This window comes from Micrasema longulum, unplaced genomic scaffold (assembly GCF_059751315.1).
Source record: "Micrasema longulum isolate JH-2025_06_02 unplaced genomic scaffold, ASM5975131v1 h1tg002251l, whole genome shotgun sequence".
Lineage (NCBI taxonomy): Eukaryota > Metazoa > Arthropoda > Insecta > Trichoptera > Brachycentridae > Micrasema > Micrasema longulum.
Window position 1 is genome coordinate 1 of NW_028279409.1, and position 72,089 is coordinate 72,089.

General features: G+C 31.1%; 1 protein-coding gene across 1 annotated transcript; it reads right to left on the reverse strand.

Moving 5' to 3' along the window:
• Positions 1-6,143: 6,143 nt before the first annotated feature.
• On the reverse strand, positions 6,144-45,268 carry LOC148272663 (uncharacterized; the record flags this gene model as incomplete). Its single annotated transcript, XM_088239748.1, has 2 exons — positions 44,425-45,268; positions 6,144-6,419 (listed from the first exon to the last, which is right to left on the reverse strand). Coding segments are annotated over exons 1-2 (318 nt in total), but the record flags the coding sequence as incomplete, so codon positions are not given.
• Positions 45,269-72,089: the final 26,821 nt, after the last annotated feature.

The window sequence follows — 72,089 nt, forward strand, 5'->3', positions numbered from 1 at the left end:
TATTGTAATATTGATCGAGACTGATAAACTCTCCGAGGGTAAAATCATTATGCATACTACATGCTCAAACATTTTTCGCTGTGTAAGGTAGGCGTCTGATTTTGTTTTTCTTGCGTCTTCGAATTTCGAATTTCAACAAGGGAAATTCGTACGCGATTTCCCTCCATGCTTACATCCAGACTCGCGTGCATACATCATGTGTATACGTTTGTCAATATCACCATGAAATGGCAGCCATGTTAACATTCCGATTTTACGAAAGCCTGGAAGTGTGAAGTTACAGAGGTTGTTCCACAACTCAAGATTAAAACTTTCGAGACGAATAGGAACCAGGAACCAGGAACATGAGATATTTGAATTGTATGTGAGCATGAGAATAAAATGTAACACAAAATTGATTACAATAATAAACCACATTCAAATCTTGTTCACTCGTGTCCCTCAAACTGGTAACAAATTCTCAATTAAAACTGGTTAAAATTTTTATCTTAACCATAAATTTAATCGTATTTAATAATATAAATGCAAGAAATATTAGTAATTACTAGATTCATTATTTTGATTGATATTTTTACTAGAAAATTTAAAAATTCAATCTCATATTTTTTATCGTGAATTTATTAAACAGATGCGCATGTAAATTAGAGATTCGAGTTGAGCGGGTAAAGTCCGTGTTGAAAATTTATTATCAGTACATTAACTTTATAAATTAAATGAACTATACGGCATTCCGTGTAGCTAAAAAGACAAAAATTGCAGCCTATGCAAAAATTTGCAACTTTACAAAATCAGTGCATGGCCAGAGTGGCGAGCGTTTCGGAGCGAGGCGCGGCCGCGGCGCGGCCACGGCGAACTCAAACATATGGTAACAAGTGTCTATAGCGCTGAGTGCCGCGCCCGCACCGTCACTACGCAAAACGCCGTGGCCATGTACTCAAACTTACGAATATGAAATTCTGATTAATTCCAGCGAATACCCCGGAAATGTCGGTTTTATAACTATAAAAATATATCATTTAATAATTATTTGATAAAATATTTTCATCCGGTTTTTATTTTGGGAGTTGATAATTATCTTTTCTGAAAACAGTGAACACGTGATAATCTATCTACGTATATATATAAGGCAATGTTCGTATGTGTGTCCTCGATATACTAAATGAATACTGGACCGATTGACGTGCGGTTTCTTGCAAAATGATGAGCTTATATAGGTATATTTACGGCACTCAAAATCTTCAATCTTATCTGTAGAAAATAAGTTAGGACCGTAAATGTTTTATTCAACGTCTCACCAGGGCTACATTTGAAGAAAATGCTTATACGAATAAATTGGGGGGATGTTATTTTTGTGTATTTAATTGTTTTTTTAATGTTTACAAACAGCATCCTTTTTTTATCCTAATCCGATGAATTCCTTAGATTCTATAATTTCTACCCATTTTATATTTGAATTCGAATTATTTTTAGCTTAGAAATTCAATGATAAACAAGTACTTATTTACTCATGAAAAATTAAACCATCTTTTTTACGTTTATCCAAACGGTTTAAACACGATTTCTCGCACAATCAGGCATATTGGTTTCGAATTCAATATCAAGCTCAATATCAAAACCCAGCTGGTGCTTAAATAACGACAAAATACGCATTGGTCATAACTTTGGGCTCAGAAGGTCAATGCGTATCAAAAGCTCGATGGTTTTATTCAAGAACACCTATGGTTACATAAAAGCATTATGAAGCCAAGTTTTGTAAGTACGAATAATAATGTGTAATCATTACAAGAAACGCGGTCTGACTTTTCTTCATACAAACGTATTCCCGTATTTTCTCCCTATTTTATGGCACAAGAGCAGTGTTAATTTTTTAGATGCATACTTAAAAAAATACCAAAAACAATACGTTTTTAAGTTTTTTAAGCAGAATAGATATTTATGATTCGCGTCTGCCTACTGTTTTGTTTTTTAATTAATTGTTTATTATGGAAACTAGAACTATCCGAAAAACGCCCAGTTTTATCTGTTGTCTTCGGGCACACGGTAAACAATTATGATAACTATTTATTGTACCTATACGTTAAATTTTATCTTGATACCCTGTCTAAAAAAATAATAAAATCGGTTCAGTTTTGATATGCGGAAAACGGGTTAACTAAAAATAAATTTTGTCTATTTTAGTTTGGCGTAAAAGATTCAACAAGCAGTTTTTTTTCGCACAGTCTCGGGGAGGCATCTGCAAGACAGTGACAGAAAAATATTGTTCAAATACTAATTTATTAAAATTTCCTGCCACGCATATTCTCACAATCTTTGTAATCCGAAACAAAAAATAATAATGTATTTAATTTTCAGTAAATACAAAAATTTATATCATAATTTCGATTGTGTTTGTTTAATCTATATGTACTCAAAAATCTAGCAACAGCAAAGCATTGCCGGGATCATATCGTATATTATAAAAGCCAAGATAGAATCAATTTTTTTTTCTGTTTTTATCGATGTGTGATTGTTCATATAAAAGAGCACGAAAGTAAAATTCCCTGTTAATGGTAGTTACACGAAAAATTACTGTCTAATGAAAATCAAAAATAAAATAAAGAAAACGGTTTTTTTTTGCTTTCAACGGTTCAATATTAATATAAATATATTTTTACAGTGCGTGTTTTTTAACATTATTTTTTCAAATATAAATTTCTAGCTCGATTACAGTTTAGAATTTTTCATTTCAAAATCTGGTATGGTATTTATGTTTAAAAAAAAAGTACTGTTATTTTTCGCAACCTAGACCTCGATATATATTTCAGGTAACAATGTTTTACATATGTTGTAATTTTTGTAAACAAGAACTGAATTTAGCACCTAAGGAAGTTATTAAGATTATCATTTAAAACATGGATGTTTAAACATAAGCAGAGTGCTTGATGTTCCACGGTGTGTAAAGTGGCAACTTAAGCAAGGCAATAACAGGTCTCCTAAGTCATGTAAATGCCTAGACTTTCATATTTCTTTTCTTGAATGTTTTCTATTACTGTTGAAAAATGTTAAGTATAGTTTCAGGTTGAAAAATGTTTAAAAGTAACAACAACAAATAAAAGCAAACCTAGTGTTAACAAATTCAACAGACATCACTTGGTTTTTTAAACAATATTAAAACTATTATTGTTATCAAAAACATTTTTCAATTTGTGATATGACATTTTACACTTATTTGTTTATAAATTTGTATAAACCCCTTATTTTTTTTAATTACACTTCGACCGGTTTCTAGGTTAATTTAACTAACTTATAATTACACGCGTTGCTATTTATATAATAAAATATTGTATAAAAAGAGACAGAAAATTTAAAGAAAGAGAGATAATTTTTTAATATAATTTTCAGAATTTGCAAATCATCTTATATCCGAAAACCATGAATTTAATCAAAAAACGTGTGTAGAAATTTTGCATGTCAATAAAAATGGTTTTCGTTTAGATAATTTAGAACGATTAGAAATTAGTAAAGCCATTAATCAAAAACTTCAAATAATGAATAATCAATTAAATTTAACTTCGAGTCCTCTTTTAAAACTATTCCCGTTATGATTTATTTTATCTTCTTTCTCTCTCTTTCTTTCAATTTTCTGTCTGCAACGCGTGTAATGATAAGTTAGTTAAATTTCTGACGATGAGGTAGTAACCTCGAAACCGGTCGAAGTGTAATTAAAAAAATTAAGTGGTTTATACAAATTTATAAACAAATAAGTGTAATATTAAAACTCATTGTTTAAAATATCTAAAAATCATAAAACGTCCGAAATAAACAACAAAGTACCGTACCGTAGATAAATCTGATAACAGCCTCTCACTATATTTATAATTAGTGCCTAACCACAATATACACAATATCTTTAAAGATATAAGCACCCATGTGACATTAAAATTGACACTTATTATTTTATTCACTTGTATTTTTTTGAAATTTACTTTCGTATTTATTTTTGGCAACCCTTCTTTAGCTGCACACAGATATGCACAACACCTGCCCCAGGGGTACAACGTCCTACCGCAGAGGAGGTAGGGGTGGCAAAATTCGATAACGCGAAAGTTTGAAGTCTGGAAAATTTGTTAGACGGAAAGGCGGTTTGGGAACGAGTAAGGGAAGTGTAACACACGCGGTACAAATGTTTGGGGATGGAAATTTCTCACACGGGAGATTCACGTTGTTCACGGAAATCTAAAAACTCGTTCAATTGATCTTGTTCAATGAAAAAAGTTTTGTGGTGTCTTAATTCTTGACTGGTTTGGGGAGAAATATAACTCTTTTTTTTACAAATCACAGTTTGTTTAGTTAACTATAATTGTATGCAATTATGATAGGAACCGAGAATACAATATTCGAGTTTTGTGCTGTCAATCGAGAGTCATTTTTGGCTTTCTAAGCGAATAAATAGAGGCCTACTCGTACTTCTAAAACGTCCATTTTATGACCAATGAAAAATTATATTAAATAGTTTCTCAAATACACAATATCTTAAAAAAGGTAACATAGTAAAAAAATATACTTATTTATCCATCATCATCATCAATCACTTTCCTCGTCGAATGAAGCATATGGCACTGTTTTCGTACACCCAATGCAGTGTTTTTTGATCATGTCTTCTTGTGCCAGTCCAAGGACTATCAAATATTTATTGTAATGTAATAACGCCTTAAATTAATATTTTATATCAACAACTATAGGAATCCAACCCGAGACCCCTTGAATGGTAGTCAAATGCGCTGACCATTAAACCACGAGGCGAACTTCTTTTAATAGATACAAACGAAATACAAAACTTCAGTCTGAAACGTTTAACATTAAACCGCTAGAAATATTTTTACTTTTTCGACCGCAAAGCTGGGTTTACACGAGGACAATACAATATACAGGACAAAATTGTATTTGCCAGTTCCGTAAACAGCATTGACAATTGTATAACATAAAAATCCGGCTGTAGTTCACATGTGGAACACTGAGACAACAAATACGTGGCGTCGTGAATTACGAACGAGTATTAGAATTGCTGGAGGATAAACTAATTAATAAACGTATATTGCGTCAAAAATATTCGCGGAAGCAACACGTATACACCGATCAATTTGCTATGGTCCTACAGTCCTGTCAGTGGTGGGTGTAATCCATTGTCCCGCGGAGCCTGCCTGTCTATCTTTGGGACAGTGTCTCGGTCCATTACCCTGCACTTTAAATTTCTGTTCACACGAGAACAATGCGTCCCTTGCTGGGACAGGACAATATTGTATTATCCTAGTGCTAGCTCTACTTTAACTTTTGAGGGAAATGTGAAAGCTTTCTCTCCACATACCGAAATTCGTTTACCGACGAAGTGTCTTCTTATCGGTTTCCCTCATATCAAAAAGCTTTTTTTTGTCAATAAACTCTTTTTGAAAAATAAATTGTATAACCCTTGATATTTATAGCTAATTTTATTTTAATAGATTTATTTATTTAAGTCCATTTTAAAAATACTGTATATTAGAAAACAATCATACACAGTAACATAAAACTAGAAACGCAACAATAAAAAGAAAGAGCAAAAACAAATAAGTTTATTAAACAAACATTATAGGATCCCGGTTGATTATATGTATAAGGAGTTTACTGACCATATTTAATATTAATTTCTTTTTTTAATTTATAATCGAAATACTTCAGATCCTGATTTTCGTTGACAAATCGAATCATTCTGGATACCATAGTTATTATTATGATGACTGAGGAACAAAAATGTATTATTTCTAAGTCTACGTGAAGAAACATTAAGAGGTCGCAGAATAGCTGGAACATAAAATAAATGTCAGTATAGTTAAAGTTGTCTCTGGTAATTTTTTAAATAAATTTATGCTGCACTGATTCAACGCGATTTTTATGAAGGAGACCATATTACAGAGGCGTATTCAAGAAAAGGACGAACCAAAGAGACGTAGTTTTTTTAAGGCAAATATGTGACCACAATCGGATATAGCATGTAGCTCTATTAACGCAGTCAAGGAGTTAAAGAGATGTGTTCATGATATAGTCAGTGTGTTCATGAAAATTAAGTTTATTGTCTACAATCATGGCTTATGCCGGATGTTGTCATTGGGGGAATGTGTGCAACTTACCGCGTTAGTGTAGAAGGGCGCCTGGTCCCCCGCCAGGGCGGGGAAGTAGGCTGCCATGCCCGCGGCGGCGGCGGCCTCCGAGTAGGGCGCGGAGTACATGGACAGGCGCTGGTACGTCAGCAGCTCGTACTGGCACGAGCACACGGTCTGGCCCGTCACCGGGTCCTGGAAGATGGGCCGCCCCGTGTCGCAGCAGCGCGGCGGCGGCGACGCTCGGCCCGGCGGCGCCGCCGGCGCGGGCGGTGGCGACCCGGACGCGGGCGACACTGCTGCGCTCTGCAAAAGCCGGAGATTAATTGGCCTTAAAACGCGCTGTCTTCTCTCAGGACGCTGAGCGATACAAACTGACCCTTTCTTTACAACACGTCACCGACACATAATCACTTGTTTTTGGAATTATTTTATATGGCCCGTATTGAAGGAACATTTTACACTGTTATTATTTTATTTGTCCTAAAGTTATTTAGGTGCATAAAACTGCATTTGAGTACAAATTACAAAATAAAATATAAAATATTGTTACAACTGTGTTCCTCCAAAAGTTCTTAGGAATAACCTTCTTTTTCTTATTCGTCTTGTTTCATCTAAGTATAGACAAAATTCATATTTATTGCGAACTTTCAATTATTTCAATGTAATAACAAAATCATCAAACATAGATTTATTTGCGAATAATCATAATGACGTACGGCGTTGGCTTTCAAAATAATTAGTGTTTTTTTTTCTTTTGGATTTAAATTACTATTTATTTTGTGTTTGAGAATATATTTTAATTTACTGTGGTGCTACATGTAAATTGTTTTCTTTTCAATATATGAAATATGTACCAGTTTGTTATTCGAGTAAATAATATTTTTATTTTTAAAAATAATTTAAGCATTTCATGTCAAACTTGTCGAGAGTGAAAATCGTGGACAATAATTTCTTATGTCGCCTAGTGAAAATGATGTACTTCAGCGTATTATGTCTTCAATTTGGTAATGTAGTTTTCAAAATATAATTCGACAAGTATACTCAAGTAGTAATTATTACTTAACGCCAGTTGACACGAGGACTACTATTTTTGTGGTGATTAAAACTAAGAATCCGCAAGAGGGCGTTTTTAATTAATTTATATCAATTAGTGTTAAAGTTGATTGTTATATCGGTGAGATGTTTATTAGAAAAGGTGTCGTTTGTTGTATCCTCATTAGATCTTGGAAGATGGGAAGGGAGTTAAAGGAAAACGGACTTATACAGAGGTCGATAAGCAGAGAGAGACGCACGAAGGAGCCATCATTTCAAAAAGAATGATTGCAACCCCTATAAATTAATTTGTGAAAAATAGCTATTGCATACTGCATACTGATTACACGAATATAGTTTTGACAATCGCAAAAGCGCTGGAAATATTTTGCATACCTATTACTATAGTGTATAACATAAATTTATCAAGCTAAATCGCAATTGTTAACATTTCGCAAATAGGGAAAATAAAATTCGCCTTAACCCATATTCATAATGTATGTGAAAAATATATTTAAATCTTCACATTAGAAAAAAGCTGTTACATTTTATTAGTAAAATGATCATTTTTATATTTGGCATAAAAAAAAAACACATTATATTTTGTGTAAGTCTCATAAAATAAACATAATATATCTGATCTTTTCACTAGTTTCATGTGCTTAAACATTGACCAGTAGGTGACGTAATAAAATATAAATAATTCATCCACACTACACGTATAAAATATAATACTATAATAACATTATAATGATAATATGTGTGATATTTGTGAATAAAATCATAATTAAAAAGCGTTTGGTTATAAATATACATAAACGTTATATTAAAAATGTATCAGTAGGTAGCTTGACAATATTTTTAAGCCGAAAAATAAACAAAATGTCGCTTGTGTAAACATGGTTATTTAGCATACGTAATGTATTTATTTTGGAACATCTAATACCAAAACCGGTGTCGATAGAGACGACCACATTCGTGTAACCCTTTCAATAAAGCGGATCACTATTATACCGTAGTATTAAATGCGTATGTATTATGATAAAATCTCACAGTTCAAAAAGAGCACATAATACTTGTGCCCCTATGTGCCTACTCTATGCAGGTTCTGAATGCACGCCTCGGTTCAATTTACATTGAAATATACAACGAGAAAGGAGGCGTGTTCGAGTATAATATTAAAATGACATTTAAAATACATTAAGGATGTTATAATCTGTACGGAGAGGACTGAACATAAACAATAGACATGGAAGTGCTCTGCGCTGGCGCGGTAGACGGATCGGATCGCTGAGTGAAACCGTAATATATGTTTTTTGGTAGGAGCTTAACTGACTACCACGCATTCAGATCAAACAAGCTAGCATAAAGCCAGCTAACGACTCCGCACTGACTACATTTCAAACGGTAGACACGACAAAACACAACAAAGCGACTAAGTGAACGATCTTTTCAATTCCTGAATACTTACGTTTCCATTTACGGTGACTTATCTCCATTTTGGAGGTAATTTAACTTCAATGCTTACCGACTCGGGCAATTTGAATCTAATTATCATTTCATTAAGATTTTATGATTACGGATTTCTTAACTATTTAACGTAACGATGGAGAGTTATGGGCTGACGCGATACATCTTTACGTCATGCTATGATTGAATGCAAACGACGCTTCTGCGATACGTTCGTTCAAATACGGCACTATCACATCCATTTACTTTTGTACCATCCAACATACATCTGATTGCTTGTAATATTGAATGAGACATAGTTTTTTAAGCCTATTCATAACCACCCATAAAAGGGGATTACATCGCTTACGCATAAGTTGACGACTAATTAATAACTTCGATTGAATTTGGTTCCTAATACGCATATAGAAAATAAAATCAGCCATCAGGACACATGTTTCATTTAATTAAATATCGTTTAATTGTGTTGATATTACAGACTCAGCTCAGTAGGTAGAATTGTGTCAGGTCATAATAAAATTGGCAAATATTACCCCCGAGAGAATTCTTTTAATATTCTGTGTATTTTGCGATGCACATCTGCATGTTGAGCACAAAGGACATATAAAAATATCCATTGTTGGGCGCTGTAAGTGGAGCAATAAAGAATATAAATATAATCCATTTTGTCAACAAATCTGTCTCGGTGATTATGATCCTCATCTCGGTACGGTCCCGAGTATAAAATGTCCGAAATAAACCATTTTGTTCGCGCAGCTGCACATTGGAACATTGTTCGATACCAGTTGTGGTACCACAATGCGCACTCCGTACCCCAGCACGGCCAAGTGCATGGGAATTGAACTGATTTCATTCCGCTTTGGACATCTCGAGTGTTTTTGAGGAATTCGTAATAATATGATGACAATGTGACAGAAACCTTCAGTGTATTCCAATTTCCATCCTCTAGGAGAACTTAACCGCCGTGCGTCTAAAGAAATTCATAAGTTCGATAACACTTTTTTGCGTCGTATTGTATCGGCTAATCAAAAGACCTTTATAACACTGGTCAGTCAACTAAACGAGATTGTTATTACAAAGGTAAAAGTTTTTTAGTGTTCTGTAAAATGTGTTATCCCACTATTTAATTGAATTTTAGAAATGTTAAACACCAATTATCTCAGTTTCAGGTTGGTTGGAACACATTTTTGCGAAATTCCACCTAACTATCAAGAAAATACAACAGCAAAATAATTTGACGTTTATTTTTATTTAAGTTCATCTAAATCTCTCGCACTTAAATACGGCATTAATACATTTTTATTGTTCTCTATAATATTGATTTTCCCTAAATCGCTGTCTCGAAATAAAGAGAAGTTGGTAAATCTAGATGTTTACTTTGTTGATACTCTAAAACTTTATATAGCTTTCATGCGGAGCGGCGGTTCGCGAACAATGCCTCTGCCAGACTTGAATGGGTTTTGTTTATATATTATATTGATACTGGTAATAAATCATTTTTGCCTGTCACTGCTGGCAAATTACTTATTTCCAACTTACTGTTTCCGACTCGGGAACTCTGTCAAAAACTTATAACAATTTTCGTATACAGTAATTTAACGCCGCGATTCGCCACCGCAGCGACTTTTTGTCGTCAACGTTGTAAAGAAAATCTAAGTATTCTTTAAATCACTCTAGATATTTATTATTAAACAATATAAACACATTTATTTCACCAACACTACTTAAAATTGAGAAAATAAAAATATTAATAGAGTACATGCAAATTTTAAATTTGAATAAACACTACAGTAATATTTTTGTTTTTTAAATAGAATTTTAAAGTAAACCTTTTTTAAACGATACACTCTTTTCTTTTTAATGAGGTCCATAAAAGTTTGTTGGCTATACTGTTAATATATTATACGATTTCAACTTCCGGTTTGTTCACCTTGACTATCCTCTATGTCTGATATTTTCCATTCCAATATCCTGATGTTCAGTTTTTTTTTATAACTTAATACATAATTTCATTTAAATTATAAATATTGCGCATTAAACATTCTTTCAATTACATTCCTTTTTTAAAATTCTTCTTTTTTTCCACATCCGCTCCTAAGTGGAGCATATGGACATCACCAGACGTCTCCAGGAGACCCTATAGCCAGCCAGCACTCTCGGCTCCTCCCGCGTCAACCCCGCGTCTTTTAATTCCGCCAAATATAGTCAAAAGATCGCCATTGACGGCCTTCTAAAAAAAATGGGTTTGGTTCTCTTGAGGCATGCGCAGCACGTGTCCAAGCCAGTTCCACCGCCGCATTCTCAAGACGCTCGTTATAGAAGGCTGCTGCGTCTGTTTTCGGACTTCAATGTTGGTCATGAAATCGAACCTATGACTAATATTCTTCTCAAGCGCTTACTTTCAAAACTCAGAAGTTTAGTGTTTCGAGCTTTGGTAAGGTGCCAAGATTCGCACCCATATAGGAGTACTCGCATTATACAAGAGTAGAATAATCAGCATTTCGTTTTGACTGACTATAAATCAGAGTTTCAGATAATACGCATCATGTTAAGAGTTGCTGCTGCAATTTCTAGGCGGGTTGCGACCTCTTTGTGCATGCTTCCATCCTCAGTTATGTGAACTCCCAAGTATTTAAAACTGTCAACTTTCTCGATCCTCTGGCCATTAGTTAGGGCAGGATTTGTTGCTGGACTTTTTGATATTTATATTAAGACCAAGATGAGCCCCCCTCCCCCTTTTTACAGAGCGTTATTGTATCAACATAGGTTGGTAACGGATGAAAACTAAAACCAGTAAATATAATTTGTGTCTAGGAACTTTTCTGCTACTATCATACTGGGCTTTTTCTTTAACGATTAATGAAACTAATTTAATTTTTAGTTGCGCGGTATTAATAACATTTTAATACCTTAAAAATTAACGCAGCTTTGTCAACATCGAACACTAATACCCCAATTAATTACAGCAATTTATCGTCATAGGAGAATTGATCGTGTTATATCTTGGCGTTTGATCAAACGATAATAATATATTTTCTCCAAAACGTGTTTCAGAATCAGAACAATCACATTATCGGGTACCTGGTACCTGGGACTTTATATTATTTCTCCGATATGGTATCATTTAGTGAAAAGTGAGAACAAATATTCAATACCGTCATTTTATATTATACACTATTTATATTGGCCGATTGCGTTTTCCAACATAACTCTTTGATATTCTCGTTTCTCGTATACGCCGACTGATAAAAATATTATTTTTAAGTTAGATTATGCGTTAAAAGTCGTTCTTTGATGTGTTTTGTTATCTACGACATACTCGACTGTCATACAAATGTTTTGATAATATATCCTCTTATATTCAAAGCCGACATCAATGTATGGAGATAAGTTAGTGTAAGGGACTCGTGTGTCATATGACTCTACCTTATATATACGGACATCCATAATCGTCACCGTGTTATCACCGAAACCATTTTTGGATGCATTATGTTATTTTTGCAGTACGAATGAGCGAGTATAAGACATTTAGCTGTCGATTTCTGTTTCTCAGATTATATTATTTTTAGCAATGTTTACTAAAAATCTTGTGAGGTCTGACATAAAAAGTAATCATAGTTTATCGTGGGTTACTTGTTTTGATAACTCTAACAGAAAAGCACAATTGATTATTTATAAGTTAACTATTATTATGCTAAAACAAATAATGAATTTAAAACACGGGGAGCCGAGCTAAGTGGCATTTGACAATGTTGTAAATTAACGGACTGTTTATGGCTAAATTAAATAACGATAAAATTCCGAATATTTTATTGCTTAGTAATATAACATTGTAAAGTTTGGAGTAACCGACGTGTTAACTTTCTTCTTACTCTTTTACAAGCAGGTGCGAAAAGAGGAGAGGGAGATTTTTATCCGCGCGCATGGCGGAGGTAGCGCTCACGAAATTCGACATTTCTACTAGAGTTTCCGTTCGGCTTAAGTGTTATTCAAGGTAAAAGCGTCGTTAACAGAGTAAAAAAGTGTTTAGAATGTGGCCTTATCAGCGACCGCCATCTCCTGAGACGAAGCATCCACAATTTGTAGGCAGAATCACGCCATTCGGTTCGCGTAAAACTTTCGCCTTTATGAGAGTACGGGGGAATCGCGCCGATTTGATCGCGAATATTAGTGATATCTGAATATTATGAACATTTTCAGTGTGTCTCGATCAAATCAGCTGAGAGTATTCAAATACATTTAAATAATCTGATATAAGATCTCTCTCTGCTCATTGAGGATGTTTCAGATTTGTTTCTTTAGAGTGGCCAAAGACGCAAACTTATTCGTGGACGAATTATACTAAACTTATTATTCGAGATCGAACGGAAGGTATGTATATCACGAAATGGCACTTAAAGTAGGATCTGCGTGTACTTGAATGAAATAACGCTTTATTGATATGGTTTGACCATATAAAGATAGCAGTCCGCAGTATGTTTACACAGGTTGGACAAGCTAGTCGTGACTGACCTCAAAACGTTTGATACCGGCAAGGAAAGGTTTGGCGTAACTGCTTTCGCATCTCCAACCTTCGCTATGGGACATAGAGACAGATACGCCTGAAGCCATGTTCATTTCATAACACATTTGCCTGCAAATCAAGTAATTAAATTGCTTGAAATGCTTCCACGCACCTGTAAGAACAAACACGAAACGGAAGATGTTTAAATTAACGGGATGGGGATACGTGTACTTTGTGTGTACTACTCAGCTTTTTGAGAAGCTTTAGTAAATATTGTATTTTTACTTTTACTGAGTATAACTTATTTTATTGAATAATTCGAAAATTGGATTTTTGTAACCACTAAGCCTTTATTCGCAAAATAATATTATCAGCATTGGTGCCAACTCAGAAAATTGTAAAAATCGTTGCATTTTAGCGAATAAATTAGATAAAGATAATGCGAAAGTATGTATTTATTTATTCATGGCTAATTTAGATACACGCAATGCAGTCGTTCGTTATGTTTATTTAAAACCTGAATTTACGTGTAGTCAAATAACTATGTTAACTTGTTTATATTTTTGATCTATATTCTATATTCTAAACCAGGACGATTCTGTAATATTGAGGATTAAAATCACCTTTGTAATTATACTTGTATTAATATCAAATATAACGTTCACCATATTCCATTGGAAGCAATTGTTTTTTATTTTCTTAATTATGTATTTTTGTATTTATTTATTCATAGAAATAAATATATTTTACATAAAAATAAAAATGTTTCCCTAATTCTGTGAAACCAAGAGCCCTGTGATGAGTTGGGATACAACATAATGGAAAGTGGAAGCATGCACATACAATAGAAAAAATAAAAATTACATTATTAGATGTTATTAAATATATATGTATCTCGTGTACCCAAAATAAATGTTATCATGTTTTTAATTCACTAAATACTAATGTATGCGTATCGAATGGGTATCTTCTTTTAAGTACTCCACTGGGTGCGAGTTGTGAAGAGAAGTTCTGCGCAAATTGACGTGCACGTGATCCTCAAACGATTGCTAGTATGATGAATTAAAATGGGTATTAATACGCTAGATTCATATTCATTACAGATATAAGCCTTAACGGTGTTAATTAAAGAGATGAATCGTTGAACAAGCCGTTGGAATCCAACAAAAAACACGCAATTTTCACACTTATTCCGAGCCACTGCATGTTATATGAGAACTAATAAAAAGATGTATGAAACAAAGGCATTAATCATTTTCAGATAAGCCTGTTCTCATGCAAGTTGATACAAAGAGGTGCCCCTCACTTGCGTACCGAGTTGAGGCATTTACATGCGAACTTATTCTGATAACCAATTTATTCAAATCCATTTTGCAAAAAAGTAAACACTATTTTTCCAAACTGTCTTAAGTTTAATTGGTCAGGGGAAAAAATAAGAAACGGGCTATTTAATGTCTTTATTATTTTCAAGCAAAACAGAAGGTATATTAATGTCGATATTATCCATAAACAGTTTTAAACGGGTTAATGCATAGCTGAAATTCTCCCCTGTTTCCATGGATAACAAAAAAGTATAATTCGATCGCTTAGTATTTCCCTTATACGTAAGCAAAGTACTTGTTAAACGCATGTTTTACTAAATATAAATTATAATTACTCTCCTTGAATTTAGAATAAAAACTTCAATTCCTTTTAATTTTATTTTTTGCTAGGATAGCCAACCGAACTGAACTATACTTTTATTAGATTTTTTTGTAGTTTTATAGTGTACAGGGGTTTTTTGTTTCAAGTCATGAATAGCTAGGAAATTTCTGTGTTTTGGCAGAATCTCTTTATTTCATTTGTTATTTTCATTTAATGATGCTTAAACGATTGAAATTAATAATAATAATATAAAAAAGTGAAAAATAAATGTCAATTAGAAGACATTTCCAATAATAATGAAAAATTGAAGCACAAATATGAATTACAAAATAAACCATTAATAATAAATAAAAATTAAACATAAATCTTAACACTTATAAATAAATAATACAAACATATATAAATTAGACATCATATTTTTTTTTTAAAAACATGTTTTCTACGGTGGTAGGTTTTACTTAATTTAAATCCATTCTCACCCTTTTTTCTGAATCGTAAGTTTTCTCTAACCACATTATTATACCTCATCTGCTCCCGATGGTACATAGGGAACTATATGGATACACTAAATGCGGCATATCTCGACTATACGTTACTTCAGGGTAAGACGAGTCACGCTTCGTGTCAGCCCACAGACAATAAGACATTGCAACGTAAAACCACTTTTACACCTGTATTTAATGTCGTCTTTTCTAGAAATCGAACCCGAACGTTAAATGTAGCAACGTGTCAAAGGCGAACTTATGTTTCTCCATTCGATTTTCATTTTCAGTATATATATGTTAGATACATATACTCGACAATGTATTAATTTTAAATTTAAAACACTTCTTTATTTAAGTATTTCTGTCTCTCTTTCGATAACCATAAGGCCGTACATTTTTATCTCAATTATTCTATGTAAAGGTGAGATAGTAATATACACTAATTATTTGCACTTGAACATTTTAGTGGGTATGTAAAACAACACATAGTTCCCCATTTACCTATTGCGTTATGTATTTCGTAGAATATATACATAATATGTATATTTTGTGTACAAATACAATAACGTGATGGAATGATGCCACTAACAAGTGACTACATTACACAACACTAAAGTGTGATACAGAAAATTAGGTAGAATTAAAAATATTATTCTAATAATTATTAAATAATTTATTTCACATTCTAGTAAGTTTTCTTTTCTCACAAATTTCATTAATTTATCTACAATAATCTATATTAACAAATCTAAAACATTGGAATGAAAAATAGTTTTAACTATTTCCCAATAAAATAATGTCGCACCTTAACGATAATAATGGCATAACTCCATTATTTTTTTTGCAAATACATAAAATTTCCTAAATATCTTTCCTATTCGTATAATTTACTCATGTAATGATTTTAAAAATATATTTATGTTTCTTTAAAAACAAATGAACAAGAATAAACTCAACTCTGGCTGTAGGGCACAGGGGTTCATAGAATACAAGACATGATGTATCTTTCGTGTTAATTTAAATGAGGAAGTTGTATTTTTTGTAATCTTCAAATTGTCATTTTCATACCGGATTTAGAAAGTAAAATTTATTCAAATCCAATATGCAGGATTTTAATAAAAAACATATTTATCCTTGCTTTGCCAAGAATAATTATATGAGTGAAAGTTATGCTAATACCACGATAACTATGTTTAATTAGAAAGAGCACGAGAATTGAACTTATTACAAGGAAGATAAAGACGATGCTCTGTGGCCGGGTTTTAATTGCAGAATGTTATGTCTTTTATTTGAGGTAATACGGTATTACATCACCGCTAGCAAATGATTTTTTTTTTAAGAGTTAAAGGTAAAGAATTAAATATGACAAAAAACCGTAAAAAACATTTATTGAATCGGCTTTTGGTTCTATAGCAAGTGTAACGGGTTCGCATCCCGCTCTACAACGTGGTTCCCATTTTATAATAGTGAGTTATTTACAATTATTAAAAACGACCACCAAAATTGAAATATTTGGGTAAATCATAAAAATACAGTTTTTTTTTTACAAAAAAAAGATAAAACAAGATCAGCTAGAATATAAAATATATAAAGTTCATAAACAAGGCAATGACAAAGAAGATTTATGAACTTTACAACCCAAGAAAATTAAATATATGAAAATGTCAATTTTCGCCCTCGGAGCTAAACAGCATTTAATAAATATGTGACAGTGATATTAAATATGTATAATTAGGAATGTGTAAAATGTTACCATAATACGTAAGGGTTTTTGTACAAATTCCTCATAATAAACATTTTAATGCCATTGTTGTTTCTGAAAACATTTAAAACGAGATGTCACATGTGAGTAAACTTTAAGTTGTGCCTTTGTTTTTGCGAATAAATGTTAGTTTACCGATAGCTTGGGTGTTTGTGTAACTGCCCGCCTGTAAAAACATGTTTTTTGAGTTATGCCACTATTATTCCAGGGGTGCTATGTACTAGCTTTCTGACTATTTACATGCATACATAAACCTTTGATCAAGACGTAAGTTATAGTAAAATAAATTAATGTCCCCATGATTTTCTTAACTTTGTAAATCGGTTTCTTTTTTTGACGAACGATAATTTTTATTCAATAATAAATAACTGTGATTTTATCGGCGACAAAAAATGTTTTTTAATTATTTTAAAATCGTTTACTCCCCGTCATTATTAAAATAACTGCTAATTAAAAGCCTTTAACATCTGTCTCACATGTTTTTTTCCCACCAATTCGTAATTTTATATTTATGAAATTAATGCTATGTTAATACTAAATACACACCGTCGAGCCAAAATTACAACATCATATCTCCAATTGCGTTATTATTAATTCCTAAATGTTTTTAAAGCTCATATTAACATTGAAAGATTTTTCAACAGACCGACATGAGTAAAATCTTAAGGATAGAATTATTAAAGTCCAGGCTTAATATTATTGATAAAACTAACGAATAAATTGAACGTGTTCAGATATTACTTAGTACCTGGAATTTTTTGCAAAAAGCTGAAATGTTTCATTGTACAAAAACGGAAAACATTTTTATGGATCTCAAAAAATATTTACTTTTGAGTAGATATATTGTTTTGAATTTTAGATGTAGTATCTACATACCTATTTGAAAGAATACAGGAAAATGTACCGTCAGGAACATTAGTTTAATACTCTTTAAAAACTATTCTTGAACATTTATTAAGGCATTATATTCAGCGCGGTCACGGACTTGTGGTCGCTACTGTCCGTAAGGTGTAGTCAGTTTTTACTTACTTATACATTCCTGTGTAATGAATTGAGGGTTGGTTAGTAAGTTATGAACGTTATTTCAACAATTTAATATGACAACTACCTAGTTACGTTGCCCAATCAACTTTTAATTATTTGACATTCATTTTACTGTCTACACGGTACCTAATAAATAGTTGTAACTTATGAAATTAAGAAAACCGAAACTTATTTATTTTTTAAAAACTGTTTTACAAAAGATGTGTAAAATAAGACAGAATGTTTGATTTTATCAATTTTTTTAAGGTCGTATTTGCCAATTATTTTGTTCCACTACTGTATTTTATTATCTCCAAACGCACTTGACCTGGTTTTTCCGACATCATTAGACTTGTATGGTTTTCAATTTAAATGTATAAGCTGTGAAATTTAAGAGTAAAAAGAGTATACTGTAAAATAATACAAAATAGATAAATGCATTTTAACTTTTTTTTTGTATTTTATATTTTTGTAGGTTTGACTACTAATTTAATTTAGTACGTACTATTATTTAGCATTAATTTATTGCTCCTATTTCTTATATTTCTTACTATAGTATTGAGTGAATTTCTAGAAAACATAACTCAATTATCATTTCAATTATGCTTTTATAGATATATTCTTTTTCTGTTGATTTAAATGATGCTTTTATTTTGTTTTTTTTTTTTTTAATACTACTATATTTTACTATTATTTTGTTGATTTAAATGATACCACTATTTTGTATATTTGATTATGTGTGATTCTTAATTTGTATAATTTATATTTTAAAAATTATTTCTGATTATCTTTTTTGCATTGTATTCTTTAGAATTTGATTATTTATTACATTTACCTTTTTTCTAGATTGTTATTCGATGTCATTATAATTTGATCTAATTAATTTTACTGTGTATTTTTATTGTTATTTATTGTGGCTTGCCACGAACATAGCCTAAAGACCCTTAATAAGTTCATAAATATTTAATTTTGTAATTTTGAATGAATATATAAATAAATAAACTAGTGAATAAAGAAAGCATTAGTTCTGACTGATTTGACTTTATACAATTCATCGCTGACTTATATTGTTTTTTTATCATCTATATACTTTGGAGAATATTTCTTGCAAAAATGGTAGACTAGATAACCATTTTATTTTTTATTTTTTCCAGATATTCTTCAATTTAAATAGCAAAATTATAAGCCTACGATTTTTGGATCACCGTTACAATTTATTGTTTTGTTTATGGAATTAATATGAAAAAAAAAAACATTAACTAATTTATCTGCATGTGGATCTAATGAATTTATGCATAAGTATAATATTACAACACATGTTGTAAATTTTAAATATTAAAATTATTATTGTCATAAAATCACCAATCACTATTGAAAACCGAAACATAACAAATTAAATAAAAAGGGTGAAAATCCGCACATCTATAAAATTTTATTTGTCATTGTTTAATGTAATTCAAGTATACTCAAATGCATAGGTTTATTTGAAATATTTTTTTTATTAACAAAATAAATACGTAGATTTATACCCGATCATACGCTTGAAAAAGTTACACAAAGAACTCCGTTTATCCGAACTCCAGTCTTCCGGATTGCCAAATATCCGAATGGTTATCAGGAAATATAACAACGAAATAAGGAATTCACTGCTCGTAAATGAGTACATTATTTTTCTTAAATTAAAATGTTAAAATTAAGTTTATATCTTTATAAAATCACTTTGTAAAGCGCCCTTGAGGTATTATATTACGAAAATGGCGCTATATAAGTTATCCATAATAATAATTATTATTATTATTATTATTAGTAAAAGCATTTTCTCTCAAAACATTTGCTTGATTTAATGATCATCTAATTATCCGGATTTATAGATATCCGGATAACGTCTGGCACTCATTAATCCAGATAATTGTGTTTTTAAGTATGTTCTATTTAAAAATATTACTGTGGTTTTTTAATAAATGTTCTAAGTTTGTAGTATCACACAATAATGTTTGTAATTATGTTTTGATTATTTAGGTTGTTGTTTTATTTCGTGTTTTATGTATTTTGATAAGAATGTCTTATCGCTATTTTTGATATTTGAGTAGAGTATTAGTCGATTACGCAATGACTACTGAAATCAAGCTACAGCCGACAAATTTCGTATATTGAAAAGTTGAACAAATTATTTCTTCACAAGATAAATTTCTACTAAGATCTATACGAATAGAAAAATATTGAATCCTGGACGATTGTTTTTGTCTCAATAACTACTTCGTCTAATACTAGCTATTTTCGAGTAAAATTCCTGAAAATTTAAATTGTCTAGATTGTCTGCATCATGGCGTACTGGCTAGTGTATTTGTCTACCTTGGGTTCTTGGGTTCGATTCCTGGCAAGATCGATGGAAAGTATTTATTAGACTGTTAATAGACCGCGCTAAAAATCTCTTTCTCTGACCGTACAAATCTGTCCAGGTGTAAAACAACTCATATATCCATATACATTTGATGTAATTAATCACTGTCGATGCATATTTGGACGTTTTTTAGAACTTTTGGCCATTTGAAGTAATCAGTTTAAAAAAATGACTCCTGGGTATCAGTTTTACGTAGAACTGTCGTCTGTTTAGCTGTGTAAAATTACAACTGCTTTACAAACCTCGATATTTTAAATGTTGTAGAAAATAAGTTTTTTTTCTAATATTTCTGTGGTTTGATCACACTGCGGGTTTTTTCTTTTATTTTTGTAAATATGTCCTATTGGAAGAAAAACTATTTTTTATTCTGAAATTTCCTGGCGGTACAAATTTGTACAACCATTTTTTTTTTAATTTAATGAGTTTTTTATTAAAAACTAAGAAAAGCGTAAAGCGTATTGTGACTTTTAGACAATAAATAATAATTTAAAAACAAAAAGTTCAAAAACTCTAATAAACCTTTATTCAGAGAACAAAAAATTAAGCAAATCACAAGATATCTCGAAATTCAGATATTAAATGCTAAAAAAAATTACGCATTTAATATTCTATTCTACACCATTTCAAATTATTATTTGTATAAACATGTTTATTCTGATCTTTCCGGCTGTTAATTTTTATATGTTATTCATTATTTTTATAAATGTAAATAATATTATTAAGTCAGTATAAATATAATCTTCACCAACAAGCTACAAAAAGTGGCTTGGTGGGATTTTAGTTTTAGTAAAAATATAACAAGTGAAATTTTTTTAAATTGTAAAAATGTATAATTATGCTATTAAATCAAATAAAAAAATATTTAAAAAAATTCAATGATTTGTGAAAAAATATCGTTTAATTTAATACCTGTTAAGCAAAATAAAACTCCGTTGTTCAATAAAAATTAGTTTGTTTGAAAAATTAAGTTGTCTATTCTATTTAAACTTATGTGACGGCATTACCACAAGGGTTCAAAAGTATTGTTTACTCAAATTTATTTTACGTCAATATAATTATGGCAGATTAGGTATGGCACTACCCCGCCCAATCAAGCTGCAATAGAAAACTGGTATATTTAAATTACAACTCACTTAAATTCGGCCTAGTGTGGCGTGAAAACTACGCACTTTTATATCATTCAAATAATAAAAATCAGTAAGCGAATCCGGAAAATAATTTCGGTGCGATAATTTTATAATAATTGTCATAATACCAGATTGCAGTGCGGTATAACATAGTATAACACCACATGAGGATTTATGTTATATGTTATTTAATGAATATTTAATAATATAAATCAGATATTAAAGTTGTTGCGTAAAAAGATTACAAATAATCATTCGATATATTGTAAATACCTTTAAAGGAAATACTTTTATCATAAATGACTTATGCATGCATGACGTAATACTCGTAGAATATTAGATAAAAAATGTCAAACATTATTTATTAAAGTCATGCATGGAATTTCTATAATTATATTTCGCGAAAGATGTACGGTTAATATTGTTTTTCGAAGAAAAGAGTACAAAGTAAATTTCTTTTCAAGACCATTTGGATCTACCTAACCCTATCAATACCAGATTATGCACCACAAACAATTAGTTAATTTCAAAAAAACAAATTAATTATTAAAAAAAAAATAATAATAAAATAATAGTTTAATATCAAACTTTATTTTTAATCACTCATTTTTTCAACTGACCGGTTAAAAAGTTACCTAATTATACCTTGATGTAGAAGCTTGAGTAGCTTTGAAATCAAAATGTTTTATTTTAATTTTGTTTTAAAGAATAACCTCAAAGTTAGTGCCTCAAGCATAATAATTTTATTTTTTAATAATGTTAATAAATATTTGTAAATAACTACTCACTGACTTTCCTACGTCTACCAGTTTCGAGACTTACCCGTCTCTTCGTGGGTAAACTAGTGAGCGTTGTATGTAAGTTTAATTGGTGTCCTGACGAAGAGATGGGTACGTCTCAAAACCGGTGGACATATAAAAGTAGGTACGTGGTTTGAGACAAATATTTAATGAAATTTAGTCAATTGTTCGACCACAAAGTTAATGCTTTAAATGTTAGAAATTCTTTTTTTATTGAAATAAAAATGCAGTGGTAATGCCAATCATGAACATCCCTTTTTCCAATTAGTAAGCATATTTTGCAGTCATTTTTTTTTTAGTTTGACCGAATCTTTTTGGACAAGTTTAAATTAATCTGATAAGAGAGTTTACCAAGATAGTTTTAAATATAATCCAGCCAGTGACAGGTGATAAGTCCCGTAAATTCCTAGAATTCCATATTCCCTTCTTAAATATTGTTTTTTTGCAAATGAATATAAACCCAGGTTGTGGTCCCGTGATAGCGTCACAGACTGCGTCCGTATAAGGAGGTCCGAGATTTGAACACCTTTCAACAATAATTTGTAAATCACGGTTATTAACGACTAACAGAAAATAACCCGAATATATATATTTTTTAAAGTTTTCATCATGTTCTCACATTTTTGGTTAAGGTTCCACCTTTTCAATTTAGTATTTACACTATCATTTTTTATTATGGTGTTAAAAGCATTACCCTAGATCAATGAGTTTATTACTACGAATGAAAAAAACTGAATGTGTTTGTCTCATTCGTCATTTAGTTTGCAAATAAAAAAAAAACATATCATTTAATGTAACGCTCAAAGCGTGAAGGCATTCGCTTCCGTGCCTTTTGCACATGTGTGAGTGTCTCACATCCAGATGCTATCATAGTTCACCAACACATGCAGGCATCACATTAGTGATCACAAAAAAAACTTTTTAAAAGAATCGAAATTTGACGAATGCGGTTTAATAAAAAGTATTGGTAATTAATTATATTTTTGATAAAATTATTCATTTAATAAACAAAAAATGTAAAAAAAATTACAAAGTTAACAAGGGTAAAATATAATTTCCTTCAAAAAACAATTTTCAATACGGGGTCATCAAATGCTTTTAAAGGAAGTTTTTGAAATCATAGTTTTAATTTACAAAAGAGATTGGTTAAGCCACAAAATATATAACGTTGAATATTAAAATGTTTTCAAAAATATTAAATTATTTATCACAAACGTTGAATGCAAACTTTACTAAAATGTCAAAGATAGGTCTCAAAATGGTAAAAAAAGTTAAAAGTAGGTTTTCAAAAGAGGCCCATAAGGTTTGATTAAGGCTTAATGGGTCAAATAATCGAGCAGGTAACAGACAGCTGTCTCCGATGCTAAAGGTTAGGCACGTCACTGTGTGATTTTGAGTAAACACACCATGTAAAAATTAATATGAATGTATTAATGTGTATCTTAGTAAGATCGCTTATCGCGTACATTTGAAGCCGCCGCCATAAATCGGTGTTCGCTCAATCAAAGCCCTGATTTTTGGTGACATCAATCGATTAAAATCGATAATTTTACTTACTTTTTTATAATTATCAGCGTCCGTACTATTTGGCGTCTTCTATTATCAGAACAAACCCCGAACCGAATTATTTCCTTTTATAGAATTGTTTCATTGTAAATAAATGATTTTAAATTATTTAATAAAAGTAATTAAAATTTTCTTTGTAAATTAAGTTTTTTTTTTGTTCATTATGTTAGCCGCAGTCTTTAACCACCGACGGCACACGACATGATACTTCTTTCGTTGTTTAATAAAAAAATAAAACAACAATAGATTGATAATAAAAAAACATAACGTTTCGTATTTACATAGTACGGACAGTATGTTTTTTAGAATGACACTTGTACGATAAGGGCTGGCAAAATAACATTTTCCTTGTTTTTTAGATGCATTAAACAATGCAATTTTTACAGAGAAACTTGTCATATTATCTTTACCATAAAAGAAAATGTATGATAATTTTATTACAGATGCAACAATGAAGTCTTTTACATTATTTTTTAATAATTACAATGCTTTTGGCAAATTATTTTTTTACTTTTTTAAATTTTGTATTTAAAAAAAGAATCAGAACTTTGTGTAGGAAATGTGAAAGATTAAAAATTAATATGACATATGAACAAATTTAATAAATAAAAAAGTTCAAATTACACAAAACGGTAAATATAAAATCAAATAATGACAGGTGGAAAGATTGTATCATAAGCCTTTTAAATAATTGGAACTCAATATTACCTTCTTAATAATAGTTGAAATCTTAAATATCTGTCAATTTTGAACTACCTAGTGGGTTAAATCCAGTACTTGTTTCTAAAGATTTGGTCAAAACGATCTAAAATATTTCACTTTCAGTATATTTTATGATTAAATATGTATTATTTTAAACAAAGCACCGTCTTCTCATTATATTATTTTGAACCATTAATATATTTTTTTTAAACTAAAGAAATAAGTTAAAATTAGACAAAAAAGCATTATTAAAATGCAATTAGAATATTTTTAGGGCATTATTTCATATTGTTAATTTTTGTACCTGATAAAAATGTACGCGTTGAAACAAATTAATGGATGACAATTTTATTGATAAGTATACAATAAGATATAACTTACAATGAGAGACGATTGTTTTATTAATTTCTTGAGCGATAATCGTAAAAAAACATGACAGCAGAAATAGTGAGACGAGATCAAATTGTTTTCTTAGTCATGAGAAAAGTCATTTCTTTACTGTTTTTGTTAAACAAGAAACAGAATTAGTATTAATTTTCGCAATTAAGTAAATGCCGTAAATACATAATCAGATTCCAGGTTTTTATAACACGTGAGTGCTATTATATTGAAAATGGACGCATGAGTAATATTATGAAGTAAAAAATACTGGTAGGAATGACTCATCAATTTGAATGGCTTGGCAAAAAAAAATTTACATTGTTTGTTGGCCCAAATGTTTGTAGACAGACTGAATTTTCTTCATGGGGAGTTATTTAGATCTAAATTTGTTGTGGAAGAGTCGGAAAGCATTTTTGAGAAGGGAATATGGAAGTTAAACTAAACTACATATAAATTAAACTAACTGACATAAGAAGAAGTATGAAATTTGAAAAATTGTTTTCAGGCGTTGCCTAGCAGGGCGAGCGGCGAGTGTTTAGATAGTAAGCTGCAAAAATTCTGATAAAAATTTCATGGCAGTAGTATGGTACATACAAAAAAAAACCACTTACCAACTCCCACGTGTTTTTTTATTTATTTCAAATAGTACAATATAAAAATTGAGGTTAAATTAAAATTAAGGTTTAATTAAAATACGGAGTTATAAGTTTAGTTTTAACAACATTTAATTTGAACATTTCCATTGGTTTTATTTTCGTTGTGGCTGAAATCGTCAAGTGGTACAAAATCTTGATTTGAAAGTGGTCTCAACTGAAAACCGATTTGTTATTATTTTACCGATTAGATATAACCGTTTTTGTAAATGTTTTATGATGCTTTAGTTTGATTCTTGATACATTTAAGGGGTAATTATTTTCGTGTGAAAATTCTCTCTTTTAACCATAAGAAACCAAAAGATGAATTATTATTTCGTCATCGATAAATTATATTTTTGGAATGTGAAAATAATTATTATTGAACACGATTTTCGATTTTTTTAAACTTACTAATTAACACAGTTAGGTTCAATATTTTTATTGATATAAAAACACGTAGGTGATCGGCATGCTAAATAACTTAAAAACAATTAAAATCAATTATATTTCCATATGAAAAGAGGAAAACGGATAAAAGCGATGAAAAAAAAAACAGATAACATGTATTATGTTTATTACTTATTTAAATGCAAATCGTATAGCGTGTGCTATTAATTTCTTAAATAAAGGATCAAATTGCGTGGAAGTACTCGTACATATTATTATTTGATGGACTTTTTCATGTTTGCGAGATGATATGTGCGATAGCTTTATTCTGTTTGGATTATTACTTAGTAAAGTTATTTACTTTCGCATGCACTCGAAATGCACTGCCACTATACAATCTATACATGCGTGCACCCTGATATCTTTGGACATGCGAACTTAATAATATGCTCACTCCCTTGTCAATGTCGCGGCGGGTAACATAATTATCTGAATTTGCATACAACTCCTTAGCTGTTTCATTTCATTTCAAAATACTATCATTTTTTTAAATCTGTAACCATTTTAAATACCATTTTAGCCTTATGACAAAAGAAACGGAAGATCGTATGAGTGAGATATCCCATCTCTGTTGCAATTAATTTATTTTCATGTTCCTAACCGTACCAACAGAAGCCTGTGCCTCAATGGCCAAATTTCATTGTGTAGATTCGTCACACAACTTTTTTATTTTAGATCTTCCGGCATTTCTTAGATTTCGCCACTAAAACCGTGTGGGAAGAAGTTGGATAGACATGGTTTAAATGTTCAAATATAGTCAGAATGATGAATGTTACACAGTGTGTAAAGTGGCCACTTAAACCAGCTAATGATAGGTCATAAGCCCTTTAGATGCCTAGACTTATGTATTTCTAAAATCTTCTCCATCTCTGTTATAATTCATTATGTGTGAAATTGAACTAGATCCCTGGACGAGTATTTTTGACTTAATGATTTAAATTATGGCTGCTCCCAGGTTAAAAATCCTGAAAAAAATGAAGATCAATCCGCAACGCTGTATAGTGTGCGCGTTTGCTTACTATTATTGAGGTACTTGGTTCCTAGGCATCTGAAATTAAATCCTACAGGTTTTTTTTGCTGAAGTTGCTTATTTTTTGTTGCTTATTATGTACAAGGCTTGTATTAACTGAAAAAGGTATGTTCCTTCTAATTACTCTGACTGTAGTGTGAGGATCAAGTGGAAAAGTCGGCTGTGGCCTTGTTAAAGATGGTTGTGGTTGGCACGCTGTGGTTAGAGTACCAATTATGTGCCCTATGCTCCACTGGGCGCGGATAGGAGTATGCTACGATTGTGATTTCTACAAAAAAGTTACCTTCTCAAGAAGTATCTCTTTTGAAGGATTTATTTATAAAAAAAAATGTAAACCTTTTCCAATATTTTTTTTTTAAATATAGATTCATTGACACGTTTATTATGTTGTGATTCAATTTTAATAAGTTCCGATTACTACTCGGTTCCGTCGCTTTTACAACCATTGATGGAAATCGAACCGTTCATGGCGAGTTGCACCGAAAAAATGTTGCAAAACAATTGTTGCGTTTTCGTCAAGATGTAAAAAATGACTTGCATTTTTTTACTTTTTGCATGCAGTCCATTTTGCCCACTTTGACGAAAACGCAAAACTTATTTAACTTAAGCGTTATTCAAAAAAATGTTTGTGCAATTGCCCTCAGTGGAAAGGATCAGTTATTAACACCGCAAGATAAGTGCTAGTAAGTGAATACAAAACAGGAGAAACATTTTGACACCGGTATAAGTCGGTGTGGACCGACCGGTTCTATGAAACCGGTTTCTTGTTAATTTTATCGAAGCGTAGTATCGTGTTTGTAAAAGGAAAAGAAGTCATATTTTAGTCTTAATCGCGTCAATCTCCTCTGTTCTCAGCGACATACACTTTTATTAATTTTTAATTATAATTAACTACTAAATAATTCGAAATGGTGTAGGCGTCCATTAGTCAAAAACGCTATCAATCATAAATACATTTTCAATAACAATTACGTAAAAAGGTAAATTACTCAACAATGTCTATAGATAGGTACATATGTTTACATCATAATGTATGTTTCGTCCGGCGTATGAAGAATACATGTTTGTGTGTGAAATAGAATCAGAACCCTGGACGAGCGTTTTCGACTCGATAACTACTCTCAGGTAAAAATCCTGAAAAAGAAAATCGAGTGGAGATAAGTTCCCCGTGTAGTATAGTGGCTGAGCATACTTGAGGTCCCGGTTTCGATTCCTGGCAGGATCTACGTGAAACGTCTTTTGAATGTGGTTCACTGCAATATTTTACAATCCATGGACTGGCACCTGAAGCGTAAGATTAATCGCCTTACCTTCCATGCAATAATATTCATCCAGATACGCAGCAATTGGAGAACTGATGCAGCACCCTATGCACTAATGGGTGAGGCAAATGAAAAATATTCAAATATAGGCAACCTCACAAAACACACCCCTGTTTGTATTAAGGTTTATTTTTTGTATTTATCACATTGAATATTATGGTTAATGTTAATTAATATATTAATAAATAATAATAATGATATGACTAAATAAACTAACGCTATTTAAAAAATAAAGTGAAAAGAAAAAATTCAATTAAATAATTACGTCATTTGGGACGGCCCCTTGGGGTAAATTCCATAGTAAAAATAGTAATATGTTATCTTGCGACGGCAATATCCATTGTAAAAATTGTTAAGGTCATTAAAATAACAATCGACCTTTTGATAGCCGATTTTTTTTTCAATATTTTTTTTAACGAAAAAAAAAATACATCAAAATAATTAGGTATATTTTATTGAAAAAAAAAATGTGTAGGACTAATGAGAAATTAAAAATATGTACTTGTAAACTAGCGGTCATACTTTTGTCCATACAAACATGATTATGACACTAAAGCAATGATTATTTTATACACCATAGTTATTTACTATTGGCTTGCCTCTATTGTTTTGCTTTTCTGATAAATTACAACTTACTGGAGTGAGGACCATCCAGTTTTATCGGCCATCTTCAGACGTAGGAGATATAAATGCAATAAATAATTTTGATTTGAAACAGAAAAAGTAACGACACAGAAAATTTTATTCGAAAACGTCGACTTTTTCAAATTCAGTTAGCCAAAATCAGTCCGTCGTGCAGTTGTCTTTTTCGCACTGTATCGGGGAGACAATTGCGAGAGCGTGACAGAAAGAGAATGTTCAAATACCTATTTGTCAAAATTTTTACTTACCGCGATACTAAGTAGAAAATTTAAATATGCAATTCAAAAATATGTATCTACAATTTTGCCGTACAAATAACACAAACAGTAATCAATTTGATCATATTTTTATCAGAACAGTGATACCTACTTATAAAAACAACCTTTTGTTTCGTTTGTATTAATTATTTGTGTTGGAACCATTGTTACTGAGATAGAAACATTAGATCCACATCTTTGATATAATATTATCATATTATTCTTCGTCTGACTGTTTCTTAGCCATTAATTAATTACCACTGCAACCGACTTTTTTATTTGACTTGTATTGTGAAATAAATAAAATGACGTTTCATTGTATGGATTTCGAGCAATTATGGTGGAATCAGTTCAGGTTAGAAAATGCATCAGTGCTTTTTGCTTTCATTATTTGACGTTGGAAGAATAAGCTATTCGCTCATTTTATTACTAAGTCATCTATTTGAAACAAATGCCCATAAAAACCCGATTTTTTTATTCAGTCTTATTTTTCAAACAAAAAAAGCAGAATTCGTTTGAACTAGTTAATATATACCATTTTTGAAAGCAATTGAAATCAAGTAAAACATTCCGTGTCCTGGAGGATGAAAAATAAAGTTCTGTGAGTTAAATAGATCCTGGCCGAGAGTTTGTGACTCGATTCTACTCTCGGGTACAAAATCTACAAAAAGGAATCAAGTGGAGATAAGTCTTCTGGGTTCGATTCCTGGCGGGGTGGACGTGAAATATTGATTGAAAAAGTGGTACTATGCTTAGTTCCTGGACTGGGAGTGACTGTTTACCACACCTTCCAACTGACAAAAATGATTCAGATATGCTGCAGTTGCAGTACCAATGCAGTGCCCTAAGCACCACTAGGTAAGAATAGGAAAATTATGACCATGGTAAAAATAAATATTAAAAAGGGAATTTAGATACCTCAATTGAAATTATTATTAATGTAAGTACTCACAAAAAACTAAATACATTCTGTTATTATCACACGAGGTAAGTAATTTTGATTTCATCTACAATATAATGTCTATAAAAATAGTACCTTACATAAAATTGACATCGAAAATTACACTCTTCCTTAGATTAAAATTTACTTTTAAAAAATGATTTTTCAAAAGACTTTGAAAGTCTAGGTTTACTATTGAATCAACATTGTAGTAGTTAAACAATATCTCAAAGTGTAATGGATACATTTTCTCTGAATGCAACAAATATTTTACATTTAAAAATTCCTTATTTTTATATTTGGTAAACTGCAATTATTGATAATGTAATATTATGCCTTGCACATATCGCACGTTTAGGATGATAACGACTTGACTCAAAAAAAGCTTAACATGAGTTTACACCATAAAACGACTTCAATAAACAGTATCCATCTTTCTGCATTTAAAAAAACGGGAATAGGACAAAATCGTTACATTGGTCTCTTTATTACTCAGAGAATTTAGATTCCGCGTCAGTACGGAAGCGATGCAATTAGTGTTGTGTTTACATTGCTGTGTGAAGGACGCAACGCAGACAAACATATAGTGACTGAAAGCCGGTTGAGTATATTTTATGTTAATACAAATGGAATTTTAGCTTTATTTAAAAACATATTTAAATGACTAATTTAGCTTTGTGGTTGTTTCGTTCCGACTTACTGATAATCTTAGTGACTTATTTAAGTTAATGTCATTTTATTATTATTATCGATTGTCTTAGGGACTTATTTACGTTTATGCAATTTCGTGAATAAATAAAAACATATGTTTGGGGATCTGATCTAACCTAATAAACATTATGTCTAATAGTATTAATTTTTTTTCAATCTTATAATGACTCATTGAATAAATATCTTGTATAAATTTATAATATATTTTTATTACGCTTATTTTTCATAGATTCATAGGTGAAAGCCTTCTGTGTAATTTTTATCTTAAAATTTGGTGCTTACTTCGAAAAATATGAAACAATCGACGAAAGAACACGAAGGCGTCAATTTCCAAAAAAAAATATTTTTTTAGCTGTCGTTTTTGTCCTAAAAGTGTTATATAATATAAAATAAACTATTTGTAAGTACCAACATAAAATTTTAAACTTTTCTTTTTCACGCCTTGAATGTATTGCGTAACAACTTTATCGTACTGAGTTTATTTGAAATATTTGTTACTAGAGCAAGTACGCACAACGTATTGAGACACCGTTCATATTTTCTTAAAAAATGGATATATAACCTCGGAAACTTCAGTAAAGCCTTTATAAATTAGAAATATCGTTTTGCCCTTGAATTCTTCTCAAATATGATATACAAAAATTAAGAAATGATTTTATTTAATTTATCAACGACTTAATGACTTTGCATGCTTTTCGATGATTACATTCTTCGATCTGAATATTAATTGCATTATCAAACGTATGCTTGGAAAAGACTAATGACATGTTTCGAGAATGGGAATACTTATATGAGTTAGACAAAAGATAAAAATAATAAATGCGAGTAGAATAGACGAGAATTAAAGAAATAACACGCAACACTTGCTTGTTAGACTTTTCTATTCAAAACTTAGATACAATCTGACGAAAAATTTACACACGTCTATGGTATATCTATTTCGTCATCTTGAGCCAGCTTTCAAAATTATGCACAAAAAGTAAATTAAATATTTTTTCACTTGCGAAGCAGTGACTGTATAATTAATAGTGACTGGCCGAAGTTTCGTTTTCGGTTTAGATTTCGGTTTCAGACAGTTTCGGCCTACAGAACGAGTTTTGGCCGCAATTTCGGTTTCGGACGAAAATCGGCCGAAACTTCTGCTCAGCTGGAATCTGCGATCGGGATGTGGCTGTACTCTGATAGGTGGAAAATTAGCACATTGTTATATATCATAATTGGAGACAATGAACTAGAATCTCAACCGTCCATGCGCTGTGCAGCTGCAAGACGTGCTGGGATATTTATGTATTTTACAGCGCCCCTGAGGTGATTTTCACGAAAATGGTGCAATATAAATTATCTAAACAAATATATATACATAATAAGAGATTGGATTGGATTGTTGTTCATTCAAATAATTAGACATTGTCTAACATATTATTTTTTTTTAATCTAGACTTATTTTGTTTTTTGTTGACTATACTTGATAGTTCTAATATCTTTCGTATTTATATTTTTGTAATTCCCTTAAAGTAAATAAGTTTTATGTATAGTATAACATAATATAAATTACATTTATGTAAAATAAATAACAACGAACATATAAGCACTAAAAATAAATATACTTACTGATTGAATTTATGTATTTTACTTCATTATGTGTTTTATTAAACACGTATTTTAATGAACTCGTAAGGTTTAACAAAAATACGCGTAATTTTTGTTGTTTTGAAGTGACTTTTAACTTATTCAAACAAGTTTCGCTAAACTAGAACAGAAGCTGAAATTCGATTTCGGTTCCTGCTGAAAACATTGTTTTGGTTCAAATTCAAAACTTTTATTCCTCTGTTTAAATCTAAACTCATTTTATATTTTTATCATCTGTCATGTTGTATTTTTTATTATTAAATGAATAAAAGATTTCAACATGATGAAAATACAATTAATACTCAAACGATCTGCTATATGACAAGCAATTTTTCGTGAAAAAGTTTCGTTTTCTTTTTACATTTGCCTTTCAAAATAAAAAAAACTGCTCATGATATATAGTTACACATTTCCGCTTTTTATTTCTCTAAATAGTTAAAACATGTTTTAACCCAATCTAAAAACCGAACAGTCCGTATATGAAAAAAAAGGATTGGAAACCATATACCTAATGATTATAATTAATTTATTTAATATTCTAAATAACTAAATTTACATAAGTGCAATATTTGATAGGCAATCAATCTTGTGGACTGCAATTATAATTGCTTGTGTGTGTTTATAATTATTTGTTTTCCGTAAGTGGGTGCATTAAGCGCAATTCCCAAAATATATTGAATTCTAAATGTGGTTTTCTAAAATCATTAATTTTAATTTGGATGTAGATTTACCGAACGTAACCTGGTCTAAAATAATTAAGATTGCAATTTAGTTAGCCTTTTTTTTCCTTAATTACTCATTTATAAAATGCAACATAATGTTTTAAGATTTTTTTATGCGGTAATTATTTAAGGCCTAAATTATTAAAGGCTGAGTCGGTCATCATAGCGAAAAGTTTTAAATAATTTAAATTTCTTCTTATTTATTTTCATAATTATTTATGGTCTTTGATTACGAGGACAAATGTTAAAATCCAATCGAATCATCTAACAAATATTTTGAATTGCGAGTTTGTTAAGCCAACGAAAAAATAATTCTGTATATATTCGTTGACTTACCTCTATTTACCTTATCAACACAGAATTTGCGTTAATGGTAATAACTTTTGTTTGTAATAACAATTATACTGTACAATTGAAAACATTTAAAAAAGATTTTCTATTTAGATGAATTCACTAAAAGATATTCGCGGGGACAAATGCAATATTCTAAAATGATAAGGTATTTATTTATTTATGTATCTGCAATATTCTACAATAATTTAATATCTCCAATATTCTGCAAATATTTGCCATCTCTTATAAATACTTTTTAATGATTTGGTATCTGCAGTATTCTGCGACGATTTGGTATCAGCAACACTTTAATGATTTAGAATCAGCAATATTCTGCATTGCGTGCACTTATAATATGTTTTGTAAGGTTATAATAATAATCAGAGTCAAAACTACCTATGATTTTATTTATTTACATATACGCCCAAAAGGCATTTTAAAGGACATATTTATACATAGAAAATTATTATAAAGGAAAGTAGAAAGACACAATGGTATATAATATACTTGGTGGGAGTGGAAGCGGGAGAGAGGTGTTTATAATTGAATTTGATTCAATAAATTATAACTCTTTTGCACCAAAAAAAGTCAGGAGTGGAAAAAAAAAGAGAAACTTTTATTGATGTAAGTGAGATTCCTCTGGCTGAATTATTTTACCTGCAAGGCAACGCCTGAAACCCATTTTTTATTTGTATTTTTTTTTTACCGGTTAGTTTAATTAACAACGTTTATAGACAGGCTGGATTTCCTCCCGAAAGAAAATGAATTTTTGTTGCAAGGTTTCAGCTATTTTACTTTGAAAACAGATGGAACAGTTGATGAAATGTAGACGCTCAAACATAGGCAGAATGGTGAATGTTACAGTTTGTAAAGTGGCCACTTAAAACAGGCCAATGACTAAATATGTAAACGCCTGGACATACATATTTCCTTCTCAAAAATGTTTCCCTCTCTTTTGCAATTCAGATATTCTGAATATACTTGAAATATTGTTTATGGCAAACTTAGTATGTTTGTAATAATAATCATACACGGTCAGGAACGTTCGTGATTGTATGTGATCACGAAGTGCGCACGCGCCTTTCCGCCCGGTACCGTGCGTGATCGACGCGTCAGTGACGAATCTGACCAAATGGGGTGCTAACAAGAAACCATTTCCCTTTAAATCGCCTATTTATATTATAAATTATTTATAAACGCCTAAATACACGCCTTTTATAAATTATTTCATTACCATAAACGATTTGTCGAAGCCGCAATCAGTCGTTGTTGACAACATAAAGTTAATTATTGACTATTGTATTTCGAGCATATCAATATGTGAGAAGGTACTAGATTCAATGTGTTAAGTTTCCCGGTAAAGCGGTGCCGTGATGCGCAGGCGTAATAATAAAGAAAGCGGTGTCATTATTTGGCGGCCGAGACAACTTATCTGTCAAAAATTTTCGCCGGAATAAGCGCCGCCATCTGTTAGCCATAATGTAGAAATCAATTTGAACCGGGTTGTGGTCCCGTGGTAGTATTGCGGATTCACGGATCAAAGGTCCCAGGTTCAAATCCCACTCTACCACAACTCGATTTTCATTTTTCCAGCACAATTTATTTACGACCTATAGGAAATGGTTTAAAAATGTTAATATTTGAGTAAATAATAAGAACTCGATAAAAAAATTACTTACAAATAATATTATTACAGGAAATGTTTTAAAAAAGAAAATCAGTATTATAACGGAAGATATCTTTATGATTAATATAATTTATTTGTTATTTATATTACAGTACGTATACGATATTTTAAGTGTTGTCCCGATATTTCTCGGCAAATTTTGTTTTAACTGGGCTTTTTTAAAGTCCTTGTTCTTCACATTGTACAAAGTTTCATGTTCTTTTCACAATCAATCAACATTGTTGAAATATTTATTTTAAAACGTTATTTTACGTGCCTTTACGAATGCATGGCACTTCACCAAGGCCCAAAACAACAAAATTCTCAGTTTTGAGAATAGGTGTCTCAGAAGAATCTTGGGTGTGCGATAGTTTGACTTTGTGGGAATGAAGTAATAAGAGAACGGACGCGGCAAACTCCGGCGACAACTTTATTGTCGTCAAGCGGAGGCGATACAGTTGTCTAAGCCATATACTGCGGATGCTTCCCGAGAGCCGTAACCACGCTTGCCAACTTTACAAGGCATCAGCTTCTCTACTTCCTGGACGTCCACTGCTGACTGTTTGTCGGCAATTTATATCTGAGATGATGAATTTACGATACAGTATTTCATAGTACTGGAAGCGTAAAATAAAAATCCAGATACCCTGCGATTGGTGTACCAACGCTATGTCCTATGCACCACTCGTTGCGGGTAATAGAATGATGGTGATATTTTAATCTGAATCGCACAATTAAAAAAAACTACAAAAATAATGAAAAATTGAAATTTGTACCTGCACAAATATGTAATTATATTGTGAACATGAACGAATAATAACTAGATTTGCTTTGTACGCGCGTGTTAATAAAGTATTAGTTACATAAGTGTACTCATACATATGTGTTTGTTGCGTGCGCAAAAAACGTTTTTTTATTCAATAATTATCGTAGGTGTGTGTGCTGCATTCGTAAATCGGACGACAAAGTTCATTGTTCTTGTCGGACAGGCAAACGGAAGTGATAATTGCTATTAAACGTCAAGCCATGGGTACAATGGCTTCCAAAGTCGGAAGTTAAAACGTTAAAGCCGTTTTCAATCTGCTTTAGTAATTTCAATCCAATCACTTACAAGTTGAATTTATAGAAATTCGCCGAATATTTCAAAATCCACATTTTATTTATTGAAAATATTTTTTAATGTTTCCAGTATATTAAACATTTTAAATATGTCGATATCGTGACTTAAAAACATAACGTTCAAGTTATATGATTTTAAATTTCTAATGTAGGTATTTATTCTTAACAAATGCCAAACCTTATGTATAAGCGAATCGGGTTGTGGTTCAGTGGCTAGAGCTGCGGACTCAAGGATTAGATTAAAAAATATTAATGAAATCAGAAAAACAATAACCATTTTAAAAAAAAGTTCGAACAGAACAAATATTTGTACTAAATAATTAATTGCATACCAAACGTTCATTTGGATTCGGTCCGCAGTAGGTGGTAAAAAAATGAAACAGTTATTTTAAAACACTTACTGAATCTCCAGAAAAAGCTGAAGCAGTTTTTCAAAAATAAATTAAACTCTTTTTGTTATAAAATATTCATGTGTCGGGATATAAATGATTTCACATATTAAACTGTTTCTTTAAACCGTATCTAAAGTAACAGTTTAGAGAAATAACCGCGGTTCCTTATGCAAAGCAAATGTTGATTCTAGAGGAGAATGTTGCCAGATAATTTTGCCAAAAAACTGTTATTTTGGAAACGGTTTTTCGAAACAGTTTAATTTAATAAAACAACAACTCTAACTCCTACTTTTATCACATAACCGAAACGCCAATATTTAGTACAAAATATTACAAAACACACAATTAGTACCTACTACCGAAATCAAAGCGTTTTGGTATATTTGTTTGTTAAAAGAATTCACTTTTTTTTTCTTCCTGTTTGACAGGTTAATCAAACCCTAACGTATTATACTTACTTCTACGTATATGAATGGTAAGTAAAATTAATGGACTCACAAAATTTTACCATTGTCATAGCACACAAAATATTTAACACAATTGTCAAAGGGTTCCTGTAAAAAAAAATGACCAAAGTGTACGTAATATTGAGATAAGTTCAGATTTTTTTCTTCTACGTGATTTACAAAAACTATGTTTTTGTAGGTGCATTTTTCAATTAATTATAGGGTAGTGCAGGGATGCAATTAAATCCGATGAATTAAGGTGTAGCTAATGGTAAAAGCGTAATTAGTTTAAAATCGTATCTCTTGTGATCGGTTCGTGTCATATCGCCAACATGACTGTAAAAACGCAATGTCTGTTTGCACGACTTATGTACCCCACTTTGCGCAATTCTATACAAAATTCACCTTTATTACCGACTTTTTTTATTACTCTCTATTGAGGCAAGCATCTCTATGGATATACAAAATTTACTAGGAAAGGAAATCTAGGCTTTGAATATTTATTTTACTCTGCCTGTGATTAAAATGTTGCACGTTGAACAAAATTGATTTAAATGTTTATTTAATAATTGAATTACTTTATTTGTAGAATATTAATAGTCCATTGAAATAAATAAAAAATCACGTAGTTTTTACAAAACGTTTTTTTTTCTTCCATTTTCGACTAACTTGTTTCGGTAAAACAGTATATTCCTCGTTGTTACGAAATTATCAGTTTTGTGACTAACTCAAATACAGCAAATTATTTCCAAAACCAGTACATTTAAATTTTAAAAAGAAATTGGTGCATAAAAAACAAGGTGTTTTTTTATATTTTAATCTGTTAATTTCAATGCATAAAACATACAAACAGTTTTTTTTTTAAGGTCATATTTCAGTTTTTGAATTAAAAAATCTAGTTTAGTATATCGATGACCAGAGCAAAATTCAATAATGTCCCTTTGAAACCCGCATGGCATAATTGTTTGTGATTTTTTTTAATTATTGATATTAGGTTAGTATAAAATTCCTCCCCGCAAATGTGCTCAAAGATATTTCATAATTAATAAATTGTTTTTTGTAACGGTGAATCAAACTATAATACTCGAAAATTATAAATAGCCGGTGTAAATACTTCTGTCATAAAATATTACCATGATAATTTCAGTTAACTATCGTTATAATGTCAGACAAATATGGTATAAACATGGATTCAGCGAGGTCATGCAAAAGGATCGATTGTATTATTAAATAATATTGTTGCTTAGCAAAGAAACAATTACTTATACATTTGTAAAGAGGTCAATTAAATACAATATTATTTTGATACTGTATTTATCAACCATTTTTATTCTGGACACGGGTAGGTACGATGATGCAAAATAAATTTAATTACCCACGGCAAATTCGGATGAATTTTCAAAGGTGAAAAATCATATATATTGTACAAATCTTTTTCAAATTAATGTACACATTGATTTTGCAATAAACTTGACCAAGAAATGTTTGTGTTCTTAAACCAGTAGGTAAAAATTATTTTTAACTATTTTTAGTAAAGTAAACTATATGAATAGTATGACAATAAACCATGGTAAATTTTTAAAAAAGACTATAAACAATTGAAAATGTGGGAGGGGTATAAGTAAAATATCATGTGTCTTTTGGCCAAACTAATTTTAAATTATTGACTCTGTAAGCAAAATATATTACAAACGTTTTTTTTAAATTTGTTACATGCATATTATTTCGTACGTGATACATAAACATTCACAATCAGTTTTCCATGTAAAGTTTTTTATATACTCTCTGTAGCTTCTGCAGTATAAAATACATAGATACATTGTTAAATGTCCTGATCATGGTTTGGTACCCCAGTATGAACTTTTTAATTTTAATGTTTCATATTAATAAAAAAAATATGATTTTGAATAATGTACAGAGCACTGCATTGGTAGCTACGCCAATTACTGTAGCCAATCTCAAACAATTTTTTAAATTGTAAAATATTTCAGCAAAAAAGAATTCTAGTGAAAATTTCATGGCAACCTTGACGTAAATAAATCCTTGAGCCGTAGCCAAATGCGCTAACCGCTACTGTAAAAAATTAATTGAAGGCGAAATAAAACAATAAATAATACAAATTTTAAAATACATGGGAATTAATTCCCCAGTTGAATGAACTGAGTACAAATCGTATGAAATCAACATATATTTTTAATTTATTAATGAGTCGACTAATGTCCGTTATTAAAAATCAAGTCATGCGCGTTAGTGATTCACTCGTTTTTAATTGAAGTATTGCGGCATTTTCTTTATAAAAATCATGGAATGGATAATCAATATTTGCCATTTTCGGAATCAATGTTTCCTCTTGACTTAAAATGATCTCCACCGGCGTTAGTAGCAAAATCGCCATTAAATTTATCATCAATGTTTGCCATACATACCTAAATAAAACAATATTTTTGAGAAGTTTACAAAAATTGTTGAAATTATCAACAGTCATATTTAAATTTCGAATGTTAGTTTAGGTACGAGTACATGACCAATCATACCAAAATGAAAATCATATTTGTATCTAAATCTCGGGCAGCCAGACAACACCCATATGTAGGTTTAAATTCAAATGTTTAATGACATTTAAATAGACAGTTTCTTTATGACATAAGTATTTAAAATTCAACATTTAATATCAATCCGCACATTTTATTGAATAGTAAAGTAGATATTTTTTTTTCAGTATTTTTATTAATAGGTTTATTATTATCATCAATGTGGAAGATACGTAATACGTTCTATGGAATATGAGAAGAGCCATCAAAAAATATATAAACTTAAAATATTATGTTCAATTCGTGAAGAAAATCTAACCGCAAAAACACCATATGTATTTGTTTATTCATTTTAAATAAATGATTTAAAAACATTTATTGAGACACTTATACCCAGTCCCAACTCTACGGACTTAAGTCCTGTAATGGGTTAAGACGAATAATATAGTACAACAAGAACGTTATTAAAAGCACATCACTATAGAAAGAACAAACAAAGGGAAACATTCGGTCAAGTTTTCAACTCAATTCCATCTCCCCAAGAAAACTGATAGTTCTTTTGTTTCTGTTATATTCTGGGCGCTTTTTTTAACTAAGTATTACATTCACGTGGGTACGAAACCGAATTTATTTCAACCGAATTAATGGCGGCTAATTGAAAGTGTCTTCCATCAGACATAAAAAAATATATGTGTAACTATTCAGATCTATGTTTCTAAAAGTCGAATTTGTTCACAGAACCGTGAAAGCAACTGCTTACATTTATTTATTATACATACTCGTACATATTTTTAGGCATGCAAGGCCAAGTTAGGAACCAAAGGTGCCGCCAATTAAAGTTGGATTTGAACAATTGTTTTAATACCTAAAAACAAACATAAATGATAATTATTTTATTGTTTTGTCCGTCTTTGGCTATGTCGGCGATAAGTACTTACCTACATAGCTCATTACGATTTGTTTAACTGGCTGTATGTATTATTTTTGTGAGGGACGTATTCGAACACGCCGAGAGCCGTCTCTGGGCGTGTTCAAATACGAATTGAAGTAGAATTACGAATCAATAACATCAAATGTTAAATTTAGTAAACTAAAATTTGACCCTTTTTTAAAACGACATGAAAATATATTACCGTTTTTTATGTTTGTAATTTTATTAAATATTAACATTTGTATATAAAGAAACATTATTAATTATTCAATTTTACAATGAATGACGATAGTAAAAGTAGCAAAAATATTATTTTAGTCGATGCTTGTGCTTAAAATTTGTGAATGATATTTAAACATTTTTTTTTCCAAATAAATTATGCACGTAAACATTTTTTAACTTGTGGTTATATATCAACTTTTTTCTTTCTTTTTTTCCCATTTAAATGTCTAAATGTATACTAATACACATAAAATAATGTTGTTTTTAAAGTAAGTACTGTAATATGCTTCCACTTTTGATCACGTTGTGTCCCAACTCTTTTTTGAAGTCTCACGGAGTTGGGTAAAGTTATTATTATGTTATATAATTATACATTTGATAACAAAAATAATTTTCAAAAGCATAAAGGTAAACATTTATTTCCTTTTACAAATACAATTTATGTAAAACTAACTAGGTACATACATTGTTCAAACTAGTTTCGATAAAAACTAAACAAAACGATGGACACAGTATTTACTGGATCACAAACGCTCGTTCATAAAAAAGGAAATGTAAGATAAATTTAGGAATTTAGAAATTATTTTTGTTTTAAAGCTATTCCCAAGTCCGCTTCTGGCAGCATTAGCAAGATGGCTAACTTGAAGCTAACCGCTAATGACTAGGCACTCTTTAATGACCAGCAAAGCCTACCTAGTAACAATGCACCAACTATAGTGTATTTTGAATTTCGGCCATTAAAATTAGTTTAATCAGACTAAAACACGTGTTGAATGAATTGATTTCACGAATGGTAGATACTGAATACCCAGTGTTTTGTTTTATGCGGGTTTTTCCAGAGTAATGGAGGTATTTCGCTGTAAAAATTTCGAGCCACGCTTTGAGGTGTCAAATTATTTGCTTTTTTAAACAGTACTCACTTAAAAAAAACACAACCGGTAAAAGAAAATAAAAGAAATGGTGCTGATTTGAAATAATACATTACAGTATTTACCAACAACTTTGAGTTGTATTTTTACACTTTTTGTATGTATCTACATAAAAAAAACTACGAATATAAGCTAACACACAAATACTAAACAAGATTACTTTTTACGATTTTTGGCCAATTTGTAAACTATTTTTTTTATTCCACGGTAGAATCAATTTCACCAACCTAAAATATTTTTGTAAATCTAGCAAATTTGTACAGCTAAAAATAGTCAAAAAATATAGCTAAAAAATGCTTAAAATCTCAATACTGCACTGGATGATTTTTTTTAAAAAAACATGATCCTACAACATTTTGCTTAAAAATACAATATTCGAAAAAAAAAATTATAATTTGTAAGTCCAGACTTCATAAAGATGTTTTTCTATCAAATGAATAATGTAGTAAGTAAATAATTAATTAATACATTTTTTGCTCAGATCTAAAACTACTAAGCAGTACTGGCATATTAATTTAACAACGAGACCCTCCTAATGTTTTTGTTCGACTCAATTTAGCTTAGGTTAGGTATATTTTATAAGTAACTCGTATTAAATATAAAAATGTCTGGGCGATCTAAACATTAAAAAAATATTTGTAATTTTCTTGTTAAAATGTTTTCATTTCTTATACATGAGTAGATTAAATGCTGTATTCAATGCTTTGTGCGTCTTATCAGGAGGAAAATAATTCAAATGCGATATTGAAAATGTGCTTCAAAGATTTTCGCAATTTCACATTCATACAGATTTCTGTACAAAAAAATTTAAGTATTTCAACAACTATTATTGGCAAATATTATTATTGTGGATACCTTATACAGCGCCATTTTAGTCATATAATGCCTCAAGGGTGTTTTACAAAGTGATTCTATAAAAAATAATATATTTTTATTCTATGTACACACCAATGATAATAAAAATTGTCGGTAATTTACATAGTACCGTTTTTATGATGCATCGTATTAAGGACGATTGTTTGATATGTTACTTTTTCGATGTGTATGTATATTTTTTACCTTTGTATAAATTAATCTTGTAAGACATTTTTTTTTAATCGATGTATCGGTGTTACCATCTTTGTTATAAATCTAATCACTTTTATTACCTAGTTAGTTTTTTTTTTACTTTCGTTGATATCTAAATCTTATTATATTTGGTGTTGTTTTTTTCAATTAACCATTATTAATATAACGTTATGTTCTCAAATTTCACACTCATCACACGTACCTAGGTAAGTACTAATGTTAAAACTAGATAATATTAATTAATCGCCATTTGAGAATAATTATTTTTATTTTAATTGTGAAGGTTTTGTTTTGGTATTGTGTTGTACTAATTGTTTTATTTTTATGGCAACGCGTCACAAGCATATGATTTTTTTAAATAATCGTATACAGATTTACGAATAAACTAAAAAAAAACATTTATGAAATATTGTGAAAAAATAAAATTCAAAATATACACAAAGGGAAAATATATAAGAAATTTTATTAGCAAAATGGAAAAATAATTTCGTAGGTGTGGATAAATCTTTTAATTTAAATACGTTTTTTTGACAAAGAAATGAACACACTAAGGACTTAATAAAACACAAAATGTAACATGATGTAATATATATATATATATATATATATATATATATATATATATATATATATATATATATATATATATATATATAACTAGTGATGAAATACCATGATAAATAAATTATATTATTATGTTTAAAAACATAACCATTAAGGGAAATATATAAGGAATCATATGAAGAAAATGTAAAAATAATTGCGTAGGTGTGGGATAAATCGTTTAATTTTAATACGTTTTTCTTGACAAAGAAAATAACATACTGAGGACTTAAAAAACACACGTAAACAAGTAAAATGATCACTACACCAAATAAATTTAATTAAAAGTAAGAGACAAAAAGAGTACAATATATAATTCAAGATGAAATGCCATACATAATGTGTTATATAAGAATGTTTATAAATATAATTCCATGAATAGATATGTAGCAGAGGTAATGTTTTTAATTTTCTTTACATATATTATAACATAAATAGATTAAGGCAATAAATAATACAGAGGGAGATAAACCTACCAATTTGTGCAAATTATGTTATATATGTAAAAAAGGTGTTTATTTTTTTTTTAAAAACATAAACAATCGCTATCACGCAATTCGCTTATCGCCACAAGCAATGTCATCATATGCATCGCTATGTTGATTTATGAATTTGAACATAAAGATTTAGAAATAATTAACAAACACGTGAAAAAAATATCACAATATTTACAAAAAAAATTTAACGAAATATGTTTTGTTTTCCTGCAACAAACAAAATTTGGTCATTAATTGATTTGTTTTGGGAATCATTGAAATAATGTCATAAATGTAAATCCAATTGTTAAGCTTTTCTAAGCAACGATGTTACTGTGTATGTTTGTATCTAGCGCTTACCTGATTGGGTGGGGAGGCTCTAAATGCAAATTGGGACGTCATTCTGTGTTGTCGGGCGATCGGTTAGCTGGTGAACTGATCACCAAATGTCACTCGATGGTCGCATGGCACATCGTTTATTGTCAACCAAAACAATCCGTACACAAACGATCACAAGGGAGCACAGTTCGGGTAGTTCGCAGAATCACTCATTAGTTCACACACTAAACTGGAAGAAATCGCGGTGCGTACGCGACTCGACGCCGACAGAGTTCACGTGTCACTGGAGGAAAGTATTCCCGCCTGTCAAAATCGGACGCGCGATTGCATTCCGCGCCTCGGGACGACGAGCGCTCGGCGCGAGCGGCAGCTGGACGGGCGGCGAGCGGCGCGGAGCGGGCGGCGGCGAGTGGCGGCGGCGAGAAGCCCGGTAGCGGCGACCAGGTGACGGTAATTGGCACCTCGGATCTGCGTTGCCCTCACACGGCTGACCTGTGTATGTGTCTGTGTATTTTTGCGACCCGCGGGAGGGGAGAGCCCGGAGTGGGGGTAGAGCGAGAAAAAATGGAGGGGACTGCGCTCACGCTCTTCTCTCCCAGCGGGAAAACCGAAACCCGAAAAATCGCGATTCAAAAATAATACGATATCTTCGATTATCAGAATGTCTTACGGCGGGGAACGGCGCGCAGCGGAGCGGCCGACCGGTAGCGCGGTGACAAATTGAGTAGACGCAAACCTATCGGCGGCGATGTCGGCGCGCGTTTGTAAAACAGTCGAAGAAACAGAAAAAAGTGCGACGCCTCGGCGGGGCGCGCGGGGGGGAGGGCGTTCCCCTCCCGCCGCAGTGGAAAAGGATAAAAAATCCCCCCGCGCGCTGCGATTGATCACGGCATATAAAAATTATATTTTTTTGTCTTGGCGCCCCCCACTCCAGGGCGTTTTTTCCCCTCCCCGAGACACGCCCCCCGCCCGCCGACCAATGGGGGAGCGCCTTGCCTCGCCCTCCCCCTTCCTCATGCCCAGACGCCCAAGTTTGGCGTCACTCGGTGGATGCGCGCCGTTCAGTGCGCACGTGTACCGTCTTTTTCATATTTTCCTGATTTCCTGAGTTTGTAAATTCCTGGTTACTTTATTGTACGTTGTAATTTCGAGCAAATCTGCAGAAGTTAAAAAAAAAAACATAGTTAAAAATGTATATCAAGAGTCAATATTTTTATTATAGAAACTTATTGCATATTTTCTCAGTATTATTTCATTTTTACAGTACCGCTGCAAAAACTTTTTTTTTATTTCAAACAAGTAAAACATTGATACGTTTAAAAACATAAATAATTTTATGAATGTCCAGGTACAACTGAACAAAAATAATTCAATTTCATGTGTTCGAACCACACATAACTAAAGTGAAAAATTGTGTTTTGATTTAAGAAGGTAGGTACCTAGTATGACTGTATTATATTTTTAAAGCAACATTTTGAGGGCGTCACAATGTTCGGTAGGTACTTAAAAATTTATTTAAAAATACTAATCTTAAACATTTTATTTATATTTAAGAATTTATGAAAAACATTTTTAAATGCTCAGTGATCTACATAATTTTTAGCAGTTACACTTGATACGATATATGTACCTTTTCTCGTGGGAAAATAAATGGCCGAGCGTTCATAACTTTTATTATATTTTTAAAATAATTCTCTATTAACGGTTTTTGGGTACGTATTCTGATAGGAAGTTTAATTATATTATCAATTTTATCTACCAAGTAAAACTAAGCTTGATGTATGAAAAATATAATATGTTTACAATTTTATTTTTTAAACATGTTCAATTACAGGTAACTGACGAAAATATTTTGAATTTTTATACAAATAGATTTATTTTCGTACAAAAATATCGATATATCAATTTTACCGTCTCAGAATATACGTGTATGGTGTACAATGAACATTACACTAAAATAGTACCTAAATAATTAAACAATCAGAATATTTTTTATTTAAAAAAGAATTAAACGGATTGACCGTAAGCAGTAGGTACCTAAATTATACATGTTTTCCACAATAATAATTAAGCCTAATAGTCGTATTATTTCTTATTTTATTAGGTTATGTAATGTTTTTAAAATATTACTAGGGATAAGAGTGAGTTTAGAAAGATTTTAAAATGAGATGAGTATTGAGGATCATTACGTATGGCTGGGTCTACGTACGCGCACGGAAGGAATGCGGTAGTGTGTTGTGACGCTGTCCGGTTGAGTTTAAATTAAAATCAGCTGGGCTGCGATTACAAACGGTATCTTCATCGCCACATGTCGAGACGGTACAAAGTAAAATCGGTATTTATGTACGAAAATTTATATGAACATTTTAAGTATCTTCGTCGGTAAACCGTAATTGAACACAATGTTATATTTTTTATAGAGAAAACTTGAATTTACTTTGTTGATAAAATTGGATATAAATGTTAACTTTTCATTGTAATAATACGAGTCCTGGTCGATATTCATGAAAAAAATCATTCATTTTATTATTCCCTTTCCGCACCTAATGGTGCTTAAGGCACTGCAATGGTGCCTACACCAACCGCAGAATATCTCAATCATTTTTGATTAAGTGATGGTAAGATGATCAGTATTACGCTTCAGGTGCCAGTCCAGGGTCAGTGAAATGTTTTATCGTAAAAACACGCTTTAAATAAACATTTCGTGTCAACCATGTCGAGAATCAAACCCGGGACCTCTCGCATGGTAGGCAAACGCGCGGACTACTACACCACACGGCCGACAATATATTACATCCTTGAATACCGAAGGGCTAATTTTTATCGAAACTCAGCCGGGTAGCGTCAAAACACATGTCATTACCACATTTCTTCCATGCGCCTTGAACATAGATCATGTCCATAAATATAATCTACGTAGTTTCATAAAAAAAACTTTTCATAATAATTTTCAATATATTGTAAATAACATCTATAGATTAGTGATAGATAATCTAAGCACGAAATAAACAAACCAGTCACTACTACCGCTTAATAATTAATGAAAAAATAAAAAAATATTTTCGCAAATTGCAATCTCTCCTTGCTTTTAAGACACTAACATCACGATTTGCTATTTATTTAATTATCATTCTCTCGCTTCAGATGCGCCCGGAAAACAACAAATGGTAAATAAAAAAATGATTATATTTTGATTGTCAAATATTTGGAAGTCGTGTCCGAACCCTAATGGATGGTAGGTTTGACGCTCTCTCCACACCATCACGAGGCGGACAGGTGAGTAGAGTGTATGCTCGTAATAAGATTTATTAAGATTTGAGATTAATTGAATTCACCATCATCATTCCCTTTCCAATCCCATTGGGTCATAGGGCACTCCATCGGTCACCAATCGCAATGTATCTTGATCATTTATGTTCCATGAAGGTAAGATGATCGGACTTAGGCTTCCTTTACCAGTCCAGGGACTCTGAAATATTCTAGTGGTGCCAAATATTATGATTTTAAACAATATTTTCATAAATAATTTACGAGTCATTATTATTAGGTACATTATTTTATTTTCCATCTCGTGGCGTAATTATCAGCACGTTTGCTTCCATGCAAGAGGTCTCGGGTACGATTCCCAACATGATGACATGAAATAATTATTTAAAATTTAGTTTTTATTTATTTATTTAGGATTTTTATAGCTATTTACATAAAAAATAAGTAGAAATATATTAACAATACTAGAAATAATTAAAATAATCCACTGTTTATCTAACAACACATAATATATAAAAGTAGAATTTATAAAATTGTATGTGTGCGACGTTTGTATTCATGTGTGTGTAAATGAATATATGTGGATGAATGTGTGAAGGTGTGTTTGTGTCGGTGCGTAAATAAAAAAATAAAAATTAAAACGTGTAGGTATAAGAGAGAACAAGGTAAAAGGTTTAACTATAAAGAAAATAAAAATACAAATAAATAGTTTTTATTAACATATTACAACAGAGATGAAGAACATTTAAGAGAAGGTAATATAGAAGTCTAGGCATCAACAGGGCTTATGACCTGTCAATGGCTGGTTTAAGTGGCCACTTTACACACTGTGTAACATTCACCATTCTGCCTATATTTGAATATTTTAATATCTCTCTGTTGTAATATGTTAATATAAACAGCTCCCCAGGGAGTTGAATCCAGTCCTTGTCTACAAAAATATGGACAAACTCAAAATATTGTTGTTAAATAGTTTATACCTACTTTCAAAACCGTTTAAAAAATATTTGTCTTCTGTAATGTTAGGTTTCGATTGTATTTTTAAAATGTAAAGCAAGTGTCAAAACCTTATTCTAAATAAAGCATTTTAATTAAAAAAAATAATTGGTACATATTTAATGAATAATGTGCAACGAGTCCTATTTAACACGGTAGGTAACCACAAGATGCAGTGCATACGATGTATTGTCTACAATAAACAAATTTTACACTTAAATATTTTATAGACCTCGGACTGGTACGTGAAGCAACGATTTGTGTTCAAATTCAGTGCCCTATGCACCATTAGGTGCGGAAATGAATTGATGATGGCGATGATAAAGATTTAACAAGTTTTCAGGAATCCTGAATGTAAATAATTGTTTTTACACATTTGTTTATCTTGGTTATTTTGTTAGGTAACTTTGTTAGTGGAATTAAAATATGCTATGTATCAACTTAAAATAAGTTCAAACGTACCAACTATCTACCAGTCATACAGTACAAGAATTACCTAGCTAGTCGGGACCTGAAACAAAAAACCTCTGCACATATTAAAACTGTGATATAAATATATATTTTCAAATATATGCTTTAAAAGCTTTTTGCTGCCATCATATGTACATAAAGAAGGTTTAATTCCTAGCTGAATAAAAATAAACATGATTTGGACAATATTTTGAGTTTTTCTAAATTTTTGTAGACAAGGACTGGATTCAACTCTTTGAGGAGCTGTTTATATTAACATATTACAACAGAGATGAAGAACATTAAAGAGAAGGTAATATAGATGTTACTATTTTACCTTATCTATATTACCTTCTCTTAAATGTTCTTTTCAAAATATTGTTGATAAATCCACCTGGTCCTTGAAGAAGTATAGAAATTGAAAAAATAAGATTTGCAGGCGTTGCCTAGTATGTACGTGAAACAATTCAATTAGATGAATCTCACCTGCAGAATTAAAGGTTTCAGCTCTTTAACTTCACAAACATCAACAAATAAAAAAGTTGAAGAAATATAGATGTTCAAATACGGGCAAAATGGTGAATGTTACACAGTGTGTAAAGTGGTCACTTAAACCAGCCGTTAACGGGTCATAAGCTCTATAAATGCCCTTTCACAATTTTCTTTACCCTTGTTCTTTCAACTACTGGAATCCTAGATGCCTAGACTTCTATATTACATTCTCTTAATCTCTGTTGTAATATTTTTACATGTTTTTGAATTACTTTTTTGTATTCTTGCATTTTTGCTATTTTTGAATTTTTATTTAAGGTCTATGAAGGGGTACCTAACCTTCATCTAAATTGTTAATTAATTTTGGAATTTTTAGGGCTTATAATCTGCTTTTGACTATGTGACTTATGTGGCCTCTTTGCCAACAACTCTGCCAATTATAATTATGCATAATTTATACAGCGCTATTTTTGTGAAAATTACCTCAAGGGCGCTGTACAATAAATATCCCAACATGTTTTGCATCTACGTAGCGCATGGACGGTTGGGATTCTAGTTTATCGTTTTCAATTATAGTGGACCTTACTTATAAACCTGGTGTAAAGTTACGCCTTCTATCACTATACTAAGGATGGTATTTACATCCGTATTCTACCACTATGTCTAGGCGTAACTTTATGCCAAGTTTATAAGAAAGACCCAATATGTTTGGACATCCATTTTTCCATAATGTTTTCCTCTGTTGATGTTTTGTAAAGCAAATCTTTATCATTGTGTAAGATTTGTGGACTTATAATTTAATACACAGTCACCATTCATAAATAATCACTAGTCTAAAGATGGCCCCTCAGGAGGAGAATGCTGAATAATTTATTTATTTATTGAATAAAACAACAGCCATTATAACAAAAGAGAAATACATTATTTACAGATAACCTAAAATTATAGGCCAAATATAGTTTTCTGTGTATACGAGTATATCAACTGAAGATATTATTGGATAATTGTGTAGAAACGTAGGCATAATAGTGAATAATATTTTATTTATATAATTTATTAAGTGCCATTTTTGGGAAAATTACCTGAAGGGCACCGTACGATAAATAAATATTCCAGCACGTCTTGCAGCTACAGAGCGCATGGACTGTTGGGATTCTAGTTTCTCGTCTCTAATTATAATATATATTAGTTTTAACATAAAGAAGCTTTATTACAGCACGTCTTGAAGCTACATAGCGCATGGATAGTAAAAAATCTAGTCTTTAATTTTTTTTATTTGACAAATAATTTCAAAGTTTTGGTGTTATTTTAAAACACATATTTATAAAAATAGGAGTTAGATTACAACGCAAAAGTCTTGAAGCTACTGAACGCATGAACGGTTAGAATTCTAGACCCCATTTACAAAATGTATGTGTTTGATAGTTGATTAAATTTACCTATTGAAGCATTACTTCGTCTTGCAGCTACAAAGCGCATGGACGAGTGGCATTTTGGCAATATTCAACAAATTATATCAATAAGTTTACAAAAATAAACATTGTGCAGAATAATAAATTTGTCAAATGTTCAAGCTAAAAAGTAAACATAAAATAACTAAACAGATAAAGCACCGTTTTGCAATAAGTAAAAAGATCACTCAAACAAGCCAATGACAGGTTTGAAGCCCTGCAAATGTCATGACTTCCATATTTAAAAAAAAATCACATTATCTTGTTATTTGTAATTGACTGCAATTAATTTAATTTGTAGATGCATTTTTTCAGGCTTGTCTTTAGGGTGTTTGCCCTCTTCACCATGAGTGCCTCCAAACTACCTACAACATAACCACAAACGAGATCAATTACGTTTTTAACATTTGATAAATGGTGGATAGAGCACTGCATAGGTAACGAATATCCGCCTACGTTGACTATACTTAGGAGTTTAAACGAAAAGAATATATTATTTTTACTTCGAAAGTGCACGTACTGGAAATATTGGTATTTTTCAAATAAACCACATATTGAGAATATTCGTTAACTCATCCATAGTACGGGTAAGTTGACAAATATAAATATGTAACGGATTTGATTGAGTAAAACTACAATTATGTATTTAAAATAGTACGTAATGATTTTCTAAATTCCTTTAATCGGAATCATCAATAATCAAAATATTGTTTGTTTCAAAATAAGAATTCTATTTAATCTATTTTAGCAGGACTAAAAACTTGTCAACCTGTCAACTTGCCCTGTTAAACACTATTAGTCTTCCAATCTATTTTTTATTCTGATGTCCATATAATAATAATAATGTTTGGATAATTTATATAGCGCCATTTTTGTGAAAATCACCTTAAGGGCGCTGTACAATAAATAAATATCCCAGCACGTCTTGCAGCTACAGAGCGCATGGATGGTTGGGATTCTAGTTCCTCGTCTCCAATTATGATATATTACAATTATGATATAAAGGAGATAGGTAACAGCACGTCTTGCAGCTACAGAGCGCATGAACAATAAGAAATCTAGCCCCTATTTACATTTTTTTTTTAAAAATTTTATTTGACAATGAGGTTTAGAGTTTAAGTGATATTTTAAAAAATTAAATAAAAAGCAAATTTTTCAAAATAGATGTTAGATAACAACAAGTCTTGCAGCTTCTGAGCGCATGGATGGTTGAAATTCCAGACCCCATTTACTAAATTAGATAATGTCGGTGCGTATATTTGTTCATAACATAATAGAGCTAATCAGTTTGTTTCCATAATTGATGTGATTGGTATAGACAAAAAACAATATTCTACCTTAATTGCCGGTTACTCCGAAAGTTTAAGAGTTTTTTTTGTATCCATTCTCATAAGGTGTTTCTGAAGCCGTCAAACGTGAATTACCAAACCATTTATATTTTTCTTCAAATAACGCAAATAAGTAGATTCTAGTATAAAAAACATTTAAGTTTGTATGTGAAAATTCTTGATGGAAGTTCATTGTAATTTATTATATAAATAAAACACGAGTGATACTTTCATCCACAAATTTGGAATATCCAGTGACCGGTTTCATCGCTTTCGCGATATCTTCGAGACTGGTATCTTTATTAAAAAGTTAAATGTATTTATACAGAACAGAGGTAATTTACAAAACCACACTCACGAAGGATGAGACACCAAAAATAAAATAAAATACTTAAACTCATTAAAATAGCATTATATCCATTCATTAGTTAACCCATAGAAAATTTGTTGATAATGATTCTTAAGATAAAAATAACTTTATTTAATTTACTTACATAAAACTTTGAATTATGTATCCTTACCTCTGTTCTGTATAAATACATTTAACTTTTTAATAAAGATACCAGTCTCGAAGATGTCGCGAAAGCGATGAAACCGGTCACTGGATATTCCAAATTTGTGGATTAAAGTATCACTCGTGTTTTATTTATATAATAAAAAGATTTTAGTATATTCAAATATAAAGCAGCTTTATTGCAATGAACATATATATATATATATTTTTTGATACATGCATTTTTAATTTACTTTTAAACCCAATCTAAAAATTAATAGCCAACTTAGGCGGATCTTCCCTAATCCAATTGCACCGATTCATCGATTGTTTTGTTACAAAGATAAGACGAACAGTCAAACGCTACCAGAGACGATAAAATAAAAACACATTTTATTATAAATATTTATGTCAGTAATAAATATTCAAATGAAAACAATACAGTTGTAAAAAATACATACGTACTTTGAAACATACTTGTCTGGATTTTAAAACACAACTTACAAAACTCTATATAACAGGTAGGCAGATAGATATATTCATTAAGGACTTTAATAGGTGAATAAATTTGAAACGCTATTTGGCAGAATGAAATTGCGTGTAACTGCGTTAATATCAACAATGTTTTGAGTATGTCTAAATGTTTGTAGACAAGTTGGGATTCGGTCCCCAGGAATTAATTATTGAGGTAATATGGATGTTTAAACATAGGCAGTATGGTGAATATTACTTGGTGTGAAAGAGGAAACCTACACCAGCCAACAACAGGTCATAAGCACTGTAAATGCCTAGATTTCCATGTTCCCTCACTGTTGCAATAAATTTAGATCTAAATAATTACCTGGGAAGTGATATCAAGCCTGTCTACAAACGTTTAGACATAATCAAAACAATATTGACATTTTTTGCAACAGAGAGGGAAAACATTATTGAGAAGGGAATATGAAAGTCAAGGCATTTACGGGGCTTATGACCTGTCATTGGCTGGTTTAAGTGGCCACTTTACACACTGTGTAACATTCGCCATTCTGCCCATGTTTAAACATCCACATTTCCTCAACTCTTACATCTGTTGACTTTTGTGAAGTTAAGGAGCTGAAACTTTTTTTATGTGGGTGAGATTCATCCGGCTGAACACATACTCAAACATTATTGATTAAAAACAATAAAGATCGAGTTTTTCTACTGACATTTTTTAGTGGAACTTCATTTTAATTAAAATAGTAAAAATTCGTACATAAATTAGTATAATACGCATAGAGCTAAATTGTTTTTTTTTTTTAGCTGGTAAGTTCTCTAAAACTACCTAACTAGGGATAGCTTCCCCGTTCTAAGACAGTAAATTATGTTTTTTATAATAATATAAAAAATAGTCCGTCTGACGCCCAATAGCCCAGTCTGACGATGTCGGTCACGACGAAACCCGGTTACTGGTAAAAAATTTATAAAATAATTAAAAATAAAAGTGGAATACAACTTTAAAGTATTTTTATTATTAAAATAAAAAAAATAATTACAATTTTATTATTATTATTAAAATAAAAAAAATAATTACAATTTTATTATTATTATTAGAACACACATAATAATATGCCCATGTGTGCCCTACTTTCAGATTAAAAGGAAATAATAAATATACGCATAATTACATTAAATATTAAATACTACTACTACTAACTATTACCATCACACCATTTTGCCAAAGGGGTAGGCAGAGAGAATGGACCGCCACACGCGTCTATCCTGGCATATATTCCTAGCTTCTTCCACATTCATACATCTTGTCATACATGTCCTTCGGATCTGTCTGCTTTTGACATGACCAGACTTAATATTTTGGTTTATCTGATCATGCCACGTCCTCCTTGGTCGTCCCCGTCTCACGTTACCGTTCATTTTCGCCATATATACTTGTGTCACCATTCTTTCATCGTCCATTCGTTCTACGTGACCAAACCATCTCAGAGACCCTCTCTCAATCTCATTAATCAAACTCCACTCAGATTTACACTCTCGCCTGATTTCATTATTCATAACCCTGTCATACATTGATTTTCCACGCATTCTTTTCTTTCTCTGCCAGTTCCATGTTTCACTTCCATACGTCAGTGTTGGGACTAAAATTCCGTTGTGCACTGCCTGTTAAGCTTCGATTGACATATTTTTATTGGCAATTACTGTGCTTAGTGCTTCAGATAATTACATAGAATCATGATTTACAACCCCTGTAAAATTTATTCAGTCTCCCCACCAGTCTGACGATGTCAGTCACTGCGAAATCCGGCCAGGGGTGAAATTTTATAAAGAAAAGTGAAATAAAACTATTTACTTCCGTATTTTTTTAATTAAAAATAAAAAAATAGTTTATCATGAGGTGAAACATAAAAAAAACGAAATTAGATATCGCTGTACAAGTAATATGATTCTGGTTCTTAAAATATGATGAATAGAATAATCTGTTTATTTCTGCTTACTTCTTACCGGATCTTAGTCCTTAGAACTAAACTTGTAATATCTGTATCATCACATCCCGTGACGTCATAGAGGTAAGCACCCTACCGTTCCCGTGGGACAAACATTCAAGATCCTAAAACGGAAGATACTAATTGATTAAAGGTAAATTAACTATGCAAAATAAATAAATAAACAAACGTAAAAATGAAGTTTTATTATGATTTTACAACCTACACGCACCTTTGGATTTTCAAGTAAAAGGGGTGAGATAAAAAAAAAATTATACCAAAATCTAGTCCGTCTGGTAATTTGTTTAATAACATAAATTAATTACACACGAAGGATTCAATATATCATTATTAGCACACCCCTTATCAGTACCTGATGACGCAACATCATTCCCTTTTCGCGCCCAATGGTGCATTGGGCACTGCATTGGTACCTACACCAATCGCGGCGTATCTTGTTCATTTTTGTTACATGATGGTAAGATGATCAGTCGTACGCTTTAGGTACCAGTCCAGGGACTATGAAATATTCGAGTGTAAAAACATATTTTTAAATAAATATTTCATATTTATCATTTCGGGAATTGACCTCTTGTAAAGTAGGCAAATGCGCTGACCATTACACCACGAGGCCTAAAAAACAAACAGTGATTCATAATATGTATAAAAAAACTAAGATTTTCTGAAATAAGACCGATAAAGTTTTTAAAAATTAAGTAAAACATGTAAACATTTAATGTGACTAAAATATGAAAAGATAAATAACTGAATTGAAGACAGAATAATCATTAACATTTACGTAATCCATAATAGTACATAAAAATACTGAATGCTCATTCTGAATGAGTCATCCATGGACATATATATGTACGCATGCATATACATACGTGCATACGAACATCTACATGTATTTATAAAACATACACAAACACATACGTGGCATGCGGTACATATACATATTATAAACAAAGCAAAATGTACATTTAGCAACAATCCCAAATAATCAACTCCATGATGAAATTTCACATAGTAGTTAAATAAAGGTAAGTTAATCAGCCTAACGCTTCAGGTGCCAGTCTAGGGATAGTTTAATAAAGGGTAAAGTAACGCAATTTACTTGCATCTATACAGCTACGAGTATCATTTTATTTTAATAAATTAGAAGTGCATGTAGCATCATCATCATCATCAGCTTTCCGCACCCCGCATCCAGTGGTGCATAGACCATTGCATTGGTAAACCAAGTTCAGCGCAGTTTGATCATATGTAAAATGAAGGTAAAGTTTACAGTCTTACGCTTCGGGGACCAGTCCAGGAACAATAAAATACTGCCATTAAAAAATCTTTAACGTCGATATTTTTAGTTCATCCTGCCAGAAATCAAACCCAGCACCTCGAGAATTGTAGGCAAACGAGTAAATTACTACACAATGCGGCGGATTTATTTCCGACTGATTTCCTCATGCAGGATGATTACCTGACAGCAGCATTGAGTCGAAAACACCAGTCCAGGGTTCTGGTTCAATTTCACGGGCCAAACTGTATTCTTCGCCCGTACGGACACAAAAAACAACGGTAAATTAAACACGTAAAAAAATTATGAATAAATATTATGATTTGATATTTATTATACGAGATACGAGTAGGTTATCTATGGTAATAATTTAATTAGTAATGATTGTCTCCCTTGTAATGTCTCTTTTCTAAGATAAGTAATTCCGTACCTTAAAGGATTAATCATGGGAGTCACATTAAACACAGTGTTCAAGAAACAAGATTTTTAACTCTGCGATTTTTAAAACCAAATGAGATAATTTTAATCAATAAAGGATTTCAATGTAAAATGAGAATTATTAAATAGTACATATTAAAAAAGCATGTCTAGAACTACAAATGTTTTTGGCATTAAAACAAATTGGCCACAGATTTTTATTTTATCTAATAAAAATATTTTCATGACGAAAATGGACTTTGGTGTTTTATTTACGTTTAAAATAGCTCAATAAAATGTGTTTTTAAATATGAATAAATATCACTATATAGGTACATTAAGTAATTTTAATGACCTTCTGAGGAATGAAGTAATAAGAGCACGGACGCAGCAAACTCCAGAGACAACTGCCACCAAGCGGAGTTGATACGTTTGGCCGGGCGGGCCATAAACTGCGGATGCCTCCTAAGGGTCTTAACCACGCTCGCCTGCTTTACAAGGCACCAGGTTCTCGACATCCTGGACGTCCACTGTTGGTTGTTTTTTAGTAGTTCGTGCCAGAACTACGGGACGAGAACCTGACTTGGGAAGACGCACAGGAATTGGCAGCCGATAAAGGCGCATGGAAGCTATTTGTAGACACTATGTATGCTCCAACTTAGGAACGGATATGGAATGATTATGATGAAGATATAATACGTTTACTTAAAATAATATACTTATAATGTAATTACAGTACCCGGCAGTAAATAAAGGCTTAATAATGAGACTGCCGACTTTGTAGAGCGTCATCTCTGTCCCAGAAGTTCGGTATCTGTTTGTATGTACATATGTATGACAAAGATTACGCTCCACAAAGCCGCACTTTTCTAATAACGCCGGCAGTCTCTTTCTTAAGCCCGATGTACTTTATTTAATGCCGGCTCTTGTATGTATGATGGTACATATGTATGTAAATGTGCACATGTACAATGGTAGGTAAATATGTTTCAAAATTATATCAAATGTCAATTAAATCATTTTATCAGTAAATTATTCCAATTGGAGAATATCAGGGTCTCTCAGAAGGATTAAATGCGGATTTGCAAGAAACGTAACAATAAGGCAGCGGACGCAGCAGTCAAAGGCGACAACTCATTAAGCGGAGACGATACGTCTGACTAGGAAATATACTACGGATGCCTACAGCGAGCCTTACTCACGCTTGCCTACTTTACAAATCTTGTAAAACACCAAAAAAAAATAGGTTCAAATAAAAAAACTACAATTTGTAAGTAAGTTTTGTTATCATTCCTCATATTTATCTTAAATCAAAGAACTTCACTATATTTCATAAATTATATAAAATAAGTGTGGCTTAATTAAATAAATTTGAGTTATTTTAAAGATTGGGTTAAAGATAAGACTAATTGTTTTTTAAAGAAAAGAAAGGAGAAAATAGAAGAAAGAAAGAGTAATAACAGAAAAGAAAATTAATTTACTTGCAGAAAACTAAACATTAGACATTTGATGTCAGAAACAGTCATTTTTTAAAATAATAATGATAAATGTCAATATTAACATATTACAACAGAGATGAAGAACATTTAAGAGAAGGTAATACATAAGTCTAGGCATCTACAGGGCTTATGACCTGTCAATGGCTGGTTTAAATGGCCACTTTACACACTGTGTAACATTCACCATTCTGCCCATATTTGAACATCTATATTCCTTCAATTCTTTCATCTGTTGATGTTTGTGAAGTCAAAGAGCTGAAACCTTTATTTATTTTTGCGGGTGGGATTCATCTAATTGAATTATTTCACCTACATACTGGGTCATAAGTCCTGTAGATGCCTAGACTTCTGTATTACCTTCTCTTAAATGTTCCTCATCTCTGTTGTAATATGTTAATATAAACAGCTCCACAGGGAGTTGAATCCAGTCCTTGTCTACAAAAATTTGGACAAACTCAAAATATTGTTAATGTCAATATTGTCTTCTTTTTTGTTATAGTCTTAACATTCTTGAAAGAGCAATCGATTTCTTAACCAATTCTTAACATTGCTATCAATTCACCGATAAGACATGACGCGGACCTGACTTGGGAGGATGCACAGGATTTGGTGGCCGAAAAAGAGGCGTAAATAAACTTTGTAGTGACAATGTGCTCCACTAAGTGAGCGGGTAAGACGGGTAAAATGGTAAGACTCTGCTTAGAAAGAAACTTAGATTAATATGCAGATAAATAATATATTTAAAAAAAAAAGGACAGTCAAAAATACCTGCTGTGTAATGGACAGTACGATGACTTACGTGACTGCTAGAAAAATCATACTAGAGACTAATTTAAAATCAACATTTGAAAGCAAATGACGGTTACAATAGCAAGACGATACATAAATTAATTAATTAATTTTTGAAACACTGTAAAATGAAACATTTGTCAGTGTGTAATAAGTTTATGTTTCTTTAAATATGTTTATTTTATTGTATCAAAATGTTGAATTAGTCAACTGTATTATGAAAATCCCTCTTCTCCACTCCTTCATTCTATTTCCTCATCTCTTAACCTTCTTCCTGCGCATTTGTCGATCTGCAAAAAGCGTTAAAAATTATGGAAGGTGTTATCGGAGTACGGAGTAAGCGGAAATCTAACACGTGCCATTGCTTCTCTATATAAAGACAGCACAGCATGTGTTAGGGTAAACGGATCATACACATCGTGGTTTGACATTCATAAAGGAGTGAAGCGGGGATGTGTTATGTCACCATGGCTGTTCAACGTGTATATCGATAACTGCATGAAACAGTTACAAAAGACAAGAAAAATATAAGTACAAGAATAACATCAAAATATCACTAAACACATATCCAAACCAATAAAAATTTCAACATAAATTGAAATAGGCACTAACAGAAAAACCCACTAAAACCTGATAGTGCCTATTTAACAGAAAATAGAAACTTACAGTAAAATTAGAAGGAAGATAGAACTTAATAACTAGAAAAATTACAACAAAATAATCAAAATATTAACAACCTTAAACTTATATTAATGATAAATTATAACTATTAAAATTACAATTAAAAATTAATCGTCGGAAGTAATAATGACATAATATTTTATATAAACCTAAAAATGTAAGATACTCGTAAATTTATTGTAAAAAAATAAAGAATTAATTTAAACATAATTATTTCACTGACTCAATTATTACAAATCATAATAGGGAACAGTTTGAACTTAAAAATATATAAACAGAATTGAAAGAAAATCTTGCATTTAAAAAAAAACTTTTTGTACGCAAAAATTAAATTCGGAACACATGCATTTGCCGTCGCAGGCCTTATTATAATTATTTTGAATCTTGAAATATGCCACACGTAAACATATTCTTATATGTGCTCTAATAATAACAATGTCCATATATTTCATTTACAAGTCATTTAACTCATATTTCTAAACCTTCTGTTTGAATTTTGATATTTTTTTCTTCATAAATGTTTTTTCTCATTTCATAATATCTTTTCACTGCTTATAAATATAAAACAAAAATTTGTGACTCCTATGGCATGGAATGTTATCCCAGCGGAATTGCGAAACTCTGAAAGAGAAGTTTGGAAAAGCTCGTCTGTTCTCGAAATCATTCGAATAAATTAAAAACAATTAAATACGCATGTACCTACTTTATGACGAAATAACTAGTTTTATTTAAATTTAAACATAAATCAACTTAATTATCGCATAAAAAACGTTTGTAAATTTTCTTTCTAAAACGAGAAAAGGACAGTCGACAATGTTTGAAGTTGTTGATGAGTTTGAATGAGATTTAAAAAAAAAAAAAACAAATTTTAATTCGCTCTTCTGTAATGTTGGTTACATATCGCTTGAGAATTTCTGCCTTTCCTTCATCGACATCCATAAAGGTATATATTTTTTTTTACTATAAATAAAAAAAAATAATCCATAAAATGTTCTCGACTACCTTAATTCGAAACGAGGAACTAGAATGCCAACCGTCCATGCGTTCTGTAGCTGCAAGACGGGCTGGAAAATGTATTTATTGTACAGCGCCCTTGAGGCGATTTTAACAAAAGTTGCGCTGCATAAATTATCTAACTATATAAATATAGGTTAATAATTTCTGAGCTTGCATCAACTAGACCAACAACAACAACAACAACAAACAACAACAACAAACCATCACGCCGTTTCCCCGTAGGGATAGGCAGAGAGGATAGAACGCCATAACACTCTATCTTGGCATACAGACCTCGCTTCCTCTACATTCATACATCTTCTTATGCACGCACGCCGATTATTCCTACTTTTGACATGTCTATCTTCAAGTATTTGATGGACTTGATCGTGCCATGTCTTTCTCGGTCTTCCTCGTTTTCTGCATCCATCAACATTTGCAGACCAATATGGTAAAATCAAAATTTTTCTACCAGGATCGACATGGAATGTTAATTTTTTAGTGATTTTCAGTGTAATGTTTCTTGATCCTTAGATTGTATCTGAAGCCTAAAACTGCCTTCGAGTTTTAAATTATCGAAATTTAATTGAACAGCGAATGCAGGGCCCAATGCACCACGGGTGCAGATTGGGATATTACGAAATGTATAAAAATAGAAAAATATATATACACAGCCTTGTAAATTTTGTAATATTTTATTTTATTTTATTTTATTAGGGAAATCAACAGTTCTACATACACATTTTAGGTAAACAAACATATATAGTGTATAAACTCAGAACTAATAACAGATTTCCACATAGTATACAAAGTTAGTAAAGAAAATATATTACATATCAAATAAATACATACAATTTATACATATAAAAATGTTATTTTCATGTACTCAATAATCAAAGATTTTTTAAATATTTATTTTAAGAACATTAAGTTACTGTAAATTGGGCGGGATAAGGACAAAAAAGCTTGAATAGAGGATAATGAGGGGAGGGGAGATTTATTTATTTATTTATTGTGGATAACTTATATAGCGCCATTTTCGTAATAAAATACCTCAAGGGCGCTTTACATGGTGATTCTACTGTTAAGTTAATTTAATTGAAGCTTTAAATTTGTAATTTGATTAAAATAATTTATTTTGTTGTCACGTGCTACGGATTTATTCAAATGATTTAGAGAACAAGTGGGTTTTAAGTTTTTTCCGACACATTTCAATGAATAGATACCACAGTTTTCAAAAAAAATCTTAAAGCCTAGATCCCCCACTGCCGCTCAATTTTATAGGGCTTAATAGTAACAATATACCTTACTATCCACGATAACAAACTTTTCATGAATGAATTAAAAACTATGGCACCGAATCAAAATGTCGCACTACCCACCAGACATTATTAAATTAAGATTACCATTATACTGTTCATGCCGCTTGTCGCGGTCTAGATATAAATTTAGAAAGAGACAGCCACAAAATGAAATGGAAAAATGGTACAGTGCACCAATCGTATAGGTCGTCTGTTCCTCTCGCATACTACTTCGCACAGACTAAACGATCACTAACACTTGTGCAGAGGCGATGTTTGGTATCGTTACGCTACTTTCGCATTATTTGATTTATAATAAATATTATTAATTTCATTATTTAATAAACATGTATAACACTGTAACCTTCTGGTTATTTTTTTAATAATAAACCATACTCAAAACGTCAATAGTTTAATCAACAATTTTTAAAAATTATTTACCAAGCTAATGGGTGTTTGTTTTTTGTCGCGATGGAACTTTCTTCATGTTAAACTTGGCTCTTGTCGAACTAAAGATAACTATTTTTTTTTTACATTAGTTCTTTGTACATTTAAAAAAAATAAATAATGGAACGCTTTACGTTCGAACAAAGCTTGCAAATAGTGGCAATTTACTTTAAAAACAAAAAAGCTTTTTGCGGTTCGAAATTCCTGTTTTTGTACAAAAAAATCGTGGTATTACAAGATACTACAAATTTCCTGCGTGACGAGTTGCCAAAAATATTTTTTTACAAAAATTGGCCCATTTAATTATTTCCTGTGGGGCTACGTTAAATTTTACGTAATATCACGCATATATTTAATGTCATGCACTCCTACTTGTTTTTCAATGATGCACACGTTTACACACACCTGCACACTTAATGCCGTATGCAGAGACAAAACTTAAGGTGAGGAAAGTACATTCTAATCTCAAATGCAAAGAATAACCCGAAGGTGAAGGCAATAGAATGTACTTTCCTCACCTTAAGGTTTGTCTCTGCATACGGGTATTACTCTCATACGCCGCGTTGTTTTAGATATAAAATTTCTAAATAATATATTGAACCATAAAATTGATACTAACTTCCTTAAATAAATTCGAATAAATGGGGGATTGAGAATACTTTGACATCAGGACATATTTGAACTGCATTTGTTTTCAACTAATGCTACATACCACACACCTATGGCGCGCATGTGTGGGGAATATAATTTATGTTGCCGAAATAAAGAATTTGCACTCGTAAATTTAAATGAAAGATTATTTTTTTTTTTTTTTTTTTTTTTATTTTTTTTTTCTTTTTTAAATTCAAAACAATTTTTTTTTTAAATTCCCGCCAAACTGCAGAAGCAGTTTGTTTGGGAGGGACACTGTCTTCCAGGATACCTTCTCGCAAAGCGCTGGTTAGAACTATGCAACTCGAGAAATCGTAGACTTACCTGTCTGCGTAAGTGAGGTTTGCTAGCATTATAATTATGAAATGTATAAATCATAAATGTATAAAATTAAACATGTTATAGAGTACTTAAAGTAATCGCTACAACTAGCCAATGAAAGTTTATAAGCCAAAATACCTAACCTTTAATATTTCATAAAGGTCAGGTAAGCTCCTAAGTTTATTAATCACCAATTACAAATATTTGGTTTCAAAACAATGTTTGACATTGCATGGCGTTTTCTCCAAAATAAAAAAAAATATTTTTTTATTTATTTTTATATACGACATTTGTGCACCTATCATACATCGTTTAACCACACATTCGCCTAAAGGATCGCTATGTAAATATATTATTTAAATAATTTTATTCAACTTTGTGGAGAATATATTTATTTATTTGACACTTTATATACATATACAATAAATATACATATAAGGGTGGCCATATTGCCTTAAGGCAATTTCTTCCTACCTACCCAAACCGTTCAGTTTGAGAAAATTATAAATACATGGACATATTGAATCTTGTAATTTTATACAAAAATTAAAAGCAAAGATTATCAAAAATAAAAATATATAAAAAAAAAACACTATACTATGAAGAGAGGAGAGGGGATGGGAAGGAAAGAAGAAGGATAAAGGAACAATTTAAATATTTAGATAGTGACATTTCAATTTTGACTTAAATGTAAATAAAGAAGGGGCGTCTCTAACATTAGTGGGTAGATTATTCCATAATCGAGCGGCTACTACTGTGAAAGAGGAGGCGAAAAAAATAGAGCGATGACAGGGTATTAAAAGGGTTCTCTCGTTACTAGAACGAAGAGATAGTCCGTGTTGTGAAAGAGGTTGGATGAGCTCTCTCAGATAAACAGGCGAAGTGGGAAAAGTACCTCTGAAACAAAATAGGGATTTTGTCATCAAATCAATGTTTCAATTTCTATTCTACCTATAGATACAGTATTTAAATGTAGACAAGGTAATAAATATTTTTTTAAATATGGAAATCAAAGTCTTTATATGAATTTAATTATGACGTTAAAATAGTTTTAAATTAATAGACATTTGAGAATTTTTTATATTTTTTTTAATGGAATATTTGCGTTTTAATGATTTTCCTAGCCAAGTATTTTTATTTTAATAAGAAACAAGTTACTAAAGAACGAGATTCATCATGTTTAAAAGTAATATTTTCAAAATCAAAAATGAATTAATTTAATCTAATTTTTATTAATTGCCCTAAATTATTATCTCTCATCAACTTCAGGGTGCCTGGAAGAATGACTAGACAGGTGCCACCGTTTTGTAGCAACAATTCACGGGACAGTGATACTTGCAATGCCGTATTAAACAGACTTCATGAACCCAGCAATAGTTATTCCCACGTATCTGATATATTTAGTGTAGGGTATTGTGCCTATAGAACAAACTTTTGGAACTTTTTTAAATATGGTGAATGGTAATTATATTTATTTATTCATGCATTTCATAATATATAGAGTTTTTTGTTCACTTTGCCCAGCTGTATGAAACAGTACTTATATTTTTTAATTGTGTTTTTATTATTTAATTATGTTTTTTTATATTTATTCTTGAATTGTTTAAACTTTCTACTGAATATCTGTATAATTTTTCGGTTGATTTTTTAAATATAAATCCTGTAATATAAATCATGTTAGTATTATAAATTTTTGTAAAAGGCAGATTTGTCGTAAATAAATAAAATTATTGGTATTCATTTAGTTTGTATTATTTATTCAAAATATATAAATATATATGATGCCTATAACACCCATCTACCTCTAGGGAGGCGAATTGTGACACCTCACTAGGGCTTAAAGCAGCACAATTTTGAGAATAATGTCTCAGAAGAATCTTGGATGTGCTGACTTTGGTCTGGGTTTGACTTTGTAAGGAACAGAGTAATAAGAGAACGGACGGAACAAAGTCCAGTCCCAACTTACTGTCATCAAGCGGAGGTGGTTGCCTGGGCAATATACTACGGACGAATCCTGACAGCCTTAACCACGCGTGCCGACTTTACAAGGTATCAGGTTCTCGACATCATGGACACGTCCACTGCTGACTGTTCGTCGGCAATTCTCGTCAGAACTACGGGACGAGAACCTGACTTGAGAGGGTGCACAGGCTGGCAGCCGACAGAGATGGTTGGAGGATCTTTGTGGACACCATATGCTCCAACTGGAGAGCAGACATGGAATGATTATGATATTTAATTTATTTTCATAATAATTTATAATGAAGTGTTACGAAGTGAATGCCGATTCAATTAAAAATATTATGATTTTTAATTACCCAAATATTTCAATTAGGTATATACAAATTTAGGTAAAGCGATCCGTGAGTAAGGATTTTTGTAACCGTTTGTCATTAAGAATACCTGATGTTTTTTCTAACATACAATATGTACATTGTTAATTCAATTACTAATTTATTCTAGTGAAGCATCAAATAAATAAATAAACAATAAATAACTTATTGATATTAATTTTGCGCCTTTTGGAAATAAATAAATAAAATTAATAAATAAATAATACTTTCACGAAATTTTGGCGTATACCAAAAAAATATATAATTTATCTATTTTAACTATTTTTAAACTAATTATACACACACATGAAAATAATTTAACTCAACGGGTTAATATGTGTGAGTGATTGCAATTATTTCCCTACTTAATTTGTACTTACATAAAAAAGTCAAGTAAAATAAAAATACAAAAACAAAAACAAAAGAAAGTGCATAAGACACTTATTTTTTTAAGTGGCTAGCAGCGCTCTGCTCTTAATCTAAAAAAAAATAACCAAACAGTAGATAATCTATTTCATTTAAATTAATAAAAAAAATTAAATGTTGAAATAGAAAAAAATCAAGAAGAATGTTTTTTTCATGTACCAAATAAACATGATTGTTTTTATTATTTGTTCGTTTAAAAGGTGTAACAGATGTCAAATCTTAAGGCACGCGTATCTTACCTAATTTTATAACAATCTTAGAAGGAGGCAGCAAATTGAGGTTTTGTCTGGTAATTCAAAGAAGAAGAAAGTACCTGTATTTCGGATAACATTTTGTTTTATTGTTGAAGAATTCAAAATATAAAACTAATGATTTACCTATTTTTATCTGTTACTTCATTAAATAATTTATTTTTTTAAAATGTTTTTGCCAAAACTTGCCATTTTGGAAAATATGGCCTTAATTTCAGATACAGTGGGTGCATAATTTCGGATACTGTGGCCAAGGTAAAAAAACAGTCAATGCGAAAAATAGTAACAGAAATCTTTGTTCCATACATTTCAAACAAATAAATTTGGCTTTCTTATTGAATCCTGTGAACTTCTCATGAACTCGAAACATTTACTGCGTCGCCAGCCTAATTTTTTTCACGTGTATCTCCTTACACAATTATAGGCACACCATACTCTTGGCATCTTCAGGATCTTCAAAATCGCATTACGATTCATTAGAAAGAAAGAGCTCTTCATCTGAAGAACTTAAATAGATTAGTTTTTTTTTTCATAGTTTTCCCGACGGCGACTGATTTCGGGTATCCAAATAAGAATTGTGTTTCCTAAAATAGAAACACAACATTTTGCGTGTCAACATAACCTGATTAACTTTGATGTTTAATCGACCTGACATAGCAAAAAGACTATGACACCTTTATTTAATTATATGTTTAATAAAGTATTGATTCTTGCCATTTGCTGTTCAACAGGTCTTAAACCCAATGTCATTGAAAACTAGATTTTCACAAAAAAAAAATATTTTTCGTCCTTAACACGCAGCTTTAATGCTCGCAGCCATAGCTCTAACAAAAATTGGTTTATAGTGCCATCTAGGTAATGGTTTAAGAGTTTTCACGCTATCCAAAACTAAGACACTATATTAAATATGGGTACTTTCCTCTGCAGGATATTAGACATTCTCGTATACCATTTTCCTTTTATTTTGCTACACGTCAACAAAAACGTGGATAACTATGAAATTATTATCTATGTATTATGTAACAATAACAATTACCAGAAGTGTGTTGATAGTACATGGCACATATTTGTCCATCAGTGGCGAGCCGTGATTGATTTTATAAGTAATCTACAAAAAAATTTCAACCATTTGTACCTACATATAAGTACATAATATAAATGACTATTTTTTCTGGGTTTCTGTGAAAATTAACTCAAACAATAATTATTATTAACCACGCGATAAACCTACGTAGTTTTATTTTATACCATTTTGATACAATACTGTTACAAAAAAATTATTAAAAAATACCACAATGACATTCAGCAGATATTTCCATTATGATTTAAATGTCAACACTGAGCATTGGCCGATTTAAAAAAAAATGAATAATGCAAAAAACGGTCACTGCAAACGCCACATGTCCTATGTGATACATAATATACCAGCGGTATCTTATCAAAGAAAAATGGTCTTTTAGTTTCTAAAATAATATTTGTAATCTGCAAGTTTGTTTTATTACTGAAATAACGCGACTGTGTTAAAGGCGTAAAATAAAGTGTACTTTTTTTTGTATGGAGGAATGAGCTGAACCGTTCACTAAGAACGGGCTGGGCGCTGGGTGCACCTAACAGACATTTTTTCGTAGGAAGATATAAACGGTAGCAGTGATTTGAAAAAAAACCTTTTTGTTTCCATTAACATGGTTACTATAAAACATTATCGAAAGTCAAATATAATGGTAAGCTGTGCATAATCGCTTATTTAGACGATTCGCCCTAGTCTATAGCGCCAAATTTTCATTTTTTGTTAACAGTACATCATTAGAGATAAATAGAGAATTTATGTCTGAAGATGTACTGTTAAAATTTTTATCGACGTACCTGCCTTTGAATGTTTAATTTATCTTTACTTTATTGGCACTTTTTAAGTTCACAAATTTTATGTGTTCCATAAAATTGTGAAGCAGGAACGGGCATCTTTTTATGTTTATGCTAAGGCCTGACATAATTGAAATACATTATTAATTTTAGTAAAAAAATTTTTTTAAATATACTACCGAATAACTTATACCAATCTGTTTATTGAAATATCAAATTAATCGACTTAAAATCGATTATGCACAGTTAAAAATAAAAATAATATTTCTAGTAATTGTTAGACCGTAACCCTGGTCCTCCCGATAAGCAATTTTTTCTCTTAGAAATATACTTGAACTAGGTGATTTTTTAAATTTAGTCCTCCGGGAATTAAGATCTCTCATTTTTTTTACCAAAAAGGGAGATCGGTTGAAACCACATGTCTTCAGATTACCACTAAGCAATATTTAAAAAAAATCGGTTAACCGATTAGTAGTCTCTCAATCTGATATTACTGTAAATGATTATAAATATATTTGAATAATACCAATCATGAGATATATGAAATCGTTTAATTATTTTGGCCAATTTTGCGAATAGCAATTAAAAAAAATTGTATTATATATGTACATGGAATACATGTTAAAAGAGCAAAAAAAATGTGAAAAGTGAAATAATTAGATCAAGGAGTGTAAAAATATATTTTAGAAATTAAAAAATGAAATGTAAATAGAAATAAATAACTTATAAATAATAAATATTTATTAATCCACTGTGCCACCAAGCTAGGTCGGTTAAGTGAGGCTACGCCATGATAAAAAGAGATAGTGTGCGGTGATAAACGCTCTCTTAAATAACGATAGACTGAAACAAAAAACGATCGCACTGTGGCGAAAGGTGTCAACTAACAGAGATAATTTATTATAAATAAAAGGAAAACCGATCCCTTTAAAAAACCTAAAAAATGTTTTATTTTTAGTTTAAATGCTGCGAGTATCCTGCAAAGAAGTCGCTGTAACGCAAAAAATGCATAAAATGAACAATAAAAATGCAATAATAAAAAAAAGTTCGAGCATAAAAGTATAAAATACACATTAACTTACGCATAGTAAGTTCAATACATTTAATAAACCATGGTGAAAATTGTAATAAAATAGTGTACAGATTGAAATCATTTAATTTTTATTCATACCCTTTCTTTTTTTCTTTGACGCACGATGCATAGGGTAATATTTTTTTGGTCATTCGCATTTTACAGCGTATCGGGACCATTTATGCAATAAAAACCAAAATGACGAAAATGAATTTGTTGTCCGATGTAGAAGGACGTAAGCTGATTTCTTGTTTTACTAGTAATGACTTGGGACTTAGGATATAGAGATTTTGGTATTATTTATGTTTTCTCTGGATATTCATTTGTTTACCTTTAAGACTGAAAAAGCACACATTATGATAAAACTGTAAATACTTTTAAATATCATTAAAAAATACATAATTGACTGCCTTAGAACGGGGAAACTATCCCTAGTTAGGCAGTTTAGATGAACCAACAGCAAAAATAAAAAATATGTTTGCTTACTTTTACTACTAAATTAATTTGTTGTGGAAATAATTACTTGTATATTGCTGTAATAAATATGTAAAATAATTAAAAAATAAATAAATAAATAAAAATAAATAAATGTCACTTTGGAAAAACTTTGAACTTAGCGAAAAGGTGAACATTTTGTATACCATATTGAACCCGGGTCTACGTAATGTGGTCAAACGCGCCAATCACTACACTACTAGACTAAACCTATTTTAACTAAATTCGTAGAAATAAAAATTTCTTGAAGAAGTGAATCTCGGAGTCGACACAATTGAACTAAGTTTGGAGTGGAGTTTAATGGAGTAGTAAATCTGTCATTTCGACAGAAAAATGTGCAAGACACGGAACCATAAAAAAATATTATCTCACGTACGTTACTGTAATTGAAGATAATCGAGAGATGCTGCGATTGATGAACTAGAGCAGTGCCTTAAGCAGCATTAGGCGTGAATATGCGAGTCGCAGTAAAATATTCAAAATAGAGATTTTTCAAAAAAGATGGTGAAATGGAAATTATTTTTTAAAAAAAAATCATTTTGAGAGGTTTTGTTTTTTTTTGGAAAAAAGATTTTGTTAAAAGAACGAACTTATCAGCTTGTATCTATTTCTTACTCATCTTTAAAAAAACATCCAAAAGTATAATAATATGTTACAATGTTTAATTGGTAGATATAATTATTGTGAAACAACATATTAATTTTATTAAATACAATACTTACATTTGTTGCAACAGAGAGGGAAAACATTTTTGAGAAGGGAATATGGGAGTCTAGACATTTACAGGGTTTATGACCTGGCATCGGCTGGTTTAAGTGGCCACTTTACACACTGTGTAACATTCACCATTCCACCTATGTTTGAACATCCACATTTCCTCAACTCTTCCATCTGTTGACTTTTCACTTTTCTTTCTGATGAATCTCACCCACATGATAATGGTTTCAGCTCTTTTACTTCACAAAAGTCAACAGATGGAAGAGTTGAGAAAATGTGGATGTTCAAACATAGGCAGAATGGTGAATGTTACATTGTGTAAAGTGGCCGCTTAAACCAGTCAATGGCAGGTCATCAGCCCTGTAAATGCCTAGACTCCAATATTCCCTTCTCAAAAATGTTTTTGCGCTCTGTTGCAACAAATTTAAATATGAACAACTCCTTAGGGAGAAAATGCAACCAGTCTGCAAGCATTTGGACATACCCAAAACATTGTTTAAATAAAATACACTCTTGTGAGTTTACTGCGCTTCCATGCTAAAAGGCAGTACCTAACAAAAAAATTATTTTTTTTAAATTGAATGCCGTCTGATAAATAATTTTAACTGTTCTACACAATTTACTGTAATAAGGAACTAGTAAAATGCCTAGACTTCCATATTCCCTTCTTTGAGGTATTTTCCGTAATTTTTTAATGTAATAAGTAAATTTAAAAATAAACCTTTTTAGATAATAATAAATACACGGTAAAAATGAATAAATTTAAAAAACTTTAACTTCCTCAAAACCTTTTTAATGTTTTTTTACCGCATTCTTGCTTGGAACGTCAGTATATACTAGTTATAGTTTCGAAAAGCACAAAAAAACTAAGTTTTCAACTACACCTGAAGATGACAAAACCTTTGCATTCCAAATCTGTATAGCACTGCTCCAAAATAAATTTAAGCGGTGTCAAAACAAAATATTTTATGAATCAAATCCAGTTGTGGTCCCGTGGCTAGTGTCGCGGACTCCTGTATTAAAGGTCCAAGGATCGAAACTCACTCTACTCCAGCTCAATTCTCATTTTCAAATAATGAATTATTCAGACCATTTTTTTATTTTTATTTTCTTTTATTTAGGAAACCTACAGTACAGTTACAATGTTTGATATTTTACACAATTATACTTCACTCTAATGAACCAGCGAAGTTTCCA